Genomic DNA, 63,877 nt, shown 5'->3' on the forward strand with positions numbered 1-63,877 from the left:
GTCGTGATAACTGGCACAAATGGCGGAGCGGAGATGCCTGGGGATCACGAGCAGCCATTTGCGACCGTCGGGGAGGTAATTCCGACGGTACAGCAGCTGGTCACGCACGACAAAGTGATGAGCTTGACGACGGAGCGCTCGAGAAGGGAGGCGGGCTCATCGGTTGGCTAAGAAATCCAGGAGAGAAGTAATCCAAGGATCCTTGCGCTGCTCAGAAGCCATATCAATAGTGTCAAGAGAAGGTGTGAGGCCGGAAATAGATGGCGGGTCAAGCTCAGAGGTCACAGGGGAGCGCGAGAGAGCGTCGGCGTCGGAGTGTTTACGACCGGAACGATAAATGACCCGAATGTCGTAATCTTGTAAACGCAGAGCCCAACGAGCGAGGCGGCCAGATGGATCTTTGAATGACGACAGCCAACAAAGGGCATGGTGATCTGTAATGACATCGAACGGGCGCCCATATAAGTAAGGACGAAATTTTGCGATCGCCCAAATAATCGCCAAACATTCTTTTTCAGTGACGGAATAGTTAGTCTCCGCTTTTGTGAGCGCACGGCTGGCGTAGGCAACGACGTACTCATTGAAACCAGGTTTCCGCTGAGCTAGAACGGCACCGAGACCAATGCCGCTGGCGTCTGTGTGCAGTTCTGTAGGCGCGGAAGGGTCGAAATGGCGCAAGATCGGAGGAGAGGTGAGGAGTTGGCGCAGCGTTGCAAAAGCTTCGTCACATGCAGGGGACCAAGCCGACAGGTCGTGGCTACCAGCGAGAAGTTGCGTCAGCGGGGCGATAACGGCAGCAAAATTCTTGACGAACCGGCGAAAGTAAGAACAAAGGCCAAGAAAGCTTCCGAGTTCTTTCAGGGATGTGGGTTTCGGGAAATCAGCAACTGCACGGAGCTTGGCAGGGTCCGGGAGTACACCATCCTTGGACACGACGTGGCCTAGGATAGTCAGCTGTCGAGCGCCGAAGCGACACTTTTTCAAGTTCAGCTGCAGGCCAGCGTCACTGAGGCAGCGAAGAACACTCTCCAGGCGAAGAAGATCAGACGGAAAATTCTGGGAGAAGATGACAACATCGTCCAAGTAGCAGAGGCATGTCTGCCATTTAAGCCCACGGAGGATGTTGTCCATCATACGCTCAAAAGTGGCAGGCGCGTTGCACAGACCGAAGGGCATCACATTAAATTCATACAGCCCATCAGGCGTGATAAAAGCTGTTTTCGGGCGATCGACGTCGGCCATCGGCACCTGCCAGTACCCAGAGCGCAGATCCAACGAAGAAAAGTACTCCGCTCCCTGCAGGCAATCCAGCGCGTCATCTATACGAGGCAGGGGGTAGACGTCCTTCCGAGTAATTTTGTTTAGCCGGCGGTAGTCTACGCAGAATCGAATGGAGCCGTCCTTTTTCTTGACGAGCACGACTGGAGAAGCCCACGGGCTGTGAGAGGGCTGGATCACGCCGCGGTTCAGCATGTCGGTCACCTGTTCATCGATGATGCGGCGCTCGGCGGAGGAGACGCGATAGGGGCGTTGGCGCAAGGGTCCATGGGTGCCAGTGTCGATATGGTGGCGAACCGCGGTTGCACGACCCAACGGTGCTTGAGGAGAGTCGAAGGATGCGCGGAAGAGCTGCAGCAAAGCGATGAGCTGGGCGCGTTGGTGACGTGGTAAAGCGGCATCGACAGAATGGGAAAACATATCCGGGGAGGACGGGTCGGCGACGTCGGCGGGAGGGGTGAGGGCGTTGATGCCATGGGTGTCAGGGTCATCAAGGACAGGAGAAGCGTCGTCGAGATCGATGACATCAACCGTGCCGAGCGATTCTCCCCGATGTAAAGTGGTGGGGAAAGGCAACGGGTTCGCGACGTACAGAGCGCCACAACCACCAGAAAGGGTGAGCACGGCATGAGGGAGCAAAACAGACTTGCGGTGCGCACAAAGAGGAGAGGGTGAATAAAGAACAGTATCGTCAGAGAGGGCAGCACAAGTCAGCGGCTCAAGAACAGAAGAGAAAGCTGGCAAGTCGACGTCGTCAGCGGCGAGAATAGGCGCGGCGGTAACAGGGGAGGCGTCCACAAGAGCATCACACAGCGGCGATAAATCAATTTGAGCACGTGCACAGTCAATGATGGCGCGATGCCCGGACAGAAAGTCCCACCCGAGGATGATGTCATGAGAGCAGGGTGTCGAACCGGAACCGAACCCGAACCCGAAACCGGAACCGAACCCGAATTTTCGCCCGGAACCGGAACCGAACCGAACCCATAATTTTTTCGCCATCTTGGAACTGAACCCGAACCGGAACGATTCAAAGGAACCGCTCCGAACCGGTTCGGGACCCGGTTCAGCCCCACTTTTTTTTGCATTTCGGCATACTTCTTGTTTCCGGACAAAATGAGATGATCTAGCGCATAGATTTAGCGCAACATTTACTTTTGTAGGCGCTCATTGTCTCAGACAGCAGGTTCTAAATAAAACCCCTCATGATGTAGGGCAACAAAGAAAAAAATGGCTCAATGGCTGCGGAGCTCTGCTGCTGATTTCAAAAATACAAAAACCAGTGTGCTCTGTCGCATGCCGCAAATCCCCAGCTGGTCTCCGTTAATCTGGAGCCCTTCACTACACCGTATATCCTATAGCCTCAATGTCTACTGGACACTTTAAACCCGCGATATTACTACTAGTATTACCAAAGGAAGGGTGTATAAATTGGTGCAGGTTCTTTTTTTTTAGAAGATTCTTGTTTGCACGTGACGGAAATAAGCAACGAAACGCGGGTTCTTGGCAATGGTGGAGATGATCTAATAAGGAAAACATTAAATACCGGATAATCAGAAGGACAATGAGGAAATATATGCGCTCGCTGGGATGCGATAGTGATTACGCCCAGAAAGATGCTACTGCGATTAAATGTAACGGCGATGAAGTGATTTCATTACGCCCATTCGCTGAAATCGTTCTACTTCTGAGAAAAAATTGCTGCCAGTCGCCAGCGCGCGGCTCCATCCGCGGTTAACGCAGTGCTCGACCTTGAATTCTCTGTCTGGCGACTCATATCTACTTCTTGCTGTCATACTTCCGGTTCTTAGTGTCTGACATGACAGGCTTATGATTCTTGGCGTTTTTTTCGCGTACAACGCTTGGGCGACTCGATACTTTGAGCCTTGACAACAATCTGCCTCGAATATATCGCGTACAGGTGGGTGATGGGGGGTGGGGAGATGGGTGAAAGTTTTTTAAGGTGCATTTTTACCAGTGAATGCCCGGATGTGCGCCCACCGGAGTGTGCATCAAGGATGGAGGCTGCACGCACTCCCCCCCCCCCCCCCCCCCCCCCGCACACACACACATAGTGCGGTTATTTTTGGGAAAGCAAGCTATACTATTAACGCAGTAAAAAGAACAACTATAAGAGTACTCATACTCTATTCTCTGACTCCGAGTGCGATTTGTACCCATGGCGGCGCAACAGAAAACTCTCTTTACAGATGCCTTAGGCTACTCGGCTGTCTTCGGGGCTTCTTTTTATGGTTGTTGCATGGAATATTTGGAACCTCTCTGATCCTCCTCAAGCCTTACTTGACAGCGTCGAATACAGCGATCTCGGCATAAGGCCTCATGCCACCATAACTCCCTTTCTCCGCCCGCACATGAAAATTCCAGACGGTGCACACGTCAAGAAAAGGGAACCAGTCAGGAGGTCGAACTTGCGCAGCGTATTCCTCCTGCGCTAAAGTGCACTGTTGTCTGAACAGGAACCTCGTTGAACCCCTGCCGTGCCCAATAGCACATCAGTCTACCGGAAAATCAGCGACTACGTCACCGCACGGCCGCTATAAGAAGAGACACCCCGTCAAGCCTGGCATTATTGCACGCAGCAGCAGCGGTAGGCAGTGGCTGGCCGACGCACAGCTAACTTCTCGTCCCCTGCTTTGCAGGTTAGTATCGTAAAATTTCTTTTTGTGCGCTTGAGATATTTCATACTGCTACTCCCGCTGCTGCTGTTCGTGCTTTTGCCTTACTATTTAAATGGAGAAAGATATTTGCTTAGCATGCCAGGAAGCAATCACGGATGACTCCCTTGTCCTGACTTGTTCCGAGTGTGGATTCTCCTATCATGCTGGAAATTGCTCGGGAGTGGCAGAGGCAGCGGTAAAATCCAAACCAGAGATTGACAAAACATGGTTGTGTCCTACTTGTAAAGCCTCTAAACTCCGGGGGAGTCAGAGCTCCGGGAAAACGAAGCCTGAGCAAGGTGCTGATGTGGGAGCTAAGCTGACTATCATGAACAAACGGATTGCCTTGCTCCTGCCACTTATTGACAAAATAGAGGACCTGTTGTCTGTGAAAGAAACTGTGAAAAACATTGAAAAAACAGTAGAGTTTTTGTCTTCTAAGTATGATACCCTACTCACACTGGTGACTACCCAGGGACAGGAAATCTCCGAGTTGAAAGATAGAATGCAGAAAGTAGAAACGGAAACATCGATCGAAGAAGTTAAGAAACTGAGGAAGGAACTTAATGACCTTGACCAATACAGCCGCCGCCAAAACTTGGAGGTTCACGGTATTGAACAAAATGAGGGGGAAAACTTGCTCGTGAAACTAAATAACGTCGCACGCAAGCTCAACATCCCAGAGCTAACCGCGAAAGATGTAGAAGCAGTACATAGGCTGCCTGCAAGGGAGGAAAACACTCCTGCAATCATGGTACGCTTTTCTTCGCGTACAACCAAGGAGCAGTGGACCGAGCAAAAGTCACAACTGGTAACTAAGGTTCCCGGCGTTCGTTTCCTTGACAATCTAACTCCTCTGAACAAGAAATTGCTGTGGGTGACAAAATCGAAGGCACTCGAGCGTTCCTATAAGTTTGTCTGGCAAAAGAATGGCAGAATCCTTGTGCGCAAGAAAGAAGGCGACAGCGCTATCCAGATCAGAACTGAAGATGACCTGGCGAAAATGGTGTAGCAGAGCGCGTGCGCGCTGATTCTGTTTTTTCTTTTTCATGGCTGCTTACACCCCAAACTGCGGTTATCATAGCGCTATCACTTTCGCCAACATAGTCAAGGAAACACAAGCGCTGAAAAAAACAGCATCGTTTTTTCACCTTAACGCGAGAAGCTTGCGAGACAAGTATCCTGACGTGTGTGCGTACCTGGCAACGTTAAATCATGAATTTACGGTACTTGCATTTTCGGAAACTTGGTTCAGTGATCAACAGCATGCAGTGAAGCTTGATAACTATAATTATGAATCGCTTGGTCGATGTAACCGACGCGGTGGAGGCGTGGCGCTCTACATCAGTAAACGCCATATGTACAGTATCATCCAAGAGTACTCTGCTATTACGGACAACTATGAATCCCTTGCAGTCAAGTGTCAAGCGTTTGCTGTGACGGTTGTATACCGGCCACCTTCAGGATCCTTGTCTGCATTCTTAGATTTTTTCGAAGACCTTAGTGAGCATTTGTTATCCTTTAAGTGCCCAGTAGTCATTTTGGGAGATTTTAATATTAATTTGCTTTCCTCTGATTTGTGTTCCAGTAAGTTTCAGGATTTAATACACTCGACCGGTCTAATAAATGTTATTAGCATACCTACTCGTGTGACTGCAGATAGCCAGACATTAATTGATTTGTGTTTGACAAGTTGTCATGACAATGGTGTGCGCTCTGGAGTTCTGACAACAGGCATCAGTGACCACATGCCAATATTTTGCTTCCTGCCGGTAACATCACAACCTCAGTCACACCAGGAAGCTCCGCCCCGTAGACATGTCAGTGCAGCGGGAATAGCTCGTTTTCGTGATCTTTTAAGTAGTTCAACTTGGGAAAATGTTTTAAATTTTGCACATCCTAACGATGCATACAACTGCTTTCTAACTGCGGTAACTCAACAATATTATGATGCTTTCCCTGTAAGAATTCCGAAAAAACCTAAGCGTGCAAGAAAGCCTTGGATAACTAACGATTTATTAAATAAGATAAATGCCCGAAATGACTTGTTCAACACGTTTATTAAGACTAGAGATATAAATAAACTGTCAGAATACAAAAAACTGCGAAATAAGTTAAGTGGTGAACTAAAGAAAGCTCGCACAGCGTATTACATGAACAAGTTTACGGCAGTGTACAACTGCCCTCAAAAGGCATGGACCTTGTTCAACTCAATTCTTTCACAGAGAAGTGACACTATACCCCATGAGTTAGTCGTAGATGGCACAAGCCATGCCGGTGAGTCACTAGCAAACCTATTTAACAATCATTTTCTTACGGCTGGTGCATCTCGTAGCAGCTCGGTCAGTTCATACCTAAATCTAAGTAATACTGAAATAGATTCAATTTTTTTGACGCCAACCACACCAGATGAAATTGAAGGAGTGATAAAAAATATGAAAGATTCTTCTGCTTGTGGTTATGATGACATTGCTGCCCGACCAGTGAAAGCAGTATCTGATATTCTTTGCGTGCCCCTTTCCCATATTTGCAACAACATAATGCAGCATGGTATATTCCCAGACAGCATGAAAATTGCCCGCGTCTGTGCAATACATAAGGGTGGACCTAAGAACGTTCTCGCGAACTACAGACCTATATCTGTATTACCTTTTTTTTCAAAGATACCTGAGTATGTTATAAATAACAGACTCTACAGATTCTTATCAAAGAAAGAAATAATAACAAAACAACAGTATGGTTTTCAGAAAGGAAAAACAGTTCAATCTGCCTTGCTGAACATCAAAGAAAAAATAATAACTAATATTGAGAATAAGATGTACACCGTAGGCATATTTTTAGATTTTAGGAAAGCTTTTGACTCGATTAAACATGATATATTATATAATAAACTTTGTAACTATGGCATTCGTGGAATCGCGCTTGACTTAATTAAAAGTTACTTACATAACCGTTACCAGTTTGTAAAAATCAATAGCTTCACATCAACGTCTAAACTGATACAGTATGGTGTCCCGCAGGGATCTATCTTAGGTCCCCTTTTATTTCTTCTCTATATTAATGACATTGTATGTATTCCTCGAACTCCTGATATTATCTTATACGCTGATGACGCAAATATTTTTTTTCAAGGAACCGACTTAACCAGCATATTAACAGAAGCAAATGCATGGCTTGAACAATTGTCTGTCTGGTTATATCATAATCAGCTAGTCCTGAACACAGAAAAAACAAGCTACATGATATTTCGACCCAAAAATAAGGCAGCAGATTGCTATCTAAAGCTAGAATTTCAGAAAAAAGTGATAACGCAAGTAAGCAAGCAGAAATTTCTAGGCGTGATCTTTCACGAAAACCTTAACTGGACACCACACATCGATAGCATCTGCACCAATATATCGAAAACCTTAGGTATCCTAAACAAATTCAGGTACATATTACCCACGTGGTTCAAGCGACAGTTGTACTATGCAATGATCTACTCACGACTACACTGCTGCGTATTGGTATGGGGCACGACTTCAAAGGGCAATCTTGAACGGCTTCATATCATGCAGAAGAAAGCGATTCGATTTATTGAAAACTTATCAGCACGTGAACATACTCAAGGTTTTTTCTATGAAAACAAGATTCTTACATTTACTAACGTATTTCGCCAAGTACTAGCACTCAGAATATACAACGAAATCAAACGTGATCAACCAGGCTTTTTCGCAACATATGAACGCGCTCACTGTGGCTACGAGTTGAGAAATGTATTGTTTACCTCAAACCTGACCAGAACATCTTATGGGAAGCAGTCGGTTAACTTTCAAATCCCTGCACTTTTAAACATGTTTCAGGAAATTGTTCAAATAGTCTCTAACTCCAACTCAGTAAATAGTTTTAAGAGACAAGTTAAAACTTTTTTACTAGATAAAACATAACTACGCTGTTTTGATGTATGCTGTTTTAATTTGTTTGATTTGTTTTTTCTTGTTTTTTTTTATGTACGGTATTCTATTGTATCTTGAGTTGTGCATTTGCACAACTCAACTTTGCACAACTGCCTGCTCAGTGATTGATGTTTCTAATAATGGCGTCTTGTACAGCATCTTTCTGATTGTTTTGTAACTGCAAAGTTTTGCTGCCTCCTTATTCTTTCTTGTTCTTGGCGCGACCGGCCACTTGTATATATCCTGATGCAATATTCCGGAGACGAGGCCTCGTCAGGCGTGCATTAAACGCCTTTTGCCTCGTCTACCTTGGCAGTGCTTTATGCCAATGTGTGTTATTCGGTCTTGTATTGTAATCAGTTCTGTCAAAATAAAATGATCAAACAAACAACAACAACGCGGCGGTTCTGCGTGTTCATCCATCATGCGTGTTTTCCACACGCTAAGCGGTCCTATCAACAAGAAGAGTTCGCATGGAGTTCCGGAGTTTTTCATCGCAGATATAAATGTTTTAAAGAAATGTATGATGTCAATGGGTTTTTTAAGATACTGCTTAAGTATGTCCCAAAACAACACAGCATTACGACAAAAATATCAAATTATTTCTCAAATTATCTCTCGTTGCTCGCACAGGAAGAAATGCACTGACCACGGCACAAACTTCCCTTTGGCCCGAAGGTTCATCCTAACATGCAGGGTCCATGTCTGAAGCGTGGAAAAGGTTTTTGTGACCGATTGAAATTACAGTAGAGCCCACTTATAACGAACCTGACGGTCACGCGGCTTCCGTTCGTTATATCTGATGTTCGTAGCAAGTGGATTCTTCGTACAACAGCCAAAAATACTAAGGCCGCTAAAAGTGGCGTTTATTATAAAACTGCGTTATGCGTGCCTACTTGTGCAAAGCAGAGCCTGTCGCTGCTCTTTCCAGGCTATCTAGGGCGGTCATTTAATCGTCGTCGAGACCTTGCTGCCAACTATCAAATTTAGGGACGGGTGTAACTAATCATGGATGAAGTGTGCATAGCAACTGGTGGCAGGTCGGTCACATAAATGATTCCTGGCAGTAGGGAGAGCTCGCACTTGGTGTTCAACGTCTCCGTCAGAGCAGGTGCTTCTGCGATTTTGTGGTCCGCAGGAATGTAGTTATCCGAGGAAACATCTGGTCGGCTATGGATCAACGATGCGTTGCCAGAAATCTGCATACGTGTGTTTCGAGCTTCTTCTGTCGTTCCTGGGCTGATGCAGCGACGAAGTAGCTCAGCGCTTGTGGAGCAGAATGCATCCGTTGCACTGTCCGCTGTATGACAATGCGTGCATATGGTAGCGGCGCAAAAGATGGAGACGACTGGGCAGGCTATGCTTACCACGCGACCGGCATGGCCAGCAAGGATTTCAAAAGTATCAAATCGCTGCGGTTAGTTGATCTTCGACCATGGTCAGTAGCTTCGTTCTCGACGATGCCCCCGTCTCACGCGCACCGCGCTTCTTCCATTCGGGATGCCTTGCCGAGCCGGCGAACGCGTAGGCAATGATTGCCCTCGTAGGCCATCGGCGCGGTTTTCCTCGCGAGCATGTCCAGAAAAGACAGGCGAGCACTTAGTCGCCTATTAAGCATAGATGCCAGAAAGAGGCCGTTTGTAGTTTTGAAAATAAATGCCTGAAACAAGTTGGTGGACAAATGGCGCACGCCAGATTAACCACTTTTTATCACTCTATCAAGGGCGCAAAAAATTTTGTTAACTCAGAGGCTCCCTTTGATAGCGCCCCATGAAAAGTCGCATTTGCCAATTTGGTTTGTTTGTTTTGGTTTATTGGATTTTAACGTCCCAAAGCAACTCAGGCTATGAGAGACGCCGTAGTGAAGGGCTGCGGAATTTTCGACCACGTGGGGTCCTTTAACGAGCACTGACATCGCACAGTACACAAGCCTTTAGAATTTCGCCTTCATCGAAATTCGTTCGCCGCGGCTGGGATCGAACCCACGTCTTTCGGGTCCGAGCGCCGTAACCACTTAGCCACCGCGTCGGGGCTGTTGACAATTCGTGTCCGTGCAAAAACGAAGCGTTCTCAACCCATCCAAGCGCGCGTTTTTCATGATACTATTTTTATCAGAAGAGAGGAGGTTGACGTCATCATAATAAGACAATATCGTAATTTCTTACTGTACTGTAGTGAGAAGCCACGATTAGCTGTGTTTTTGAAGATACTGAGCTATAGGGGTTCGGGATACATAACGGGAGTCACAAAGGCGATGTCGAATAGGTGATTTAAATAAAATATGTTTCGTAAGTTCTGGATGTTCACTTGAACATCCCATCGAGGCCCTTGAAATGATTCAACGCAAAGCCGTCCGTTTTATTTTTTCAAAGTATCGTGTAACTGACTCACCAACGACCCTCATGCGAACTCACGGTATTGAAACATTACAGCTGCGGCGGAAAATTCAACGACTGAAACTACTTTTCTTACTAAAAAACCATAAACTGTCTATGAATGCAGACCCCTTCCTCAAACCTAACACTACGCGCCAAACACGAAATCATCATACACAATCATTAACCCCTTACAGTGCTAGGATTAACGCCTTTAAATACTCATTTTTTCCACGCACCATTGAGGAGTGGAACAGGTGTCCGCCAGATCTCTTAACCAGAGCTGATTCTTTTGACTCTATGTTTTCTTCACTGCATTTAATTTGAGAGCCATTTATTTCTACGTTTACTTTTTGTATTTTGCATCTGAGCCTTGTATTTATTGCTGTATTTTGTGTTACAACTTGTATTTAACATTTTTCAATTTTGCTAAACCTGTTCTTTTTTTCATATATTATGTATTCGCCCCTCCTGCTTGGGCCTACTGTAGGCCTGCAGTATGTTCTAAATAAATAAATAAATAAATAAATAGAACCTGTGCTCCCACGAGGCTCTCGTTGGGCGGCAGATGGGCGGTCGAGGGATTATCGCACATTTTCTTACCATTTAGTAAAGGAGGGGGGACTGGCAAGTCGGTTTTGAGGCTACGGAAAGGTGTCCGTCTGTAGGTAGGTACCGATACATGGCAGTTTCGTTTCTCAGTGGTGCGCGGGAACGTACAGGGCGCGTGCGGCGGCAGTCTTGGGGCCCCGTAAGTACACTGTGCACGAGAAAGTCCCAACTGACTCCAGCTTCAAGGGAGGCCTATTAATCGCGCGATGGGGTCTCCCGAACTGCTCAATCAGGAGGGTCTTGTAGATGCAAAATCCACCGGCTTTTCGCCTTACACCCCACAAGGTGGATTACAGCGTACACATAGCCGATTTTCATTAATTTCGAGTTCATTTCATTTTACGGCTCTTGCCGCAAATTCGTCTTTGCTGCGGACAATAAGTAAAATGGGTAAAGTGAGAACACCTCGCATTAAACAATTTTTTCATGCTTAAGTCACGCAGTAAACACGACAAAAGGAAGACGGGAGATGACACGAGCGCTGACTAACAGCTGGTTATTTTATTCTAGGAAAAGTATATAAAGGCGTTGGACGCAGGGAACAACCCCAAAAACAGAAGAACAAAAGTTGAAATTTAAAAACCATACTACGCATGCACCTCACAGTCGAGTCATGACGTCTTTTTCAACGAAATTCGAAGACTACCTTCCATAGTAGACGGCACTCCCCTATCTCCTGGACCTCACACAGCTGCCAAGAAAGCCTTACTCCTTGTCTGCCAAACTGATAGATGGTGAAGCAACACACTCATCTACTTCCTTCCTGATCACATAGGCCTCGACCAACTCCCTACATATGCAAAAATGGCTATTAAACACGACACTTGTCTTATCTACTGGGGGAAGCAATCGTTGCACTCGCTGCAATGCTAAGCCAAGTTGTACGACACCGCTACTTTTTTCACCCATCAGTGATGTTCGAACAAATGCTCATTGCTTCCCCACTTAGAAAGACAAGTCTCCTGTTTATTCACTCAGATAGAATTTGTAGAAAGATGGTGGAGGCCTTTATGATCAGGAAGAAAGCAGATGGGCGTGCTGCTTCACCATCCATCAATTTGGTAGAGAAGGAGTCAGGCTTTCCTGGCAACTGCGTGAGGTCCAGGAGATAGCGGAGTGCTGTCTACTATGGAATATAGTCTTCATATTTCGTTGAAAAAGATGTAATGACTCGACTATGATGTGCATGCGCAGTACGGTTTTTTAGTTTGAATCTTTGTTCTTCTGTTTTCTGGATTGTTCACTGTGTCCTGCGCCTTCATACACTTTTCCGAGAATGTAATAGCCAGTTGTTAGTCAGCGTCTGTGTCGCCTCCAGTCTTCCTTTTGTCCTGTTTACTGCGCTGCTTAAGCATGAACTCTTACCAACTATCACAGTTTTATGTTCTCGTAAACAAATCTTTGCATTTTTTATTTTGTATATCGATGTGCCAGAAAAATGAAAACGCATAGCAGGGTTGACTGCAACTCATCTGCGTTTTAATTTTTTTTTGTCCTGAACCCGTTTGAACCCGTTTGAACCGGTTCGGGACAGTCCGAACCGGTTCGAACCGGAACGGAATGGCCCTTTGGAGCCGAACCCGGAACTGAACCCGAAAGGCGTGAACCCGAACCCGAACCGAACCCGAAAAAATGCCGGTTCGACACCCTGCATGAGAGGAGCGGGCGAGAACGAAGAACTCAATGGTGTATGGGAGGCCTTGGATGACGAGGCGGGCAGTGCACGCTGCGAGAGGGCGAATGGGGTCAGCGCTGGCGGTGCGAAGCGAAAGGTCAGAAAGCGGCGTCATCACTTTTTTTAATTTGCGGCACAAGTTGCGACTAATGATGGACACGGCAGCACCAGTGTCAATAAGCGCGTCAACAGGAAGACCTTCAACGATCACTTCAATAACGTTCATAGGAGCGGCGATAGGGCTTGAGACGGTCGTTGACGGCGCAGTTCTTGCCTCCGGAACTGCGGCGCCTAGTTTTCCGCTTGAAGTGGCGGGAACCGGCGGCGCATAGGAGAGGGCGAACGGCGTCGAGGAGACGGTGACCGATGGCTTCGGTTGTAGGAGTCGGAGCGAGGCAGAGAGGGATTCGGAGGCGGCAGAGGAGAAGAGACAGGGACGGAGGGCATTGGAGCGTCGTACGTTGGCGATCGCCCGTAGTCGTAAGGACCGGAGCCGCGCGTGCGGCACCAGCGGGCCACATGACCAGCGAGACCGCAGGCGTAGCATATCGGCCGGTTATCTGGGGTGCGCCACGGATTGATAGGCGGGGACCGGTGCGAGTCAAAGGATGGTGAGTGCGTGGCAGCGCAGGGGCGAGCTGCTGCTGAGGGTACGCGTTGACAGGTGGCGCATAAGTGGGAACAACCGGCTGAGGTCGTGGCCGGATGAGTGCTTCCGCATATGTCAGCGGTGCAGTGACCAGAGGGGGTGGATTAGTGGGCGGCAGGACCTCAGCTACCTGCTCCTGGATGACACGCTGAATTGAAGGCGACAGCGATGGCGAAGGGGCGGGTTGAGAGGTAACCAGCGACAATTGACGAGCCACCTCCTCCCGCACAAACTGCTTGATGTGCTCAAGAAGTGTCGGCTGATCGTGGGCAGGACTGCCTGCTTCCAAGCTCGAAATGGTGGCGTCCGAGCAAGTGGTACGGCGGGTGACATGTCGCTGTTTGCGGACCTCGTCGTAGCTCTGGCACAAAGACACGACGTCGGAGATGGTTTGGGGGTCTTTAGACACCAACATTTGAAACGCATCGTCCTCAATCCCTTTCAGAATGTGTCGGATTTTGTCAGCCTCGCTCATAGATGGATTGAGCCGCTTACACAAATCAACGACGTCCTCGATATAACTTGTGAAGTTCTCGCCGTTCTGTTGGGCACGACTGCGCAACCGTTATTCAGCACGAAGTTTTCGGACAGCGGGGCGGCCGAAAACGTCAGTCAGGCTGCTTTTTAGAGCCGCCCAGGTAGTAAAATCCGCCTCGTGGTTGCGGAACCATAAGTTGGCGACGTCGGTCAAGTAGAAGATGACGTTCGTGAGCTTAACGACGTCATCCCATTTGTTGTATGCGCTCACGCGTTCGTAGGAGGCGAGCCAATCTTCTACGTCAGTGTCGTCAGTGCCGCTGAAGATCGCCGGGTCGCGCTGACGGACGGCACCGGAACAGATGACAGCCTGGGCAGGTTGGACCGAGGTGTCGGACGTCGTGGTAGAGCCTGGTATCCTGGGCATCGTGGCGTAGGTCCACGGGGAGAACAAGGAGCACCTCCACCAAGTGTAATGTGGAAACTCGCACAGTTAGCGTGGACGGGCACAGTCCTTGTCCCAGCGGTGCCGCTCAGCAGGCCAGCGTTCGCAAGCGCAAAACCCGAACTTCGTCGGCTTCGCCTATCTTCTTCCTCGCCTTCGTCGGCGCTAGCTGCTGGGGCATCGAACTCCAACTCTCTTTCTTACAATAATAATAATAATAATAATAATAATAATAATAATAATAATAATAATAATAATAATAATAATAATAATAATAATAATAATAATAATAATAATAATAATAATAATAATAATAATAATAATAATAATAATAATAATAATAACTTTAATCACGTCCTGAATACATGATGCCAGAGGCCTGCGGAAAAAGCTGTCACAATGGCAGCTTGACAAGGCCACAGGCCCCCGCACTGGCAACATCACACAGTGGTCAGCAAAATATATAACTGAACACAGAAATTCGCACTAGTTATTTTGAGCACGGAGAGCGGAAAAAGCATAAAACGACGGCATTCAACGTTTCAGAAAACCGCGTTACAGGTCAAGAACTACAAGTTACGTGCATTGAGATTCCACCATACATCGAAAAAAAATAAATAAAAGTTAGTACTCACAATCAAGCAAACAAAAGTTATTACATTGAAACAGATAACCTATACTAAGTATCATTAGGAAAGAGAGCATAAAATTCTGTTAAGTGCCGGAAAAGAAACTACAACCAGGAGCTAGCGATATTAAGTTATGCAACAGTTATGTTGCAATTCCCTTGCAATGTAAATGTAATGTAAAATTTCTGATCTTCCCTCACTTCACCACAATTACCTCCTACGTTCTGCACACGTTCTGTCATCGTCTAGCGAAACGCGTATGAGAAAACTGCCACGCAAACTCATTAAAACCAAAATAGCTGGCGGCGAAGGATTACACGTAGCTCTTCCACGCAGCCTCCTTCGCGGCATTGAAGTGATTATGAATTGCGCTAATATTTGGGGCCCTCGACAAAAAAACTACTCGTTTTCATTTCTATGGTCTTCGTATTTCACTTAACGATAACAGTATCTACAAACAACTGCCAGTTAAAGTTATTGGACGAGAAGTGTTGTCGTATGAGTGACATATGCGTACGGGGTCTGTTCTGAAAGTAGTAGGACTGGTTTTTTCCTGGGCGAACGGGCGGACAAGAGGCGGTCTGCGCGTGCAGGATAGTTGAAGGAGGGAAAATCGGCTGTCGGCTCTCGGCCGTTGAAGCGAGCAGGTCGCTTGTACTGTGTACCCCTGTCGAAACGTCTCGTCACGCAGAATCATAGAGCGTTAACTGGATCAGTGATACGCGATCAAATTTTGTGTAAATCTTAGTAAAACGGGCAAGCCTACACTGACGCTGCCATGGGTAGATCAGGTGTTTCTTAAGTGGCACAAGCTGTTCCGAGAAGGTCAGGAAAGAGTGGAAGACGACGACCGCTCCGGACGCCCTTCGGCCAGCAAGCCCAACGAAAATGTGTAGCGAGTGAGCCATTTACTGAACAGTGATTGTAGGATGAGTATCAGAATGATTGTTGATGACTTGAGCATTCCTCAGACCCAAGTTTTTGAGATCGTGACAGAAAACTTAACCATGAGGAAAGTGTGCGTGAAGTTGGTGCCGGGAGTGTTGTCAGAGGAGCAAAAGGCCAACCGGGAAGTGATTGGCCAGGATCTTCTTCATCATGTGAATGAGGACCCCGATTTTCGGCCGAGCGCAAGGCGGCAACGCTGCCTCAGGCCCCCTACAGCCCCGACGTGGCCCCACCAGACTTTATTTTATTCCCGAGAATAAAATCGACGCTCAAGGGGAAACATCACGGATTGGTAGAGGTGGTTCAACAGGCCGTGACGAGGGAGCTAAACAGCATTCCGGTCGAAGCGTTCCTGGAGGCGTACGAAAACTGGAAAACTCATTGTCAGCAGCGTGTAGGTGCGGAAGGGTGCTAATATGAAAAATTATAATCGTTTGTACTATTCCCTTGAAAAAGTTTTATTCAAAAAAATGAGTCCTACTACTTTCAGAACAGACCATGTATTAGAGTAATATTTGAAAGCTGAAGAGGATAATGCGCGCGGACGTACTGATGCAGATGGAATAAGCGAAAGCACATTTTGCAGCGATTTCCTCAGCTGATGATATAGCAGTGCAGTCGTTGATCTAGTGCTTTGTTTTGTCGTGAGGGTCACGTTACAGGACAGCATATTCGTAAAAGACACCGCTTAGATCAAACGCACAGGATAATGTCCGGCAAAGTTCACGCTTGTTGTTCCAGTAGCATTAACTAAAGCGCAGTGATTAAGCTTCCATAGCCGAGGAGCATGGAAAAAGGTCGCCTTTCACTGGCAGCGACTTCAGTAACTGCATATTCATATGGTTTCCTTCCTTACTGCGCTACCGTATCTGAAGGGTAATAAGGGAGCAATTACTCATTAATCAACACAGTATCACATGATCAACACAGTATCTGAAGGGATTACGGCTACCGTTGGCAAACGTTCCTAGCTCTACATTCTCCTTTGTGGTGGCCTGCATACCTGCCTTCGCACTGTCGTTTTTATATAAGGGCATAAGTTTAACAATTGCGCAATTAATCCTGCCAAATTCAGCGATATGTGCGCCCAGCACTCAGAATAAGCGGGGAACAGAAATTGTAGCAACCATTTAGGCGGCTCCCACCCCCCTCTAATGAAAATGTTCTACTACCGTTTATAGACTTCTTATGCTAGACTCTGTTGCCTTCCTATAGCATATAGACTATCCAAAGACAACCGTTTACTAAATAACGTTAAAATGCATAGGTGGTCCAAATTTTCGGAGCCCTTCACTACGGCGTCCCTCATAGCCTGAATCATTAAACCCCCATAACCATAAAAAATTTTGTGCCGCCGCGGTGGCCCAGTGGTTATGGTGCTCGGCTGCTGACCCGAAAGACGCGGGTTCGATCCCGGCCGCGGCGGTTGAATTTCTTTGGAGGAGAAATTCCAGAGGCCCGTGTACTGTGCGATGTCAGTGCACGTTAAAGAACCCCAGGTGGTCGAAACTTCCGGAGCCCTCCACTACGGCGTCTCCATAGCCTTAGTCGCTTTGGGACGTTAAACCCATCAACCAACCAACCAACCAACCATAAAAGTTTACTAATAGTGTATGACCATCAATCTATAGATTTTATTGCCTATAGACTACTCAACTTAATTGTTGTATAGAAAGTCTGTAGATTTTGTACACGAAAGTCTATGAACAGTCTATAGACTTCGCAAAGAAATTTTTGTAAGGTCCCTGCACAACCATGCACATCTTAGCGGACAGTTGCAAGGAATTGGATGGATGCCGCTGGTAAAAAGTTCCTCGCAAAAGCAGGTGCTCGCTGTATTGACAAAATCGTACTGAAGAACTTCGATGTTTAGCTTAACCGTTGAGGTTTATAGCAAGCCCGCCATTTTGTTTGGGGGCTCAATTTTGCGGCACCGTAACTTAATTCCGAAAAGCCAGATTTTCCGCTACCTCGGCCACGAGATCGTCTACTACAGCTGACAAGCAGAGGAAACTACCCTCGTGTCCGCACCTGAGGTCTACGTAGTCCGTGACGACCAAAATTGCGTCTTCCAACCGCACCCTGTAAGAACGAGCTGCCGTGGAGGCTCACTAAACCCCACTAAGCTCATACCAGATTGCAGTGCTGCCGACGCAGCCTCTGTTGTAATAAGCGCGTGCTTTGCCTTCGTCTGCGCAGAAGAGCAGGGTTTACTAGCCCTCGGCAGCGCCCTCATTGCACCCCCCGAATAATGGCGGTTTAGAGTCAGTACTACCTTGCTAGCTGTCTTGCAAATGCCGGGTGTTTTTTTTAGAAGGTCCAAAATTTTTAAAGAACGGTAGACTCCTTTAGATTTATTTTAACCCTGGGGCTATACTGAGGGCTACGGCGGGCGCCAGGTAAGAGGCAAACTATTTTAATTAGTTCGTTGATTAACTGAATACGTTAATTAACTTTGATAATTTTTATTTTAGGCGATATGTTGTATTAGCAGAATTGGAGATCTTCCAAACAGTCCAGCCAAGAAAAAATTTTCATGAAAAAAGTTTTTGCGCGCGTTACGAAGCGAGAAAAAGTCACCCTGGTAGGCAGCTTCACACTATAGGACAGCGTCTGTGAGCACCTGTGACGTAGTTCGCTCCGCCCTGCGCTTTGTGTCAATGCGTTTTTGTTCCAACGCGGCATTCTGTGAGGCCGTGGAGCGAAGCGAAACAAGCAGCGATAGCGCAGGCCGCCTGTCCGGGCTTCAGGTGATATCAGCCGTGTGACGCAAAGCGCAGGGCGGAGCGAACTACGTCAGAGGCGCTCACGCAGCTGAGTTACGGTGTGAAGATGCCTACCAGGGTGACTTTTTCGCGCCTCGTAACGTGCGTGAAAGATTTTTAATTAAAATTGTTTTTTCTCGGTTGGACTGTTTGGAGGACGATCTCCAATTGTGCGAATACAACATAACCCCTAAAATAAAAATTAGGAAAATTTATTAACGTATTTAGTTAATCAGCGAACTAATTAAAGCAGTTTTCCTCTTGCCTGGCGCCCGCCGTAGCCTCCAGTATAGCCCGAGTGCTAAAATAAATCTAAAGCAGTTTACCTTTTTTTTTTTAATTTTGGACCGTCTAAAAAAAAACACCCGGTATAGCACACGTACTTTCTTTGTTTGGTTTGGTTTATCGGGGTTTAACGTCCCAAAGCGACTCGGGCTTTCTTTGTGTAGGAAATCTTCAATAAGGAAAGATATCTGCTTAAAGATAATACCATACACATTCAAGTAAGCGCTGCGCTCGTGTAAAGCCCACTACCGCAAACTTGGCGGAAGGAAATCTGCACAAAACAGTAGCGTGGCCGATAGCTATTCGTGCCGTCTGTTCAGCGACCGGGGAGCTACTGGACTACGATCGCTGCCTGCGACAGGTGGTGCAACCATGCGGATGCCCTGTCGTTTCCGAACATAACGAGCAAAAATGGAGTAACCTGTCCTTAAGCGCATTTCCCCCTTTTTTAAGGGAGTGCGTTGTAAGGGAGTACAGCTTACTTCCCTTTCAGTGGCATACAGGCGTATTCGTGTTCAGAGTGCACGCAGGTTTCGCCACTCTGCAGGAATATTTCAGCGGTGCTGAATGCTTCTCATATGACTGGCGCTCGTGCCATAACGGGTGGAATCGTTTCCGCAACGTTCGGCTGCGACGCAGTAGCCATGATGAGGGGCCCCTACGCCCTTGGGCGCCCTTGGGCGCTCTGCTGCAGCCGTGCGCCGCCTGCCGGCCGCAAGACGAGGGCGGACTTTTATCGTGAATAATTTTAAAATTTTTCCCGCCTCAGCCGCCAGCTCGTTTGCGGTGAAACTGCTCACAGAGCTTGCGTATTATGGTAACTTTTGTATCGTTGCAAGTTTTACAACGGTACTTAACTTAGTTGAGCCGTGCATCATGCGAAAACGTAATCGTCTGCGTGGAGATCGGTGAACAAAAACCTGCAAACGCAGTTTTTTTTCTGAAGGGCGACAGTGGAACCATCTGTTTTTCGCAGTGGAAAGCGTCCTGGAGATCGGTGAACAAAAACCCGCAAACGCATTTTTTTTCTGAAGGGCGACAGTGGCATCATCTGTTTTTCGCAGTGGAAAGCGTCGTGCAGAAAACAGGTGGCGCCACAGTCGCCCTTCAGCGAAAAAACTGCGTTTGCGGGTTTTTGTTCACCGATCCCCACGCAGACGATTACGTCTTGGCATGATGCACGGCTCAACTAAGTAAGTACCGTTGTAAAACTTGCTACGGTACAAAAGTTACCATACGCAAGCTCAGCGGGAGCTTGGAATGGAGAAAGTAAAAGCGCTACCTCTTCCCCTCCTTAGCAACCGGCGCGCTAGTGGGGGGGCGCGGCTGTGCACAGCAACCGTGACGTCACATAATAGCGGTAGAACGAGCGCGTGGTAGAACGGTGGCGGTAGCGGTAGAACGAGCTGCACCGCCGCTCCTTCGCCAGACGTCTCGTTGCAGTCGAATGAGTGACACGCACGGCTCCGAAGCGGCCCAGTGATTCCGCGCCAAGCGGTTCGGGGAAGCGGCAGTGGGTGGACCACAAGGCTTTCGCCAAGCACACATTAGAATTTCCAAAGTGTCTTCGGTATTTTTTTGAGGAAAGAAAGGAAATGCGCAGTATCTCTCTCCCACATCTCGGTGGACACCTGAGCCCGAGGGAAGGCGCATAACTGCCCTCTCGGAACAGTGGACACCTCAATCGTGATTTAAGCTGTGTGGCGGTAGCGACACATGTGCGCCAGAGTCTACGAGGCAATGAGGCCGCTGATGCGGCCGCCCGAGCGCTCACACACCGGGCTCCTCATCCTACCTCTCCTGGCTCAGAAGCTCAAAAACCACTTCTGCGGTTCCGCGAAATCCTAATTCATTATTGCGACAGCCACCGCCTCTACCCGGCACCTGCCAAGGGGCTGAGTAAGGCGGAGGAGCGAACACTGCGGCGCCTGCAGACAGGAACTCTTCTCTGTCCTGCCATAGCAAAACACTTCGACCCGAACACAGATGGGCGCTGCCCGCACTGTGGAGAGATCTGCGATATCTTTCACATGGTGTGGGCATGTACTCATAATTCTCACCTTCCCCCTTCCCCCACCCCCACCCGAGAGGCATGGGAGACTGCCCTCCTTAACTGCTCCACACTGGAGTCCTAAAGGGCTCTAGTAAAGCGGGCGCGAGACGGGGCCTCGTCGTGCGGTGTCCCGGACTAAGGATACCGACCATGTAGCGGGGTCTTCTGATCCCCAAACTCTCTGAGTATTCAAAATGTTTTTCACCACCACCACCACTGTATGCTTTGACATTGACAACGTTGTGCCAGAAATGTTGCCCCCGACCAGGGTGACAGGGTGGGTGGTGACTTTAATTTAGATATAAAGACAAGTGCGAATTTCTTACCACTTATGCGGGAGAACAACCCGTTCCTTTCGCTCGTAACGGCTCCCACAGCTGTGAGAACCTCGCGTAATACTTGCGCAAACCTCGTCTTTGAGAACCAAGCATTGGTGCAGCAAGACGAGCATATATCCCTTTATTTCTCCGACCTCAAAGCTTCCTTCATGACAATTAAGAACTGTTAGTGGAGTGTTTCTTGAAGAAGGAATATGTATGAAAAATAACAAGTCGTCTGCAATCGTGCAGGCGCGGCCATAAGTAAACGGAGCACGCTATTGCGTTCGAAGTGAAATCACGCTTTCTCCATTGGTAATGAAGAAGCGTTGTTTGTCTACAAGAAAGCACACCACCTCCGCTGCTACATTGGCCAAACTCCGTAAGGTGGGGGATCAGGTGGGCCGCATGGTTCGCCGGGTTTCCAACAAACGCGGAGGGTTACGAAGTAAGGATGCCTTGCGGCTGGCAAACGCCTTCGTAACTAGTCGAATTTTCTATTCGACTCCTTATCTCCACCTACGGAAACAAGAGGAGGACGCCCTTGAGGTCATCCTTCGCAAAATTGTTAAACGTGCCCTTGACCTCCCCATCACTACTTCAAACAGCCGGCTTATGGCTCTTGGGGTGGTGAATACTTTCCGGGAACTCCGGGAGGCGCACCTTACAAACCAGTACACGCGCTTATCGCTAACGGAGTCGGATCGCCGCCTTCTTGCTCGACTCCATATCCAACACACCCCTCCAATGGAAGACAGGTTTCGCATCCCGGAACTGTGGAGACGTGCCCTCCACGTGCGGCCTCTTCCAGCAAACATGTCACATGAAGACCATAATGGTCGGCGCCTGGCACGAGCGGAAGCGCTAGCCCGATATTATGGCAACAAAACAGGTGTATACAACGTGGACGCCTCCGGCCCTCACCACGGGGGATGGTACACGGCCGCGGTAGTTCACAACAGCAACACAGTTAACGGCCTAACTTTCAGAGCCCGCAGTGTAACACAAGCAGAAGAGGTCGCGATTGCTCTCGCGGCCTCACATTCCAATTCAAAATACATAATCACCGACTCGCGAGGGGCCTGTCGGAACGTCGAACAAGGCTGCACTCCCTTCCTAGCCTATCGAATATACCAAAATTGCATACGGGATACGGACCCCGCACACCGTTACCTCATATGGGCCCCTGCTCATCAGGGGTTGGCAGGAAACGAGGCAGCAGACGCAGCCGCCCGCGCGCTCTCTCACCGGGCTGTTTTCTCCTCCCCGTCCGATCAGGAACCCGATTTTAATCCGGTCTATACATTCAAAGATATTACAACATATTATCAAAATTGTCATCGCCTTTACCCTAGCCCATGTAAAGGCCTGAAGAAGGCGGATGAGCGGCTCCTTCTCCGCCTTCTCACCAATATATTGCTGTGCCTGGCAGCGCTAAAACATTTGGACCCCTCCTTTAGCGGCAGCTGCCCACACTGTAGTGCAGTGTCTTCTGACACCTATCACATGGTGTGGGCCTGCCCCTCCAACCCCGCTATTGCCCCCATCCCCAACCCAACCCGGGAGGACTGGGAGGCGACCCTGCTCGGCTGCCACGACTTACAGACCCAACAAGCCTTAGTCGGGCGCGCCCGGGCGGCGGCAACCGCCACTGGGGTCCCATACTAGGGACCTCCACCTAGTGTTTGTAAGGATCGGTCCCTTACGGGCTGATCCAAACATACCTCCTGCTCATTCGTAATAAATGTTTGCACCACCACCACCACCCGCTGCCAGCATGCGCGCGCCACTGCTGGAAATTTCAATTAGGTGACGCGTGAAAAATATTCGAAGATAGTTCGTGCTCCGTTTACTTGTGTCCGCGCCTGTACATAAATATCTTGCTGGAATTGTTTGCCTCAATCTATCGAAAAGCTGGAACAGCTGATGAGCTGCGCTCAAATTTCGAATTACGAAGTAACGTAATTGTCGACAATTTTTTTCCTCAATCTATCGATCTATTTTTTTCCCTTTAAAGCGCGCGTCTATGCGTTGGAAATGTACCGATACTTTCGATGACGTCTTCATAGGCCCCCCCGACTTGGCGTTCTGCTCTGCGGAGAAGCTTGAAGATTGTTGCGATTTTAATCGGTGATTATGTCACCATTTCAAATGCAGCCCAAAAAGACTTCGCATCCTATAGCTGCAAGTTTCACACATTCGACACTTTTAAGCTCGTCAATTAAAAAAAAAACTATGCTTGTTTCCTTTAAAACGACGAAGCAGCGATTGTACCACTGTTTTTCAATGCCTCACGTGACCTATAATCTCTCTTTGACGTCACCGAAACTGAAACAGCATGACAGAAAAACTGGATTTTAATTTATTTAGCGCTCGCACACAAAGACCGCTTGGTGATTCATACATAGTGTCACGTAGTGGTGACTGCAGTCGGGCGAACAGGAAAACACCGAGAACGTCTTCGAAACGAAACTCTTTATTTGGGCTTACTTGCGCCCGCTAAGAACTGAATCACTCGGCATAGGCGTAGCAACAAGCGTGCTCGGCGGTCATCGAACAGAATCCCCGCCGCTGTCCGCCGTGCTCTTTTTAAAGCTGATAGCGAACATTCGAGACAAAGCTTGAAAGGTTGCTAGAACATTCTGGCGCAAAGTAGAATCGGCTCCGCCTGGACGCGAAGGAGATTTTTTATTTATTTATTTACATGATACTGCAGACCTTTTTGGTCCAAGCAGGAAGGGCAAAAGCAAATTGTACAAGAAATGGTTACAGAACATCTTACGTACATACATATGTTTAAAATTCATGCATGCAGGTATAAAAGCACTCCGATATACATCTTCGTCACATCTAAAATAGTCACAAATGCGCGTGTCAGAAGGGAATTTTCAGGGGTTAAAAGACGTTGGTAATGGCCTCTTTGAAGTTAATAAATCTAGGGGCGTCTTGCGTCACAAACGAAGCGATAAAGCGACGTGTCGGCAGCCTTGAAGCATGAAAAAACAAACACTGCAAACAAACGCTACAAGGATTCGCGGCAATAGTAGTGTCTGCCCTATCACTTTAGAGAAGAAAACATGCCACAAAAATTAGGTGTCTATTCTGCTTCAACGCTGTGGCGCAGCAACAACAACGGAGACGACAGTGAAGGCGGCCACACCGAAGCCTCACGAGCGCCCCCTTTCTTTCATCTTCTGCACCGTCGGGCTGTCGATGGAGTCGGCGCACAAAGTGACGTCCATCCCGATCTGCGACTTCATTGTGTACACGCACGTCGTCGTGTACGAGTCCAAGATAGGCGCCTACGACGACCCCGTAAGCTACGACGCCTTCCTGGATGTGAGTATTTCGCGCACGCTTCTTGTCAGCACAGAAGCCGCGAACCTTCCGTAACCTTCCGTTACACTGCAGCAGTTGCCAGAACTGCTACCCCAAGTTTCTAGCTAAGGCTCAGGACAAGACCGAAAGAGAAGTAATTGAGGCCTTTTTCATTCACCTTAGAATGAACTTACCTTTTTGGATGGGTACATCTAGACTATTAACCCGTTCGCTTCTCTATGTTTTAGTGTCTGTTTAGATCTTTTAATGTGCTTGTATTTTATTTGCCGCCCTTTACACGGTTTTTTTATCCCCATCTTTCACTTTTTGTTTTCTTTGTTGTAAATTTCGTCATGTTGTTGGGCATTTTTTATAGTGTTATCTTCTTTTTCAGCGTCATCTTTCATACATCTCTGTTTTCTCTTGTTGTTATGCATTGTTATCAGCCGATATGAATCCACCTTTTTTACCTTACCTCGGCAGGTGTTTGATATGTTCACATTCTTGGGTTTCTTATCTCACTTAGATATGTCTTTTTTTGCGCTCTCCTTTCTTTGGCTTTGGGTTCACGCTCCGTCACGCAGCTCATCTCTAGTTATCAGCGGATATAAAAGTGCGCCTGGCTTCTTTTGTCGTCATTAAAGTCGAAAGTCGCACTTCTTTCCTGTCGTCTCTATCCTTTCACCTGTGAACGTCTTTTTAGCGCACCGCCTTTCAAATATGAATATGTACCAACTAGCCCGTCAAAAAGCCTTACGGAGCAAACCAAGATGAGGAAACCTTCTCGAACGCTTTTAGCTCGCCCAGCTCGCTCCCAGTGCTGCACAGTCCTAGACATTCAATATTAGAAAGGGAATCTTAGATGTAAAGTAGAAGCCCCTGTTTTTCTATCGCTGCGGTAACGAGTCAGTGCGGGTGTAGGAATTACTTTGCACGTCACGTATCGCCGCACACAGGATCACTAAAAATGTTTTTTTTTTTGAAGCAGCGCACAACTTAAAGGGCAACTGCAGCACTTTTTTGAGAATTTCGCGATATTCAAAGATTCAAATCTATATAGGCTCTAGGTGAAGCATGCCCAGTGTTTTTCCACTAGCATTTAAAATAGTGGCGTAATCGACGATTGAATTTTGCGCTTCTCCTCAATGCACCGGAGGAGTGCAGGGAAATTCAGCGTGATGTCACTAAAGGTATTTATTTATTTATCTTATACCCACAGCGCCTTTCGGCATTACAGTGGGGGGGGGGGGGGGGTTACAAACGCGAGAGTAAATAGCACAATGCAAAATGCAAAAAACACGTCACATACAAGTGATGAGAATAACACAAAAAGTATGCAGCATAATAACAAAAAAAAGCAGACACGTGGTCACACAGACAAAAATGGGAACGTGCGCATGTGCTTACATACCAAGAGGGACAAGGCTGTTGACACATGTAATCGTGACGGATGCCAGGGAAGCCAAAGAAACTATGAAATGAGAACACACACGCATAGAAGCATAGGAAAATAGTTATCACATCCAGGTGCAACCAGCAGAACCGTATCTGCAGTAAAATGGATAAAAAAAAGCAGAAATGAGTCATTTCAGGGCCGGTAAACCATTTAGTGCAGATGAAAATGCGTCACTGGCCGTGTGCGCCACAACAGCCGACCCTTATAAAAATTTCTATAGAAAGTCCATAGACTGTCTATAGACTTTAGTCTATGATGTCTATAGACTGTCTATAGACAAATTCTTTAGACTGGTCTATAGACAGTCTATAGATTTATGGCCATACACTTTTAGTAGACTTTTGTCTATAGACAGTCTATAGACAAATGTCTACTGAAAGTCTATAGGTCTATAGGAAGTCTATAGACACATGTCTATAGACAGTCTATAGACGATCTATAGACTTATGGTCATACATTTCCTATAGAGTTGTCTATAGACCGTCTATAGACACTTGTCTATAGACGGACTATAGACGACCTATAGACTTATGGCCATGGACTTCCTGTAGATTACTGTCTATAGACAGTCTACAGACAAAAGTCTACTGGTCCAGTAGACATATGTCTATAGACTGTCTATAGACATTCCATAGGTGTGTGGCCTGGCAGTGCTGTAGACCTTTGTCTATAGACAGTCTATAGACCTCTGTCTACTAAACTATGAGTAGACCATTATCTATAAACTGCCTATAGACAGTCTACAACCACTGAAAAAAGTCACCAGAGTACACAAATGACAATCAATATACTTACAAATTTAGTTTTATTTCCAAGCTATCCAGGCCGGGAATATGCAATACATGGACCATAAGAATGCACAATAACATAAATGTTGAAAGTAACAGTCCCGCTAGTTTCCTCAGAAGCATTCTTGCGGCCTGTTGTCTGCAGTCAATCATCCGGGCATGTTCACCTGTACAGCACAAAGGAAAAAAATAACAGAGGAACTGAAAAAAAAATTCCCATACCATCTCTACACATGTGCTTTACAATGAAAGGCATATCCTGGCTATGCCATTCTAGAAAGGCAATCTTGATCTTTTGGTTTGATTTTATGGGGTTCAAAGACCCAAGGCGACACAGGCTACAAGACGCTGAAGTGAAAGGCTGCGGAATAATTTCGGCCAACTCTGCAGAGTACACAGGCCTTTAGCATTTTGCCTCTATTAAAATGCGACCGCATAGGCCGGAATCGAACCTGCATCTTTCAGGTCGCCAGACGAACATGATAGCCACTGAGCTATCACGCCGGCGCAATCATTTCAGTAAATACACGACAGATTATAAGTGTCTTCATAAAACATTGTAACAAAGACCCGTAATCCCTGGAGCACTCTACTCTGAATCCAGTACTGATACTGATTTCTGTATGGCAATCCGTTTACTTCTGAAGGAACCAGCGCACAAAACACAACGGACAAGAAAAAGGTGGTACACGACGGACAGGAGCGCTGAACTTACAACTTTATTTCGGAAGTAAAGATGCAACGTATATATACAGCCATGTCAGGGAGGCGTGTCACACAGGGAAAGCAAGAACAAGTGAAATCTACAAGGTCATGCTGAGACAAGCGGCACAAGCAAACCAAAAACCTTAACTAATATAACATGTGAAGGTGACCAGTTTCAATGGAGGCAAGAAAAACAACAGGGGAAAAAAAACAAGGGAAAAACGCCAGACCTCGTGAAGATGAAAATTTTCATCTTCACGAGGTCTGGCGTTTTTCCCTTGTTTTTTTTTTTTTTTTCCCTGTTGTTTTTCTTGCCTCCATTGAAACTGGTCACCTTCACATGTTATATTAGTTAAGGTTTTTGGTTTGCTTGTGCCGCTTGTCTCAGCATGACCTTGTAGATTTCACTTGTTCTTGCTTTCCCTGTGTGACACGCCTCCCTGACATGGCTGTATATATACGTTGCATCTTTACTTCCGAAATAAAGTTGTAAGTTCAGCGCTCCTGTCCGTCGTGTACCACCTTTTTCTTGTCCGTTGTGTTTTGTGCGCTGGTTCCTTCAGAAGTATGTATTACCAACTAGCCCAACAACAAGTGTTGCTCAAATCCTTTTACATTATTTGTAACAGAAGACATTGAACAATTGTGCCACATATCTGCATTGACTCGCAAGGAGGTGTTAAGAATGCCACCTCCATAAAATACAGATTCAGCGCACCTTACACAGGGATCCAAAAAGAAGAATATTGCAGCATTTATTCTGATAACCGCTATAGAAGAAGCGCTTCAAAATACCCTGCGTGAAGCCTGGTATACCCGGCCAAATTTTTAACTGGCTCTGGTGTTGCATCGCTAAATGCACCTTGTAAAAAAGGTGCCTTTTAGCTACACTGCTGGCATATTCATGCTGTAATTTGACGAGTGAAATGTCATTTTGTGGTTCCTTTTTGTCCATATAATGTTTGAGTGCAGCACTTGCGTGTTTAGATCAACGTTATCAGAAATATTCGTCTGCCACTACAACAGCTGAAACAAGCGGCAGACGCAGCAATGAATCTGGTCCATATGGCCTCATCCTCTGGGTAAACTACCACTCCTTTCATGGCGGACAAGTCGTTTACCTAGAGTAAGTGCAAATGCGCCACCAGAACCATTGGTGCGTATTCCGCTTGTTTCGGCTGTTCGTAGCAGCAGACGATGAATATTTCTGATAACTTTGATCGAAACACGCAAGTACTCCACTCAAACGTTATATTAACAAAAAGAAACTATGAAATGCCATCTCACGTGTCAAATTACAACATGAATATGCCAGCAGTGTAGCCAAAAGGCACCTTTTTTACAAGGTTCATTTATCGATGCAACACCAGAGCCAGTTAAAGATTTGGCCGGGTGTACGTAAGCCGATACTCAAACGGGCACGAGCTATACAAAACCAGCAGGCAGAAGCGACCAGTTCACCACAGATTTGCGCCTATAACTTGAAGCACAAAGATGGAACAGCATACTCATACATCTGCGCGTGCTCTTAGAAGCGGATTGCAGAGCTTCCATGCCGCGCTCATTATTCAGAAAACCCATACTGCACACAGAGGCTGCAGCAGCGCCGTTTCAAAAGCAGTCGCGAGTTTAAGACAACAAATTACTGTCACGATAAAATACCGTCTGAAATTCAATTAGTTTTACCTTCAAGTGCAGCCCCAACAGCGCCGTAAAGAGGTGTGTTTCTTGCATGGAGGTAGCCTAACCCAACGCTGCTAGAAAAATCAACGAAAGCATTGAACGCGCTCAAAGTAGGAAGTATTTAAATGAAACAATTAACGCTTTCAACAGGTGCAGCTATAATAACACGAGAGCTTAATTTAATTTTAGGCGCAAATAAGCGGCGAATTACATCGGCGCTTTCGTAAGTTAGCAGTCTGAAATCAGAAACACATACTTTGCCTCTCGCGCAAATGGTATTAGAGAAATCTGTGCACGCGTGAGCGGGATCATGAACGAACCACTCGGAAAGAAATGTAAGCCACCTCTTGTCGAGCCGACCTTTACCCAGCTTTCAAAATGAAGTGCCCGCAGGCGAGCAGGGGCGGCCAACGGCTCTGATGACAGACATGGAGGAATCCGTACATGTGCAACGACGGGGAGACGGGATGGAGTTCGTGGGTTCTTCGCGGTGTTTGAGCACGCCGGCCAATCGCGCGGGCAATGAATTTTATACCATCACACTAAAAGCATTCCTTCAGCGCTGCTTAACTACAACTTTGACAAACGTCTCGCGCTCCAATCTGTAGCGTTACAAGACACCTTTGCTGAAACGTCGGCGCCCACGACGCGCACCGAGCGAGCGTCCATACGTAGGAAGGAAATGCACACCTCAAAAAGAACAGCACTCCAAGGTCCAGACAGGCGATAACACAAAGATTAGAAAATAAATGTAATCCACCACAGAACGAGAGTGTATGTAAGTACGTTTTCGGAGGTTCAAAGTAAATTGAGCTCACACGGCGCTAACTACCGCACAGTTCCATTTCGGCCGTCATTCACAGGCTAAACGACATTTCTGGCCGCGCGTCTACCTTGAAACACGAAAACTCTAGTAGACAGCTCGCGAGGAGTGGCTTATCATCAAGGGCATCGCACAGACTGCCTTTCTGCGCGTTAGTAAAGACAGCGGCACAGAGATAAGCGGCATTAGTCGAGAACCCGATGGCTTCCGCCTTAGAAACGAAGATAAGACGTTTGTCACTCGCACATAATCTGTTCTGCACACACAGCTCTGCTTAGAGTGGTTTAGGAGACCAAATGAATAAAATATAAACGTATAGACTTACCGTAAGCGGACGATGCAGCTGGATTTTGAAGAAAACGTAATCCGCGAAAAAAACGCCGACACCACCATTGCAGCCACGCACAGGGTTGTTTGCAGCCCGAATGATTTTCCGCCGTCTCGTGGTAAAACGGTAAAACGTGAAACAGAAACCCATTTCACGGTCGTATCTTTATCGCTCGCACTCTTTCCGTGTGCAGCTTGACCTGATATCCAAGACCACAGAAGGTAACTGGTTTATAAGCGTGAATTCTTCGCATACCCTCTAAAAACCTTATTGTTTTCGTGAAAAGAGAACCGAAATCTAACTGCTTGACTGTATACGCGCTGCATCTCCCACCGAATAGTATGTGGTTCAATTCTCAAATAATAATTATAATGTTGCATAGCATAACGTCTTTTTTGCGTGTGTTCGTGTTTAGAAAACTGATATGCTCGACATCAGCGTGTCATCGGCTCCGAAGCAACAGGTGCAAGGGTAGGAACGAAAAAATACTGCCTTTCTGATTGTTGCGTCGGTGAACTTATTCACGTGAATACAAACTGCAAAGGTATAAATGGGAGATGTTAATCGCACAGAGGACCAGGCTCTTTGAGATTAATCTAAAGTGTTTCTAAGCGATGGGCGCTTCCTTGAATTCTCACACCCGTCCTTCCCCCCTTTATTTTCAGGACGTTTTAAAGAGAAATGTAGAAGCGTTGATGAAATGTGTCTGATTTCAGCGCGTTGGACAGTAACGATCGAAAGATGGAATGGAACTGTATCGAGCGATTCCTTTAAGGGACAGCGTATTCATTCGATGTAGTATAGTTTGCGGCGCCCTTACTTCAAGAACGGCTGCCTTTCCGCCGCTTACTTGTTAGCATTAAATATTTAATTGTATTGACAATATACGTCACGATATAACGAAAAGGAGCTTGTCAAGGCTCCTGAAAATATACAGGTGGGTGTTGTAATGTCCTCACGCAATACTTTTTTAATTTCCGTAATAGCGAAGGAGGTGGAGGACTCCCGACATAGTTGCGGTCACCAGATGCAGGTCCCCGCAGCATGCAGTGCAAAAAGAAATTGACATTGTTCTATACTTAGTCGAAAGTCAGTGTATCGAACATTGTTAGATAAAATTAGGATTGTTATAGACTGGTCTGTAGACAGCAGACTATCTATAGTGTACAGTGCATAGACGAAAGGAAATTGAGGTATTTGTAGACTGTAGTCTATAGAGAGTCTATAGACCGACTATAGACGAAAGGAAATTGAAGCAGCTATAGACCGTAGTCTATAGAGAGTTTATAGACCGTCTACAGACGAAAGCAAATTGAGGCTATAGACCTTAGTCAATAGACAGTCTATAGACCATCTATAGACGAAAGAAAATTGAGCCAGCTATAGACTTTAGTCTATAGAGCGTCTATAGACAAAAAGAAATTGAGGCAACTATAGACCTTGGTCTATAGAGAGTCTATAGACCGTCTATAGACAAAAGGGAATTGTGACAGCTATAGACCTTAGTCTATATCGAGTCTGTAGACCGTCTATAGACAAAAGGAAATTGAAGCAATTATAGACTTTAGTCTATAGAGAGTCTATAGACAAAAGGAAATTGAGGCAGCTATAGACCTTAGGCTATAGCGAGTCTATAGACTGTCTATAGACGAAAGGAAATTGAGGTAGTTATAGACCTAAGTCTATAGGGAGTCTATAGACCGTCTATAGACAAAAGGAAATTGAGACAGCTATAGACCTTAGTCTATAGGGAGTCTATAGACCGTCTATAGACGAAAGGAAATTGAGACAGCTATAGACCTTAGTCTATAGATAGTCTATAGACCGTCTATAGACAAAAGGAAATTGAGGTAGTTATAGACTTAAGTCTATAGAGAATCTATAGACCGTCTATAGACTAAAGGAAATTGAGGCTGCTATAGACTTTAGTCTATAGAGTGTCTATAGACAGTCTATGGACAAAAGGAAATTGAGACAGCTATAGACTTTATTCTATAGATTTTCTATAGACTGTCTATAGAGAAAAGTAAAAGTCTATAGGATGTCTATAGAGTCTATAAAAAGTCTATAGAAAGTCTATAGACCATTTTTATAAGGGGAGGGCAAGCGGTTCCACTGTCGAATTGTTTTGGGGAAAAAAGAAGAACTGAAAGATTCAGTTTTGCATTTGTATTCGCGCACTTTTTTGTCGTGATCCAGACGTAAGGACACATAATGAGGTGAAAAGATGTAATTTTCACGTGTGATACCTGTTCGGGAATGATAAATGTCTTGAAAGAGCTTTAAGCGAAGCATGGCTCTGCGATGTTCTAGAGATTCCCAGCCTAATGCTTGATTAGAAAGCGTCGCACTAAATAACATATCTTTGGCTGACTTACCAAGAACGTAACGGGCAGATCTGTTTTGAACTTTCTGAAGCTTATCTTTATCGAGTGCAGTGGGAAGATCCCATACCGTGCAGACATTCTAAAACGGAGCGAACATTTGACTTAAATAAAATTGTTTTGGTCACTTGGGGAAAATTGCTAGTGTTCCTGCGTAAAAAGCCAAGGGATTTAGAGGCTTTAGCAACAATGTAGTCTGCATGCCGGTGCCAACTTAAAGATGGGGTCAGATAAACTCCTAGGTGTTTATACTCGCGAACTACTTTTAAGGTTTTTCCGTTAATGGTATAGCGGAAATAATTTGTTTCCTTGCACCCGTTAAGTTGTTTCATGTTTCGCGGGAATTCTTTAAAGAGGCACAGAAACCACCTAGCCTTGCCTTGAAAGAGGCAGACGGGCCTAGAAACCATGAAAGCGAGCTCAAAACGCTAGTACCCAGAGGTATAATTAAATACAACCAGTTTCGGACGTATTATTTTGGTTGTACAACCAGTTTCGGTTTCGGTCGCCGCGCCCTCTTCACGCCGCGGTGCATCCCCCCAACCTTGTTTGTTTGTTTGGTCATTTTATTTTGACAGAACTGGGTACAATAGAAGACCGAATAACACGCATGGGTATAAAGCACTGCCAAGGTAGACGAGGCAAAAGGCGTCTAATGCACGCCTGACGGGGCCTCGTCTCCGGAATATTGCATCAGGATATAGACAAGTGGCCGGTCGCGCCAAGAACAAGAAAGAATAAGGAGGCAGCAAAACTGTGCAGTTACAAAACAATCAGAAAGATGCGGTACAAGACGCCATTATTAGAAACATCAATCACTGAGCAGGTAGAATAGAATGCAAAGGCACAAGTCAAGATACAATACCATATAAAAAAATAATAAAAACAAATAAAAAAATCAAAACGGCATACATCAAAACAGGGTAGTTATGTATTGACTACCACATTCCTAAAAACGTCATCGTTTCCGGCAAGCACTGGTTGTTCTTGTGAAAAAAAAACAACTCGGTTCAGTGATGTCACAATAATAATGGCTAGTGCGCCTTGACGTCGTGTTAATCCGGTAGTTAATCCAGGTGCCAGTTAGGTGCGCTAGTATTTCGGCTTTAATCCACCAATTGGTTGTTCTCTACTTAACGTTATAGATCGCTGGGAGTCCTCATACCACTCGTTGCGCAATGGTTTTCAGCGGTTAAGCGATGCGCCATTTCCCTGCCACGACAAGTGCTGCCGCCGCTGGTGCCTCTGTGACCCACGCTGCTTTTTCCGAGCGACCAAACATTGATTTAACTGCCACGGCGGACAGGTTGTGATGACGTCACAAGGTCACGTGACCTAGGTGGCCCGTCTGCCACCCAGCTCTTCAAGGTTACAGAGGGAGCGGAAAAACATGGGCGAAATCGGCGAATGGGGGCTCCAGCGCTAAAATCATCAGAGAAGCAATCTAGGTGGCAGGTGATCAGCTCGATCACGTGACCTCGTGACGTCATAACAACCTGCCCCCACAGAGGGACCGCACAGACAATGGCTGAACTTCAAGAAAAATTTGTTCTTGGCCGGGGTTTGAACCAGGGACCACCGCTTGCCATGAGCACCGGAAGCTACGAAGTTTATAAGAAAGCTGTATAGCTTTCCTGTGTAGCTGTATGGCTGTACTTGCGTGGATGCCAATGAGTAACTACTTTCTTATTACAAATCGACTGCACATACCTAAGAGGAGTACCCTAAGCATTTGACCAGCACTGTTCTCCATTTGAGTTTTTAATCAATTCGCTCTCGCCCTACCATAAGCTTGCCGTCCCGGTTAGCGGTGGTCCCGGCTTTCGAACCCCGGACCAGGACGACTTTCTCTCTAACTACGAAGTTTCTGGGAAAGTTTTAAAGCTTTCCTTCGTAGTTGTATGGCCGCGCTTGGGTGGATGCTAGTCAGTAATTACTCCTTTATTACTATACACCGCTGAAAATGCTGTCTAAAATAAGCGTTCTTATAACTAAAAAAGCCCATTCAAAATTGATCGAAGTCTTAAATGAAAGGCCCTGAATACAATGCGGAAGAAAAAAAATTCGTTGCAGGCACTTAGATATCTCAAGTGCGGGAAGGCAAAAGCCGTTTGCGACTCATTGCACTGATTTGTATTTGCCGCGCTTGAATTCATTGCGCGACAGAGGAGAGCACAGTGTGGCGAAAGGAAGCGGTGACGTCACGCTGCGAATGCGCAGCGCGTCGGCAGTTTTTGCTTGGCGGCGGAACACACTGCTTCGACGTCCTTTTGTCTAATGTGACGTCAGTATGCAGTTTTCCTCGCCTTTGAGAAAGTTTTAGCCATATTATAGATGGTTCGGTGATGTTAAGTACTACTTAGGCTTAATTACACATTTTTCTATCTAATTTGCACAAATACGGCGTTTTTCTACCCATTCTGTGATAATTTTCACTATGCTGTGACGACTTCCAGTGGATGTGACGTCACACCGTTCCCGTCACAATATCGACGCATTTTGTTGTTTTCTTTGTTTTTCCCCGCTATGATTGGCTTTAATTAATTAGCTATTCTCTCTAGAGTCATCAAACTTGGCGTCGGGTTTAAATTTTGTCCCCTCTGTCTGTTGCCACCATTCATTTTCTCCTATCAGCTGCGCTCGTCGATAAGTCACCTCAGGCGCTGAATGTAACGCCGGACGGACGGACGGACGGACGGCCAGGAGAATGAGCCATTAAAGGCTTTCGCTTTAATAAATAACTTAACTCTCGCAGCTGGCGAAGAAGTACCAGGAGTACCTCGCCTGGCAGGGCTACCCCTACCCAGACGACGAGGAAGAGAAGCTGCGCCAGTTCGGCATCAGCTTCTCGGCCGACGACCTGGACTACCTGGACGTGTCGCTGCGCTCGGTAAGGCCCGGCGACCTCTGGAAGACCTACGGCATCATCACGGCCGGCCTGGCGAGCTACTCCAGGGGCGCCGTCGCCTCCGACTCGGCCAACGTGAACAAGCTGAAGAGCATCATATCGGTACGAAAGATTCGACAGAGCGGGGTGCACGAATGGCCTTTTATTGCGAAAACATCAATTCGCTCTCGCCCTACCATAAGCTTGCCGTGCCGGTTAGCTCAGTTGGTAGAGCGACTGCTCCGGTGAAGCGGTGGTCCCGGGTTCGAACCCCGGACCAGAAAGAATTTTTCTTTAACTGAGAAGTTTCTAAGAAAGCTGTATATCTCTCCTTTGTAGCCGTATGGCTGCGCTTGAGTGGACGTCAATGAGTAATTACTCACTTATTTCAATTGTGATGATAGTTAGGGATAGTGATAGTCGGTGATAGCGATGATGATGATAGTTGCTGATGTTAGTGGTGATGATAGTAATGACGACAGCGGCATCAAAAAGGCCGTGGGTTCGAGTCCCGTGAAGTTGGCCGGAAATGAAAACGGGAGGGAGAAAGAGGAAAGGGAAAGGCTTTTGCATTTGCAATCCTGTAATTTGCTATCCTGTAAGCTTATTCAAGAAAGCGAGTGGTTATGCAGGTAACACAAAGGGGGCGGTGCCTGACCGGCTAGGCGCGTGTGCATGACTGTGTACGTCAAGGACTACTGTTAACTTGTCTGTCAGCCCTGCCGCGGTGGCTCAGTGGTTACGGCGCTCGATTGCTGAACCGAAAGACGCGGGTTCGATCCCGGCCGCGGCGGCCGAATTTCGATGGAGGCGAAATTCTAGAGGCCCGCGTGCTGTGCGATGTCAGTGCACGTTAAAGAACCCCGGGTGGTGGAAATTTCCGGAGCCCTTCACTACGGCGTCCCTCATAGCCTGATTCGCTTCGGGACATTAAACCCCCATGAACCTAACTTGTCTGTCAGTTGCAAAAAGCATGTCGAGAGGAGGGCAACACAAGGGCAAGAGGAAGGGTGTTCCACCTAACACTTTGGCCAATTTTAAAAATAGGCTTTTGGAGTAAGACGGCCGTTTGTCTCGGCATAGCATTGCCAGCTGTATAATGCATCAGAATACCTCTAAGACGTGGTAAGTAGCAGGATTCTCAAATATTATTGAATCGTCAACTGTTAGGCTCCCTAAATATCGCGGGGCGTGTAGCCCCTCGCAGTTTGTATCCATATGTTTTATTTTATTTATTTATTTATTCAATACTGCAGGATTTTACGGCCCAAACAGGAGGCCATACAAATTACATCAGTGTACAGAACGAAGATAGCTATAGAATAGTTAGAAATAGAAAATGCGGTTGCCCTGGGCACTGTGACCAAACAAACTTTTGCTTCTTCGACGAGTTACGGGCACTGGATAGGCTGCAATGCCGGCACGCTTCTCGAAATCGAATGTATCCATATGTTTTGGCAGCGAAAATGTCTTGGTCGACAGCGCCTAGGGTAACGTAACCGCGCTTTCGAAATTCTAAAATCTTATATGGGTATTACTTACGGTTGGCTACAGGCTCCTCATAACTAAGGATCCTAATAGCAATAGTTAAAAATTTAACTATTCAATATTAGTTAACCAACCTGCTAGGCGGCACATCTTAGCTGAATTCCGAAGTACTACGCCGCTAACAGTGCTATGACAAAAAAAAGCGTTCTTCTAAGTCAAAAAGCCTATTTTAAAAATTGCGTAAAGTCTTGGTGAAACCTAGTATATAGTAAGTGTACGCAACTCAACTGTCACGGCTACTACCATGCCGCCTAGGTGACTTGCAGTGGCAGTAATGAGCTTGATGATATATTTTGTTAAAACTGCAACTGAGAGCACTAAGACTCGCTATACTTCCGGCAGGGCTGCCGATTGCAGCGCCACTGCTAGAATAGCTGCGGCTTCACAGTTTATTTCTTGTTCGAAAACAATTTTAGAGCTTTCCAAGAAAGGTTACACAATAAAAGTAGTTGCAATTCATGAACAACTGAAACGCAGGCAGACTTAGGTTGATATGAACAAAAATAACTCTCTGCATATTGCTCGGGATACCCATTAAATGCAGTACATTCACTCCAGGCGTCTGCCAAGCTAGCCGGGACGTGCGAACAATGTGAGCGGCGCTACGATCGCTCAAACCAGACTTTCTTAGCCAATTTAAGATATAAATTCCTCCCTAAAACACGAATTCTGCCCTCGTTGTTTCCACCATGTGGTAAGGTCTACCAGAACAGGGCAATATTTTTCTACTTGTGTCCAACACTAGACTGTTCCTTTAGATGATTGCAAACCTTGCTTTTTTTCCGCGTCTGAATTCTCCATAGGAAACTCTGCTCCTTCTCCTGTTGCTCCCGATTCAGCCGGTTGCCGTAGACTATAAACCAAAGGAGGTAAAAAGGTAGTAAGCATTCTTCAAGCGCACTTCCTCTTGTAAAATAGAGTGCTCTGAGGAGAGCTTACTCCTTTATTTACTCCCATATACGTGGAGTTTAACGTCTCAAAGCTCCACATCGATTGTAAGAGGCGCCATTGTGGGCTGTTACGGATTAATTGCCACCACTTCGGTTCATTCGACGTGTGTCGACACCGCACAGCAGATGGTGTCTTTTGTATATCGTTTCAATTGAAATTTACCTGCCCCGCCGCGGTGGCTCAGTGGTTACGGCGCTCGGTTGCTGACCCGAAAGACGCGGGTTCGATCCCGGCCGCGGCGGCCGAATTTCAACGAAGGCGAAATTCTAGAGGCCCGTGCACTGTGCGATGTCAGTGCACGTTAAATAACCCCAGGTGGTCGAAATTTCCGAAGCCCCTTCACTACAGCGTCCCTCATAGCCTGAGTTGCTTCGCGACGTTAAACCCCAATAAACCAAACCATATTTACCTGCGGCGGCCGGCATTTGATTCCGCCTCCTCGAATACCCGCAACCGAACGCCATCGCCCATGCGCCACCGTGCCGTGCGATGGGCTTAAAGAAATAGCCGTAGGGAGACACATTAAACATGCAGTGGCTACATATAATAAAGACTGCACGCTGTTTTCGTCGCATCTTATATCGCGTTTCTTTTGCTATTTGCTCCTTGAGAGAAAGTTATGGTAGTAAATATAGGCTCTTGACCATATTGTGCTAAAATGCAGCAGTATTCATCCAGATGTTGAAGCAGGCGCGGTTAGTATTCCCGAGACCGCATGCTTCAGGAATAAAGAAGGCAACGCGAATGCATGCGTAGTAGGAGTCAGTAAGAAACGGTTTAAGGATTGGTGCCTTGAAAACAGAGTTGTGATCTAGAGATTAAAAGTCAGTCTGAAGAGGTAAAACTACGCAGGAGACAAGACACATAAAAGATGCAGACAGGACGATCGTAGAATAACAACTGATTTATTGAACGAAACGACCTTCCTTCAGGAGCAACGCATGCGCAACCAAACTTAACGCCAAAAGCAAAAGTACACAATCTTATCAACCCAAAAGTCAAGTCAAGTTAGCGAGGCATCAATTCACCTGTATCAGAAAGAACCTCTCATCACAGACTTCTCGAATTAAAGGTCAGGATTCTGAGCCCCCCACTATGGTGTCCCTCGTAGCCTGAGTCGCTTTGGGACGTTAAACCCTATAAGACCGAGTCATCAACGTTGGTATAGCGTACAAACTGGTGCAGTAGGTGCACAAAACGGCTAGAGTTGAAGATAGTACTGCATAATTGGGAAAACATGCAGGAAAAAAATATACCTAGCCTGGTTGCGGCCGCTACCGCATCGTTTGTAAAAGGGCCGTCCCTCTAAACCGAGTGTGATTGGGAAAAATAGGAACTCCTTTATGAAAAACTAACTGTTGACGTGTTGTTAAAGCAGGCAGGCCTCTTTGAGGCTGATGAGGACAACGTAGTACGCCCTGACGCAAAGCGTCACCAGCAGAACCGTGCGTAGACCGGGCAGTATGTTCACAAAGAACAAATAAGCCGTGTTACTCAACTCTCAGAAAGACAGCTTCTAGGAGGTTGTGTTTCTATAAGCGCCCTGCAGTGGTTTCGCAGTTTCAAAACAAAGGTTCGATGCCGCTGAGGAATCTCAGAAGTTTTTGAGCCCTTTAAGATCCATTAGAGGTTTCACAGGGGGACATACCTTTAAAAGGGCTTGTGTACGTCTCCTAAGAGAAAGGTCTTCGCTGCATGCAACGCATCCTTCAGGCTGTCTAACGGAAGTAGTCCGAGGACATGAGGCACGTTGTCGCTGGAGATCTAAAGTTGTCTCAGCTCTCTCTTCAAAGTTCTACGCTACGATACGAAGTGACTATTATGGAAAAAGTGGCAGTGGCTTAGCTCGGCTATGCCGTGATATATGTAGCGAAAGCGAGCGAAACGACGAGGCAAGCGCTGTGACGTCATACCAGAATGGCGGCGGCGGCTCCGCGGCGAGGCGCTCGGTGTGACGTCATGCCAGATAGCACGGTGAGCGCGCGACGTCAGCCAGCTGGGGCGGTTGGCAACGGCTCAAGGTCGGTCTCTGCGCCTCCTCGGAGCACCGCCACAGCGAAATCGCAAGTTTTGTGGCCTATGTAGCTTTCGCTACAAAACAAATGGTCAAGCATCATGGGAAGTAGCGGGGCCAGTTGGTTCATTTTTCAACTTAAAACAGTGCGCAGGGACAGGACACAGTCGAGAAACACACAGACACAGCACTGACTGACAACTGAGGAATTTGCTGCTTTGCATGCAATAAATACAGAAAGTATCGTCTAAAAATACAAAGAAAGCCAAGGAATCGTCATTTTGTCACTTCTGTCGTCATTGCTTGTCCAGATAACCCATTTCTTTTTTCGTCAACGTTAGTGATGGTGTGCTTACGCAGGTGGAACGATTCTTCTGAATGATGAACGCTTCGTATATCTCTCGCATGAGCTTTCGGGGGTATCTTCTCAGAATCTTGCAGCGTCGAAAGTGTGGAATGCATTCGCAGTCCGACACGTGTCCCGCTAGCTTGCTGCCATATCCTTTTTCGATGTTGCCGACGTGTTCCATGAGACGTATGTTGACGCAGCGTCCTGACTGCCCAACATATGACGCCCCACATGACAAGGGGATCTTATAAACTGCATCACTGTCGCATTCGGTGAATTTGTCTTTGTGCTTTGTTTTACAACGTGCTGTTTTTTCAGCGCCTTGGTTGACCATTTTGCACAACTTGGATAATTTGCTGGGCGCATTGAAAACTAAGTCCACTCCAGCTCGCGCCACCACTTTCTTTAGTGCGTGGCTGACACCGTGGACATATGACATGACGGCTACCTTCCGCTCTACTTTTTGAGGCTTCTTGGGGTTCGGTCGCCGGAACTCTTTCAGTAACTTGAAGCCAAGGCTACAGATGAGGTCGTCCGGGAAACCAGCTTCACGTAACCGTGTCAGCTGTGTCTGGACGCTTTGCTGCTGACGGTGAATGCAGGATCTATTCACGGCACTCCTCAATGCGCCTGTGGCCACAGCTCTTTTTACCCCAAGAAGCCTCAAAAAGTAGAGCGGAAGGTAGCCGTCATGTCATATGTCCACGGTGTCAGCCACGCACTAAAGAAAGTGGTGGCGCGAGCTGGAGTGGACTTAGTTTTCAATGCGCCCAGCAAATTATCCAAGTTGTGCAAAATGGTCAACCAAGGCGCTGAAAAAACAGCACGTTGTAAAACAAAGCACAAAGACAAATTCACCGAATGCGACAGTGATGCAGTTTATAAGATCCCCTTGTCATGCGGGGCGTCATATGTTGGGCAGTCAGGACGCTGCGTCAACATACGTCTCATGGAACACGTCGGCAACATCGAAAAAGGATATGGCAGCAAGCTAGCGGGACACGTGTCGGACTGCGAATGCATTCCACACTTTCGACGCTGCAAGATTCTGAGAAGATACCCCCGAAAGCTCATGCGAGAGATATACGAAGCGTTCATCATTCAGAAGAATCGTTCCACCTGCGTAAGCACACCATCACTAACGTTGACGAAAAAAGAAATGGGTTATCTGGACAAGCAATGACGACAGAAGTGACAAAATGACGATTTCAAGGCTTTCTTTGTATTTTAGACGATACTTTCTGTATTTATTGCAAGCAAAGCAGTAAATTCCTCAGTTGTCAGTCAGTGCTGTGTCTGTGTGTTTCTTGACTGTGTCCTGTCCCTGCGCACTGTTTTAAGTTGAAAAATGGTCAAGGTTTTCGCGGTACCACTCATGGAGACCCAGGTATACCTCCCGGTTGGCTCAGATGGTATAGCTTATGCTCTGGTGAAGCAGTGATCCCGGGTTCGAACCACGGACCAGGGCGAATTTTTCTTTAGATGAAACAAAGCGCAAAAGGGACAGAACGAACGAAAAAACAACACGGACAAGGCGCTTACTGCAACTGTAATTTTTGAATGCACGATCTTGCCTTTCATAGCATGGTGCAAGGGAAAAAACGCAACAAGCACAAAACCAAAACGCACGACAATTGTGACGATAGCTGATATCAATGCACACTCTCGCCCAAGTACACAAGTTCCTTTCTTGTCAATGCCACAGAGGGGTTGCTAACACATACTTCACAAAAGTGAAGCACACTTCACTTGCACATGCTTCACTTTTGTGAAGTGAAACATGCTTCACTTCACAAAAGTGAAGCATTTGGTAGCAACCCCTCTGTGACATTGACAAGAAAGGAACTTGTGTACTTGGGCGAGAATGTGCATTGATATGAGCTATCGTAACAATTGTCGTGTTTTGGTTTTGTGTTTGTTGCGTTTTTTCCCTTGCACCGTGCTATAAAAGGCAAGATCGTGCATTAAAAAAATTACAGTTGCAGTAAGCGCCTTGTCCGTGTTGTTTCTTCGTTCGTCCTGTCCCTCTTTCGGTTTGTTTTATCTAGTCATGTACCAACTCTCCCACCAATCGATTCTTCTGAGTTTTTCTTGAACTACGAAGTTTCTGAGAGAGCTGTATGGACTTCCTTTGTAGCTGAATGGCCGCGCTTAGGTCGATGCCAATGTGTAATTTCTCCCTTATTACAAATTTACTCCAAATTGCGGGGATTTCCGTAAACATTGGACCAGAACTGATGCTCAGTCGCTGCTTCACTTTCGGAAAATGGCGGAAAGGAACTTCATTCACCCACTGGAGCCCTATGAGCACGATGGCACAGTTCTCAGCTTGTCCATAGAAACCCTGGAGAGCGTGTTATAGATATGTATGAAGATACACTCTAGGAAACTTCTGGTTACAGTAGATAAGCAAAAAGTGTTCCCTAAAACAAGCAGTAATCGGAGATCTCATTAACCTCTATGAGTTATCAGACACGTTGCGAAAACAAAAACAAATTATGGGCTACATACATTTATAAGTGAGAAACAATGAACAAGTTTGGCGAGCTGTTGTATTTGAGTGCGTCAAAAAATTTTTTGAAAAGAAACCTCAGTGCCTTATTACTTGTCAGTAATATATTGCTTTTGCTAATAACTGTTACTTTGTTGCCGTTACATTTCTGTATGTGTATATGTGCTATCAGAGACAAAAGTGGTGTACTCCACGCGGCTGGAGCCGGAGCCACGGAAAACTGCTCTGCAACGCCATCTACAGGCGGCATCTGGAATCGAGACAGCCAATGCGTGACGTTTATTATCAGCAGGCATGTCGCTTGGCTCGTTTAAATGTTTCGGGCTTTAGCTCGCCAAAATGCCGCAGTTTTCCGTTGCTCCGGCTTCCGCCGCTTAGAGTATACCACATTTATCCACGATAGTACGTCCTCCTAAGAAGTGTATATATATTTCGTTTTTGTTATTGTGAATGTGTTTTCTGTGTTAACAAATATTCCAATCCTGTTTTTATTTTTTTGCTGTAATTGTGTTCTGCTGTTAGAGATGTGCCTTTTATGTGTATGCGCTTGAATGCACTATCACCATTACTTTAACTGTGCATAGAAGGGGACTGGGACTTTTGCCAGGCTTTCTGGGCCTTTATTCTCAGTCTCCTCTTGGGAAATCAAGCACGTTCAATCAATCTCAATATCTGGTCTCACGCAGAACATCGACAGAATGCTGCAGACGGCCCGCAGCGGGAACACAACAGTGCTCAAGACAATTTTCCTAGGAGTCAAACTGGCCGGCACGACTACGAGCAGCCAGTACGACGCTGCCGCCATGAACGAACTGAAGAGCATCCCGTAAGTCACCGTTGCCTACCACTGAATTGTTAGAGACCTGTACCATGACCTCGGCAACCCCGGAGTCACTGGAAGCTGTATGACGGCCGCGGCCCAGTGTTTCCAGAAGACGGGGCACCAAATTGAGCGGAGAAATTGGCTAAAAGCGGTGCCTATCAAATCTGCCTTCCTTTCCGCGCGGTTTGCAAATAATTTTCTATCAACTGTGAAACGGAAGAAACTGTACCGAGGTTTGTGCGATATAGTTTTCGCAGTCCCCTTGTACCGGGCCTTGTACAGTGGAGGCCCAGGCAGAGATGTGTTAAAGAGGGTTCAAAAAGTGCAGGTTCCACCAGGAACAAAAACCTTTTTTAAGCTTCACACTGGCACCTTACCGGTTAAAAACTTTTTAGGAGAGGTATTTTTTTTTCACCCTGGGGATCTGACTGTTTAATTTGCAGAAAGCCGGAAACAATAGACCACGTTTTTTTACACCGTTGGGAAGGGGTTTATTTTTGGGATGTTTTGCAGCGAACCCTAAAGAAATAATTACCACTAGACCCGTATAGCATCCGGTGCTTATGTGCAGAGAATGAGGGCGGGATACCGTTTGACTTAATAATGCTGATAGGCCTCTACTGTATATGGCGCTCCAGAATGGCAGGCTACCAATGTGACAAAGACGCAAGACCTGCCCGAACTGGAAAGTATGAACTGGTTTCTGGCCATCCAGAGAGCCGCTGCAGAGCCTCCGCAGTGGCTCTCGAGACTAGAGCCGCTGTGCAATTTGCGTGAATTTTAATCCGACGAAGCCAGATTCATGCTGGCTGACCACGACAGTACCGTGTGTATGTACTACATAGCGTTAATGTGTTTTGTTGATTGTTCGTTTCGTTGAATATTATTTGTTAAACTCCGGCAATAAAGAAAAGAAAAGCTGGCGTGGGGGAGTGGTTAGCGTGCTCGCCTCGCACTCCGGAGGCCCTGGTACGATTCCCCAACTCCACCAATTTCCTACTCGGTTTTGTTTACAAATTAATGCCTCTGGGGTTTTTCGTTCACGGCCAACGCCGCCGACGACGATACCGGCTTTTCTGCGACACGGGGCCCTTAACTATGTCGCGTTAAAACCCCTAAACACCACAAGCCACGGATGGCAGGCGGATGTTTATACAGAGGTTGACGCCTACGGCAACGCCGGGACAGTTTTCAGCCCTCATAATGCTAACGCATTGAACTTACGTTTTTGTCGCTTCTCCACCCAGGCAACTGCTACTCATCCACTGAATTAGAGGATGGATGTCCTCTCCTGCTTTCTGACTTTTGAGTAGATAGGCTACATTAAACGTGGATTTTTTTTTTCACAGTGAACCCGCATCACATTGCCTTTTGTCCATGAATATGTGATTTTTGTGAACATCGCTGAGTAGTTTCAGAATAATTTGAACCTTACGTAATGGTTTGGTTTATTGCTTTATTGGTGTTTAACGTCCCAAAGCGACTCAGGCTATGAGGGACGCCGTAGTGAAGAGCTCCGGAAATTTCCACCGCCTGGGATTCTTTAACGTGCACTGACATTGCACTGCACACGGGCCTCTAGAGTTTCGCCTCCATCGAAATTCGGCCGCCCCGGCCGGGATCGAATCCGCGTCTTTCGGGTCAGCAGCCGAGCGCCGTAACCACTGCCCGTAACCAGTGATAATGGAAATTATATAATACTCTAGCCTCAGCAGTAACAGATTACCGCTGCTGTCAAAAACATTTCTGTTTCTTGATTATGAAATGACTGATCATTTCTAAAGTAAATTTGACAGCTGCACACTATCATTTACTCGGCCAGATATCAACACTTAAGCAAGGAATTGCATAGTTTCCCCAGGTTTTTCGTAAATAGCACGGCAACTGCAGGCAAGGGAAGTAGAAATCGTTCATTCTTTAATGAGCTTTCGGACAGTAGCCCCAAAAGAAGAGACAGTTTAGCACTTTTAAGCAAATAAATATATTTATAAATGTATTAATCGGCACTTCACCTAGGCGATGGTCTTGTGGTGGAGCATCCGCCTAGCATTCGGGAGGCCATACTTCACTAAACGTCTATATAAGTCTGAATACTTATGCTTAGTTCATTTATCTCGGAGTCGTTAGGAAGTAGGTTTCAATGTTGTCCCATGGCGCTCTCTTTTACAATTTTGCTTTCGTCCCTCTGAACTCAACCCACATATTTCTTCCCATTCCACTCCTTGCAAATGCAGCAAAATAGACCTGCTCATCCTCATCACCCACTTTCTCGGTCCCGAGTCCGTTGCCAAATGCGCCATCCAGCCGTTGGTGAGGTATTCGGGCGACGTGCAGGACGTCGTGGCCCCTCCGACCATGGTGAGTGACGGCTGCGAACTGATCGCTAGAGGCACGTGACCATCTCTTCCTAAAAACCGCTCATACTGCAATAAATAGAGGTGCGGGAATGAAAGAGAGCTTATGATAACTGCCTGACATGTCCCTTACTCTGTAGCGCAAAAACATTTGAGCCATTGATCTTTAATCCGCCTTTTTCACAAGATGTGGCACTCTCTGAGGAGCGGAGAAAATTCGTCTGCTATGGGTTGAAAGCAAACGCATGGATGGATGAATGGATGGGAGCACTCCCTTTGAAACGGGCGGATGGCAATTGCCACCATGCTCAGCTTTTCTTTCTTTCTTTCTTTCTTTCTTTCTTTCTTTCTTTCTTTCTTTCTTTCTTTCTTTCTTTCTTTCTTTCTTTCTTTCTTTCTTTCTTTCTTTCTTTCCTTCTTTCTTTCTTTCTTTCCTTCTTTCCTTCTTTCTTTTTTCTTTCTCTCTCTCTTTCTTTCTTTCTTTCTCTTTCTTTCCGTTCTTTCTTTCTTTTCTCTTCCTTTTCTTCCTTCCTTTCTTTTGTTCTTACTTTAGTTCTTTCTTTCTTCCTTTCTTTCTCTGTTTCTTTTTCTTTCTTTTTCGCACGTGTGAGACGCGGGTGCCATCTGGTGCCAGGAAGAGCCAACTGCGCAGCGAAAGCGTCAGTGTGTGCTTGACAGCTGCCGCCATCTGTCGCATGCGCCTGTAACTAACATGAAATGCGCATGCGCAGTAGCAGTTGGCGGTTTCATTTTCAACCAGTGCAGCTGGAGGAGAAGAGCTGCGCATACAGCAGAACTGCCTTGTGAAAAATGCGTACTGACCCTGTTCTGCGCCAGTCGCCTTCAGCGTATCCCAGTCGCTTTCTTCCACTCTTCCCACCAGACTATCAACCGCCTGTGTGCGCGCTCACCTTCCTTGGAATCCGCTCAGTTAATTTGAGAAGCCACCGGCAACCAGTTCCTCGGATTTAAAATAGCAGCCATTAGCCTTTTCGTATTCTACTAGTGGTAATTTTGTGTACATGGAAGTAATTGGTATTAACCGCCCCGCCTCGGTGGCTCAGTGTTTACGGCGCTCGGCTGCTGACCCGAAAGACGCGAGTTGGATCTCGGCCGCGGCGGCCGAATTTTGATGAAAGCGAAATTCTAGAGGCCCTTGTGCTGTGCGATGTCAGTGCACGTTAAAGAGCCCCGGGTGGTCGAAATTTCCGGAGCCCTTCACCACGGCGTCCCTCATAGCCTGAGTTGCTTCGGGACGTTAAACCCCTATCTTCCAAACCAACCAACCAATTGGGATTAACGTTAGCTCTAATCTACGGTGAAACGACTACATTTCTACCGTCCCTGAGCTACGCTGGAAATTAAGCTGTTAGCCTCATAAACCTTTATTCAGCCTTCATTGGAATACGCACCCGTTGAGCGGGACCCGTACGCTAAGGAAACCATTAGAAAAACTATAAAATATTGTCAGTACAATTCAGTCATAATTCCTGCAGTTGGAAGACAATCTGCCACGTCACGTATCGAAGCGAATTTCATGTCTTTGCACCTCAGGGACAAAACTAGCTTGCCCCCCGTCCAAGTTACGAAACCCGCCGCACTGCGACACCTGGCGCTCCTGGTGCCCAGAGCGGCGCATTGCATCATGGTTCGGAACTTGGACGTGGGTGGACAGTTACGTTTGTTTTCGATTGTACATGTGCATGATTGTTGAGAATAGGACAGCCACTGGCACTACCAAGCACAAACAACTTGTTGGTGGTCTCCCAACACGTTCTTAAACTTGTTAAAGAACGTTTCCATGTGTCCCGCTGAAAAAAAAAAAAAAAATTTTTTTCCGCGAACTGCACGAAGAATGCTCTCAAGGCTGACTTTGTAGACCCGCCGCGGTGGCTCAGTGGTAAGGCACTCGTCTACCGAGCCGGAGTACCCGGGTTCGAACCCGACCGCGGCGGCCGCGTTTCGATGCAGGCGAAACGCAAGAGGCGCCCGTGTGCTGTGCGATGTGAGTGCACGTTAAAGATCCCCACGTGGTCGAAATTATTCCGGAGACCTTCACTACAGCACCTCCTTCTCTCTTTCTTCTTTCACTCCCACCTTCCTCCCTTCCCTTACGGCGTGGTTCAGGTGTCCGCCGATATAGGTGAGACAGATACTGCGCCATTTCCTTTCCTCGAAAACCAATTTACAAATTTACCATTGTAGAGGCCCCAAGTGTCGTGTCGTTTACGGGTTTCCTTGACACGTCTTAATAATTATGTGCTACGGGAACACTTTCTTCACTGCTAATTCTCCGAAATTCTCAAGCAAGCGGCTGTTTTCCACTGTATAACGTATTTTTTGCCATTTGTTTTCGTTTCTATGCGTGCTGTGTAACGTTTGCCACAGTAATTCTGCTTCTATTTTGACAAAGCTTGTTCACGTGAACCTTTTTCCTCGTTAAGGCTTTGGAATAAAGCTATTCACGATTGGGGAGCTTGGCGAGTCGGTACAAGGCTCCAGGCAACAGTAAAGCCAGTGGAAGGGACGGAAACACAGGGAAGGAAAGAATAAACAAATACAGGACAAATCAGTGCAGGACGGCGCTAGAAATGTCTTATCATCAGCCCAAATTCAAACACTTCAGGACGAAGGCGCCTCAAATATCTCATTAAAGTTCAGGGGGCACTTTAACTGTCTAAAGTGCGTAGAGGCGAAAGCGTTTTCCGCATCACTTTTGGCTGCTTCTGTGGCACTGGTGGCGTCACATGTAATTAAGTACTAATTACTAAGGGGTGACAAGTCATCAATTAATGGTTAATTACAGATTAATGCGTGAATACTAATTAACTGCTAATTAATGACGCTTAAGCTTCGCCTTTAGGAGTGGAACGCGACAGCGTGTTGTGGCGCTGCCAGGGAGTCCACGGAACGCTACCACCCGTTCGGCGCGATGCGTTTCCCTCTGAACGCAACGCTTTTTGAGGAAAGGAAATGGCGCAGTAATACTCTGTCATCTCGGTGGACACCTGAACCGCACCGTAGAGGAAGGGAGGAAGTGGGAGTGAAAGAAAAAAGACAAAGATGGGCCGTAATGAAGAAAATGAAAATTGTATTTGAGGAAAGCAAATTACGCAGTAACGGTCTCACATATCTCGATGGACACCCGTCAAAACTCAGGGGGGCACTTTTTTGACCTAAAGTGCTGTCACTGATGTGTGGTTAAGATGTTAAGCTTCGCCTCTAAGTTGAACGCGACAACGTCTTGCAACGCTGCAAGGGAGTCATAGAACGCCATTGCCTGTTCGGCTGTACGCCTCGCTCGTCGGTAAATTGGTTTTTGAGGAAAGGAAATTATCTGCCTCTCATATCTCGGTGACACCTAAACCTCGCCGGAAGGAAAGGGAGGAGGATGAGAGTGAGCGAAGACACCGTATTCACTAGACACGCCTTTGTTCATTCGAAACCATCGAGCTGGCATGGCGGAGTGGATAGCATGCTCATCTCGCACTCCGAAGACCGGGGTTCGATTCCCGAGCTCGACCAATTTCCTACTCGGTTTTATTTATTTATATGGCCTGACTAGAAAAGTTAATTAGGATAATTGGGTAATTAAGCAATTAACTAAGCTTAGTTCCACTTACTTGGAGCGTCACTACATGGTTGGTTGGTTTATGGGGTTTAACGTCCCAAAGCGACTAAGGCTATTAGAGACGCCGTAGTGGAGGGCTCCGGAAATTTCTACCACCTGGGGTTCTTTAACGTGCTCTGACATCGCACAGTACACGGGCCTCCAGAATTTCTCCTCCAAAGAAATTCTAGCCGCCGCGGCCGGGATCAAACCCGCGTCTTTTGGGTCAGCAGCCGAGCACCATAACCGCTGAGCCACCGCGGCGGCCTACGTCACTACATGATCCCTTCAATTGGTTGCATGGTTACTAGCCAAAGTACAATTGGTCCCGTTTGAAATTCGCGCACTGGGACGTCACGACCGTTTCGACCAATTGAAAAGCGTGACATTTGTGTCGACAACTGCTGCTTACAACGATGAGACATTAAAGGCTTTCGCCTTAATAAGCCATGTCCTGTTCCAGCTTCGGTCACTTTTCACCGCAAACTTCGTAATCTCACCCACGCATCTGACTCGGTGCCTTCACTTTACTGCGCTTTCCTCCCCTTGAATTTACTCATTTACCGGTACCGACATAGTCGATTATCTAGGGCCGTATTCCATAAGCTGTCCATTTTAAGGCGAAAGCCTTTAATTGCTCATACTGTCGTCCGTTAGCAGAGGGTGTCACACGCGTGTAGCTCCTGGTAGCAACCAATAGTTGCTTCTGGTAGAGGAGGAAAAAATGAACCTAGAAGGCAAGGTTTATGACGGTAGAATAATTAGTTAATTAATTACAGGTAAAATATCGAAATTGAGTCGAAATAGCGCGGACGTCGATATAGCCACCGGAATGGTGTGACGTCACATCTACCGGAAGTCGCCACGGCGTAGTGAAAATTGTCACAGAATGGTCGGAAAAACGTCGGATTTGTGTCAAATTATATGGAGAAATTTGTAATTAGGCGTAATTAGCACTTAATATCCCCGAAAGATGTATAATTTGGGTATCGATATAGCCACGGGAACAGTGTGACGTTACCGGAAGTCGTCACGGTATAGTGTCATCGGCTTTCGCCTCTCAACAGGTTAGTTGCCAAAGTGCCCTCACAATTTTTACGTTGTCCATTTAGCGTTCCTTCGGCACTCTGTCAGTGGTCACATAGATATACCCGCGGCTTTCAAGTGTTTGTGGCAGGCGACTCGGCCATTGGGCGATCGGCGACCGGACCCCCCCATTAGCTGCATATCGAGTGACCACTGACAGAGGAGTGAGTGCACGCGAAATGGTAACCGAAAATTAACAGCTTACGAAATACCTACGGCCCCTGCTCTCCATATTACATGCCCTGCCCATTCCCGTTTCCGTTCCTTGATATCCCTTGAACATCTATTCAGTGCCTTTGTAAGCACTCCTTGGAGAGCCAGATGTACATCCGGCCAAATCCTTAGCTGGCGTGCGTGACGGCCGCGTTTTCCGTGCTCCTGTAGCTTATGACGGAGCAAACTTGCGACAATATCAAATTTAAGCACAGGCTCACTAAGCCCGTGCTTAATATTGAGCTTTCCGCAAAGTTCCTTCATCCCAAAGCGCAGGAGCACAGAAAGAGTGGCCGTTGCGCACGCGAGCTAAAGATATGGCCAGATGTTCCAATACACCAAGTTTCCGTATTGTAACATCTACTAGGGTGTCCTGTCTTCAGGCATGCAGTGATGAAAACAAACGAAACGTGCTGCTCCACAGCGATGGCGTTCTGCTTCCTGATGCCTGTTTGCCCATGCGCGATGCAGAAGCGTGTGATCCCCCTGTTCAACAGGAGCATGCCTTTCCGTGTGGCCCTGTCTCTCACGATGAGCGTGTTTCTGTTCGAGCCCAAAGGTGGACTGAAGACCACCACCGCTTTTGGGGACAAGTGCGACCTCTACTACCAACGTATGTACACAGTCCAGTTACGGTTAAACTAGAAACGACAGAAAAAACAGCACGAATGTAGAAGAACGCCAGTGCTGAAAGCTAGACGAGCTAGTACACGTTCAAAACTGCTGTAGCAGCGCAGATCAGGCCGGTTTACTGGAAAGAAATGCACGGGACTAGCGATGACCGGCTACCGCAACATATTTTATAGTGGCACAAACGTATAATCACCTGAGAGTCAAATTTCTAGTTGTCACCGATGTTTTTCAAGCGCTTAGGGTATTGTAACATGGGTTCCAAGCGTGACTGAAATTCCCTTTTCGTTTCGAGCTCCACTATATAAAAACTGAGCAATTTACGAACCGTAGAGAAAAAAAAATCGACACAGACACTTAACACTGCTCAAGTGTGGGAGTGGCAAAGAATTATTGTACCATTACGCTAGCAGTAGACATTGATGGTTCACTGTTCATTGCAGGAGGCAGTGCGCTCCACTGTCTGCCCTGTTTCGATGGCATGATGTAGACCTCCACTACTGCCCTGTTTCGATGGCATGATGTAGACCTCCACTACGATTCCGTAGTGGAGGTCTCCGAAATAATTTAAAGATCCCCAGGTGGTCGAAATTATCTCGGAGACCTCCACTACGGCACCTCTTCCTCTCTTTCTTCTTTCACTCCCACCTTCCTCCCTTCCCTTACGGCGCGGTTCAGGTGTCCGCCGAGATATGCAATTTTTGCATTTCTGGACTTTCGGGTTAGATTCCTGCTACGGCGGCCGCGTTTCGATGGAGGCGAGACGCAAGGCGCCCGTGTGCTGAACGATTTCAGTGTACAGTCTTTGCTAAAAGTAACCCGGCAACTATGGTTTGTTTCTAAGCGTCGTAGCGAAGCACCTATGGCAGCCCTTAATCTCCTAATCTGTGCAAAGTAAGGTGAAGCCTTGTCCTCAGGTTGCGACACCTTTCTGTCTTTAGCGGTGCCGTAAAGGCTCCATTAGACGGTTGAGAAGCAAAAACCTGTTGCTCGGTTACTTTTGGCAAAAGGGGTACATCAAAAAATCCCAGGTGGTGTAAGTTAATCCGGTGCCACTATATAAAAACTGCGCAATTTACGAACCGTAGAGAAAAAAAAAATCGACACAGACGCTTAACACTGCTCAAGTGTGGGAGTGGCAAAGAATTATTGTACCTGGACGCTAGCAGTAGACCTAACCTAACCTAACCTAACCTAACCTAACCTAACCTAACCTAACCCATACGATATATACAGTGTGTGTGTCATCTAATACTGTAGAAATTTAAAAAAAATAGGCTTTTTAAGTTAGAAGAGCTCTTTTTTCGCCACTGCATTGTCAGCGGCTCAGTAGATCCGAATACAGCTAAGAAGTGCTAACTAGCAGGTTAGTTACTAATACTGAATATTTAACCTTTTAGCTACTATTGTTAGGCTCGTTAATTATTGGGGGCGTGTTGCCCACCGTAGTTAATATGTGTGTCAGTTTTTAGAACTTCTAAAACGCGGTAACCCTCGGCGCTGTGGCTCGACAAATTTTGGCTACATCACGGCAAAATACAGGGCAGTCGGTATTTATCTGTCCTGGCTGTAAAAAATTCACCCGCGCAAACTACTCGCCTGTTTGGGCTCAAGATCTGACGACAGGCCAGCTTATGACAGCATGCGCATTTCAATAAATCATTGAAAGATAGGAACTTGCCTGGTTTGTCGGAATCTGCGAAAAACTGCAGTCGTCTGCGCGTAGAATTTTTGTCTAGGCGAGCAGAGCAGCAGATTTGACAGGCTGCATTATCTCGGGCATGGCGAGACTTACCCAAGCTCCAAGCATGGATATTGGTTGCCTCGCAGTTCGCCAGATGGCGCAGTCTATCAAATCGGCTATCTCGCTCGCCTTGACGAAAATTCTGCGCGCAGACTACTGCAGTTTTTCGCAGATTCCGGACAATCCAGACAAGTTCCAATCTTAAATTGCTAATAAAAAAGCGCAGACTACCGCAAGCTACTCTGTGGTGGGTGCTTGAACCCAAATAGGCGAGAAGTTTGCACAGGACAACCCGGACAGATAAATACGGAACACCTTGTACATGCGCCCTCTCCAGTGCACGTAACTCGTCGAAATAAGCAAAATTTGTTGGGCCACAGCGTCAAGGGTATTGGCGTTTCCAAATTCTATAAACTGACATGGATATTAATTACGGTGTTCTGCACGCCTCAATAATTAAGAGCCGAAACGTAATAGCCGCTTAACTATTCAGTATTAGTTAACAAGCTTGCTAGGTACTATACGGTTTAGCTGCATTCTGATGTACTAGACTAGTGACAATGCTTTTCCAAAAAAGCGCTCTTATAACTCAAAAAGCCAATATTTAAAAATTGCCTATAATCACAGGTGAAGCACCCAGTATACTGACTGTGCGTTTTGCCTTAACTTTTTAGGCCGGTTCAACCCATAGTTCTGGAATTTTATTCTTTTTAGCTTGCTTTCGTGGTCAATGATGAACGCACTGCGCACTGTCTCTCATGTGAACGTCAGTTGTTTTCGGGAAGTACTAAGGCGAAAGCCTTTAATCCCTCATACTGTCGTGACCAAGGAATGTAGCAAATGTGTCCGCGTTTCGGCTTCACTGCTTAAAAATTCGCTGTGGCTTAGCTTGGTTAAGCCCGGTAATTGCGAAAGCAATATCCGTACCTACGCCATGGTACAGTGGTAGTGTAGCTGGTGGTGGTGCTTGTGGTTAGACTTGTGGTGATGCATCGGTTATACAATCCAATCCAATCCCATCCAATCCATTCCAGTCCAATCTAATCTAATCTAATTTAATGTAATGTAATGTAATGTAATGTAATCTAATCTAATCTAATCCAATCCAGTTCAGTCCAATCCAGTCCAATCCAATGTAATCTAATCCAATCTAATCCAATGTAATCCAATCTAATGCAATCAAGGTCAAATAAAGGTCAATGGTGGTCACCGCCGCGGCACGATGGTGGTCACCGCCCCGGCAAGGCAAAGGCGTGAAAGTGCAAGTAGTATTGCTTTCGCAACAAAAGAAACTGTGTCGAGGCTGGGAATCTTTTCTTAGCTGTCTGCCCATTTTTCCCTCACGCTTTGCACTGTTCTATGTAATATTTGGCTTGTTAATGAAATTTGTGCGGTTTCTAATTTTCGCTTTTTGATGTATTGTCTGTTGGTGTGACCTACTTTTAATGAGGCTTGTTTGTATCTATATTTGTCGCTGCTATGCTTTCTATGTTTTATGCGACTCCCCTCCGTAATGCGCATCAGTCATGCGGTAAGTGAAAGAAAGCATACAAGGAATGTGAATAACATGCCACCATGAAAGCCATGAAAGAAGGCGAGTGACTCGACATCACGACGGGCTGTCTTTGGCCACGTTATCTGTATAGGGTTTGGAAATAGGCGCTTTTGTAAGGGTGCGCAGTTACACCTCAATCCTGACTGATGGTAGAAAGTCAGGGAATCGTTTTCATCTTCTTTCTTTTTGCAGTGGACTTCTCGGAGGTGTGCCACGCTAACCAGAAGGACATAAAACTCTCGAACAAACTGGAGAGTAGTGCCACCGCGCCAAAGGACAAGGTGTTCATGGTCTTCGAAACTGAGGACTCGACCCGCTCGAAGGTAATGGATCTGAGCCCGGTAGCTCTTTTATATCACCGGGCAAATAAGTTCAGCAGTTTTGTTCCCTAGCCTAGCGCTATTTCGCACGTGACAAGGGAAATCTAGATGATTATACTGGAACATCTCATTCCGGAACCAGGAACATCTCGTTTCCTTTACTGTGGAGTTGTTCGCTTTAGAGATATTTAGTCAGTTTCTGCGTCGTGCGTTGCATCTGTTGGCAGCGTAGGGTGCATAAGGTTTTAGTTTGCAATTTCCCTCGCATCACGACGAACAAGCCATAAGTATTGCACCTTTTTTAGACTATTTTGCGATTCCGCCATTTTTAAGCCTAACGAGCCGCGTATTGGATGGTTCGCTGCTCACTCACGGCTTGTGGGCGCTAGCACAAACACGGCATGAGACATACAGGAAAGGAACAACATCACACCAACAGAGCGAATATAATTCACCACATATTACTGCGTTAGTTTTTAACTGTCATACCTTCTCATTACCCAGTTTGATGGTCGGGGTAAGCCTACAATTGCACTGTCACATGCAGGATTTCATTATGCATGAGTCATTGTGTCCTACTTCCCGACGACGTCATTAACGCGACCGATAGGCCAGATTGTTGGTAGTGTCAGCAAATGGTAATTGACCCATTTAACAGTCATTGTTAATGCTATACACACTCCCATCGGAGCCCCCGAATACATTGTTTCTTCTTCCGCCTTGCACGTGCTGCGCACATCGAAATTCGTGTCGCTAATGAACGCTAGTTAATTTTGTTTTACTTGTATCTTTAAACTCATGTCGACCGCCAAGAGCGATGCCAAATGCAACAAATGCACGTTAAAGAACCCCAGGTGGTCGAAATTTCCGGAGCCCTCCACTACGGCGTCTCTCATAGCCTTAGTCGCTTTGGGACGTTAAACCCAATAAACCAAACCAAACCAAATGCAAAAACTAACAGGACGCAATGCGGTTTACTGCCACCAGTGGTCTGAGTGAGAATAGTTCAGTAAAAGAACACACGCTTTAGACTGACCTGGTTGTCGTTAGCAGCAGCTTGTCAAGGCACTAAGGCGTTGCTCAAGAAATTACAGGTATACGTTATGCTACAGGCAACGAACAGGACACGCTCCGTTTCTGCAGAGATACTCGACTTTAGGCTTTACTCATATGTTTTCGAGAAATCTGCTGAATACGGCTGGTCCTTACACATAGGCGTCCCTGATTACATAAAAGCGTTTCATCCGTTTAGATCATTAGTAGTCATGCAGACATTGTGTAACGAGGTCAAGGTCGGAAGACTATGCGGATATGTTGATGAATAGCCGCAGAAACTGCACAGTGATTGTAGCTTTCTAGAAGCACGGGTAGTGACGGAATGCATACAGCAAAGTATGTTAGGAAGGGTGACATAATCAGTCCGTTGCTGCTCTATGCAAGTTCACCTGAGGTGCCCGGGGGGTTGAACTGGGAAGCGCTATGGACAAGGCTTAAAGGGACACTGAGGAGAGCACTATTAATATTTTTTTTTATAGTAAAATCCGATAGTTCGGCATGTCATGGCTTTGTTGCCACTTGGCCGGCAGCGAAAGATGCATTTATTTCTAAGAAATTTGGATTCGAAGTTGAAAAAGTTTTTCCCGCCGCTCTGATTCAAACTTGGGATTCGTCTATGACGACAGAGGACTAAGAGACGTGAAACATGACGTGCACATGACGTAACGCAGACTCCGTGATTTCTGGCTGCCAGCAGTGCGGCCTAGCAGCAGCCGAAAAGAAAGCTACCGCCGGCCGCACGTTGAAGGCATCTCTCGGCTATTGCGGCCGTCGCTACAGTCGCTTCGATTACGTTTAAACTGGCGTTTTGCCAGCGTTACGATGGATCTCGTTCTCGAAGTCGTCAACGAAGTTCTCGCAAATAGACACCTTTAGCAGACCGTGTACCTTGTTACCGCTAGCGGAATACCGGGAGCCCGCCTACCGCCGGAAAACAGGCGCTGATTTGTCCCGATGCTTCAGGAGCGCGCGTAGCAGCCGGGCATGTGGCGCCATCTGGCGACGTCAAGGAGATTTGCGCATGCATTGGCTGCGCCTCAGTGATGCATGGTTTCTCGGTTCCTGGTGTTGCTAGAACCATTCGTTCTCGCAACACTGTTTTGTTCTATGATCTAATCACGCTTGTACTTGCGAGTTTGGCCTGTGGCGGCGATACCTGTATTTTGGTTCTTGCTCTTTTCTACGTTACAAGAGCTTTGTTGTCAGCATGAGTGGCGTTTTTGTAATCAGGAGCTGGTATTCTGTCGATACAAGCCAACTTCAATTTCTCCTCAGTGTCGCGCATTTCAAAGGCTTCGTCTGCTAAGAACTTTGTCCTGCTACGTAGCTGCTGAAATAATTTCAGTGCGATTGAGAACTTTTTTCAGGTCACTGGGTAACGAATTAGTTTGGTTTATGGTTTATTGGGGTTTATCGTCCCGAAGCAACTCAGGCTATGAGGGACGCCGTAGTGAAGGGCTCCGGAAATACTAATTAGTGTCTGTAGCGTGTTTACTAGTATTATGGACGTGAGTACGCAATAATGGTGTGCTTAACGAAAGCGAAACACGAAACAGACTTCACGTGCGCCACCTCGAGTTTAATCGCCGGTTCAGTAAACTGAAAATACCCAACTTTTCCTGGGACAAAGAAAAGTTCTGATGCAGCATCTACCTCACCTTCAAGAGGACCGCCATTTGAATTGAGAACATTGAAAATTGGTTTTGAGGAATATAAATGACCAGTAACTGTCTCAAATATCTCGGTAGACATCAGAACCGCGCCGTAAGGGAAGGTATAACGGAAGGAGTCGAAGAAGAAAGGAAGAAAGAGGTGCCGTAGTGGAGGGCTCCGAATGATTTCAACCACCTGGGGATCTTTAACGTGCACTGACACCGCACAGCACACGGGCGCCTTCTGCGCTTCGCTTCCATCGAATTACGGCCGCCGCGGTCGGGTTCGAACCAGGGCACTCCGGCTCAGTAGGCGAGCGCCCTAACCTCTGAGCCACCGTGGCATGTCTGTTTGAATCGCGGTCGTACCGCAAATTTCCACATGATAAAAAAATTGTACGGGCCGCTTAATGCAAAGCTCCGCCTTAAGGGTATGATGCGATAGCGTATTGGGTTAATTCCCACATACGAAGAAGATCATTCTCATGATCATTGGCCGTTTGCATGCCCCTCCTGGCGCAGTGGTGCAGCGGTTAAGTGATGAACCACTGCCCTGCGGTGTCAGGTGCACCCAGCGTTGGGCTTCGTGCGGCCCAGGATGCGGCTCAGTGGTAAGGCGCTCGTCTACCGAGCCGGAGTACCCGGGTTCAAACCCAACCGCGGCGGCCGCGTTTCGATGGAGGCGAAACGCAAGAGGCGCCCGTGTGCTGTGCGATGTCAGTGCACGTTAAAGATCCCCAGGTGGTCGAAATTTCCGGAGCCCTTCACTACGGCGTCCCACACCCTTATAAAAATGGTCTATAGACAGTCTATAGACAGTCTACAGACTTCTTAGTGACTCTATTGACTTCCGATAGATATTGCTTTTTGTCTATTCATAGTCTATAGACTGTCTATGGACAAAAGTCTAGTAAAAGTGCATGGCCATAAATCTATAGATTGTCTATATCTTATTGCCTATAGACTTTTGTCTATAGACAGTCTATAGAATTTATAGACAAGTCTATAGACACTCTATAGACTGTCTAAAACTTTTGAGTCGCTTGAGTAGCTTCGGGTCGTTAAACCCCCTTCAACCAAACCAAACAAAATCTTCAAATTTTTGGCCATTAAATGTCGCCTCCGACCTTTGACGAGACTGTGCAAAAGCACTGAGTGCGTGCCATTTTGTTGTTCTCTCCTACGCAGGTGAAAGAGGCGATAAAGCAAGCCCGCAAAAGAAACGTGGCACTAGTGTGGGCCGTCTACGACGTCCAGAACGACGCGGCTTCGTGCAAAGGCAGCGCCAAACCGAATCAGCCCTCGTACGAACGCTTCGCCGTCGTGAGAGGGCTGATGGAAAGGGACTACAAAGACCACGCGCCGACGACGACGACGACGACGAAGGCGACGACGAAGGCAACGACGAAGGCAACGAATACGACCAGCAAAGCTAATAGCACGGTCTCTAAAAGCAAGGCGACGCGACGGCGGTCATTCCGTTTGGCCGGCGCTCGGAACATAACCAGGAGCTTTCCGGGCAATCAAGCTCCCCCTGGCCGGGTCGTGGCCAGAAGCCAAAATTAAAAAAAAATGGCTACCATCTTTTCTTCTGGCGTATTGCCTACAGAGTCGTGTAATACGAACAAGGATAACTAGAAATTGATTGGTTTGGTTTACGCCCGTTTAACGTGCCAGAGCCACTGAGGTCTTGCCTTCCGACACCGTCCCCTTTCGCCCCATCAAAATGATCAGGGTGCCCTCTCACACGGCCATCCTGGCAACGAGGCGGATAATTCCATCGCTGGCGATTCGACTGACCGAACAAGCCCGCCTTCGTTTTTATATCCACATTATATCACCGTAGCACATTATATCCACGAACCTAATGGCATATCTAGAATCTAACGACTTCTTTTATCCTCACCAGCATGGTTTTCGGAAACACCTTTCATGCGAAACACAGCTTGCCGAGTTCATGCATGACTCACTCGAATCCATGGACAATAACCTTCAAGTATATGCCATGCGTATTCCTCGATTACACGAAAGCATTTGATCGCGTCCCCCATAACGTCTTACTTCAAAAGCTTTAATTGCTAGGAATTGCCGAGTTCATACATGACTCACTCGAATCCATGGACAATACCTTCAAGTATATGCCGTATTCCTCGATTACACGAAAGCATTTGATCGCGTCCCCCATAACCTCTTACTTCAAAAGCTTTAATTGCTAGGAATTGCCGAGTTCATACATGACTCACTCGAATCCATGGACAATACCTTCAAGTATATGCCGTATTCCTCGATTACACAAAAGCATTTTATCGCGTCCCCCATAACCTCTTACTTCAAAAGCTTTCATTGCTAGGAATTCCCGGCAACCTACTCCGCTGGATCGAAAATTTTCTTTCAGGACGCAAGCAGTTCACTTCCGCAAACGATATATCCACTCACCCTTCACCAGCGTAACATCAGGGGTCCCTCAAGGCGCTGGACTGTCACCGCTTCTATTCCTCATTTACATTAATGATCTCCCTTGTAACATAAGCTCTAATTTACGGCTTTTTGCAGATGATTGCGTCATATACAGAGTTATTGAGGCGACCAATGATTCATCTTTACTTCAAACCGATCTTAACACACTCGCCTCATGGTGTAATAAGTCCCTCCTTAAACATTAGCAAGTGCAAATCTATGTCTCACGAGAAAACGCACTGTGAATCCGCATCAGTACCGCATTGGCTGACTTCTTGTCGACCCCACATTATCATGCAAATATCTCGGCCTCCACCTAACACCATCACTATCATGGGTAACCCACATTCAAAACATTTGCGCAGAAGCCTCACGCACGCTCGGTTACTTACGACGTAACTTGAAGGCCGCATCCCCTGAAATAAAAATCTCTGCGCCTCCCGTAACCGAGAGTAAATGTTTACGGGCCTAATGTCATCTCGGTGGACACCCGAACCGCACCGTACAGGAAGGGAGGAACGCCACCACCCGTTCAGCGCGATGCCTTGCCATTTGAACGCAAGGTTTTTTGAGGAAAGGAAATGGCGCAGTAATTCTCTGCCATCTCGGTGGACACCCGAACCGCACCGTAAAGGAAGGGAGGAACGCCACCACCCGTTCGGCGCGATGCCTTGCCCTTTGAACGCAGCGCTTCTCCCCCGGATCACGTATGACAACGAAGTGTAACGTGGCATTTATGTGCTTTTTGCACGCGTTATTAGAAATCGGAAATTATAATTCCGTGCATTATCAAACCCACAGCTCCACTGATATCTTGATAAACATTGAGAAGGCACTGGCAGCAGTTATTTTTTCTCATTTGGAGACCAACCGGCGCTTGCATGCCGGTCGCGTAGGAGGGCTTAGAGAGTCTCGTTAAATCTCGTTAAGTCTCGTACGGTGCCCGGATGTTCTCGTTTCAGAGCCCGGATCACTGGAATTCAGTGCCCGGATCACTGGAATTCAGTGCCCGGATGACTGGAATTCAGTGCCCGGATGAGTGGATTTCAGTGCCCGGATGACTGGAATTCAGTGCCCGGATGAGTGGATTTCAGTGCCCGGATGATGGCTCTCGGTCTCGGCGTGACGTCACCACACTGCCGACAACGGGAGCTAAAAGCATTTCATGCTTAAAAAAAACTAGCATACATGACATTCAATCGCCCGAAATTAGTATATGCGTCATCCATTTGGCATCCATCTCAAGCTTATCTCGTCGCCGAACACCTTTGAATATAAACATTGTGCGACGTGGCTTGAAAAATGTCTGTTTTGTTCTGTTTAGTTTACGGCCGTAGTGGTATTCTAAGTACGCTCCCGGCTAGTTGTTGCTTCAGAGAGAAATGATTGTTAGCAGCATTCCCAAAGAACTTAAGGCGTCATTCAGACAACGTCATAGCATTCATGTCACTATCCGGAGACTGTTCCAGACTTGTTTTTTCCTGCTTTAAAGGTTAAAGGGAGACAAAAGCCGCAATTTTTTCCTTGACATCTGTTTGCAACCCCTTTCTCTCTCCTCTCCCCCCTCCCCCTCCCAAAGAAAAAAAGAAATACCAGTTTGTAGTGTAGCTTTGGTCGATTCCTGAACAATTCAATAACACTTGCTTAAGGAGAAAAGTGGCAGATAAATGGCCGAGTTGGTGTAAATTTTTTATTTCTATATTCTTTTCTTACAACCTCGCAGTTTTCATTTGTCTGTGACGAAAACTTATAGCGAAATATGCTGTCAAAATTTAGAAACTGACGTCTTTTTGATGCGTGATCGTCGAAAATTGTCAGCGAATCGCGCTTCTGATGGTCCCAGTGCGTCGTTTGAGACAGAAAAGGTAATAGCGCTGCAATAAGACGTACACAAGAAAGACTGACACAGGACATGCGCTGTCCTGTGTCAGTCTTTCTTGTGTACGTCTTATTGCAGCGCTATTACCTTTTCTGTCTCAAATAATGCACATCTAGCCCAAATTGACGTTCTTCTAAACCAGTACGTCGTATTTCCGCGTGCTTACTACGACGGAGGACCCCAGCCTAATAACACCACAAAGAGGCGAAGTGGAGAACTCTGGGATAAGAGTTCGCCCTGCTTGCAATGCCACATTTCCCGCATTAAAAACGAAAATGTAAAACGGTTTAAAACGAAGCAAACGACGCAAACCTTAGGGACGATTTTCTCGCCTTTCACTTTTTCTGCAGCTGCTGTCCTTTACCCATTTCAAATTTGCGAACTAATGAACAGCAAAATGATCGTTTCTTGCGCATGAATCTGAGACATCGACGAATCGAAGACAGCGCTGATCTTTTTTGTGTCAGTAAGCCTTGCATAGCGCTTCTGGGTAAGGAGTTGTTCCATTCAGATTTTTTCCTGGTTGGATGCTGTACCGATGATCTGCAGTCTGTGCCAGTACTTCTTGTTATTGACGCTTTCTGTATATTTACCGAAATGTGACCGCCATAAATATTAGTTAAGTGTTTACTGCTAGTGTGTCATCTTGTTTCCATTGCCTTAAAAGTGTTTGCTGATCTGAGTTTTGAATGAATAAGAAACAAGCTCTAAATTTGTCCTTCTAGTGATTCCTTTCATTAAACACAAGTAATCAAAAGGTAAGTAGACTATATTCTATAGTTCATAACTAAACATCGCCAAGAAGAGGTTTCTCCTTGGCTACCAACATTATATAGATACCTCGGGTGAGATGTTCTCTTGGTTAAAAAAAGTCTCGATTGAATAAAATGCCAAACTTTGTGAAATTCAGCTTTGAAACCGCATATTTTCTCCATATAAACTTCGAAGTCATCAGGAAGTTTTAATGAGGAAATGATGACAGACGGAATATGGACGCCGCGTGAAGAATCTGTTCTCTGTATCAAAGTGCAGGCTGTTCAATTTTTGAGCGCGTCTTTCGCAGTTCACTCTTTTCTCATGGACAACTCACCGAAAGTAAACGTGCTTCTAAAAAGACACCGTCAGCCGAAACATTTTTATCTGCAATCAACCCCAGCCGGTCAAGTTAGAGTATTTGGTTCGATTCTGGAGTGTTGCCCTTGTCGCGTGTTTTGTTATTATGTCAAGTGTTTTTTACTCGTCTATGATTTGAGTTGTTCGGCAGAAATTTTGTTGCCTACCTGCGGCCTTCTTTTTTTCCTTTTTTTCGTTGTTTGCTGTTGACAAAGCACTGTGCAATTGTATCCCCACTCCTGCCTTGGCCACCAAAAGGCGGCTGGCAGTATTGAATAAATAAATAAATAAATAAATAAATAAAGTGAATATTGAGAATAAAAACTGAAATATGCGATGGTTTGTTTCTTTTGTGCAACTTTTTTTGTCCATGTTAAAATATATTTTCGACCTGTGACCGCAAGAAAAAAGCATAGTGGTTCGCGCGAGCCAACGTTTTTGTTGCGAAAGCAACGCTACTCAATTCGCCGAGCCATTTCGCGGAGCTGACGAAAGTCCATACTGCGCATGCGCGAGGA

General features: G+C 46.5%; 1 protein-coding gene and 1 long non-coding RNA gene across 2 annotated transcripts; one reads left to right on the plus strand and one right to left on the minus strand.

Annotated features, from left to right (window-relative positions):
* The first annotated feature begins 24,305 nt into the window (after positions 1-24,305).
* Positions 24,306-59,476, plus strand: LOC149367131 (uncharacterized). Its single transcript, XM_089572716.1, has 7 exons — positions 24,306-24,460; positions 35,362-35,616; positions 43,554-43,693; positions 45,925-46,048; positions 51,425-51,566; positions 55,075-55,205; positions 59,099-59,476. The coding sequence occupies exons 1-7, from the start codon at positions 24,335-24,337 to the stop codon at positions 59,474-59,476; spliced, it is 1,296 nt and encodes a 431-aa protein (XP_089428842.1). The 5' UTR covers positions 24,306-24,334.
* LOC149367132 (uncharacterized) lies at positions 26,684-30,402 on the minus strand. Its single transcript, XR_016286976.1, has 2 exons — positions 30,220-30,402; positions 26,684-26,850 (listed from the first exon to the last, which is right to left on the minus strand). It is a non-coding gene; the product is annotated as an uncharacterized LOC149367132 (long non-coding RNA).
* Positions 59,477-63,877: the final 4,401 nt, after the last annotated feature.

The sequence above is a fragment of the Amblyomma mixtum genome, chromosome 1 (genome assembly GCF_055824585.1).
Source record: "Amblyomma mixtum isolate Tamu chromosome 1, ASM5582458v1, whole genome shotgun sequence".
Classification (NCBI taxonomy): Eukaryota; Metazoa; Arthropoda; class Arachnida; order Ixodida; family Ixodidae; genus Amblyomma; species Amblyomma mixtum.

Bases quoted from the DNA above. Each gene is read 5' to 3' on its own strand.
- LOC149367131 (XM_089572716.1), top strand. From the start codon at position 24,335: ATGGAGTCGGCGCACAAAGTGACGTCCATCCCGATCTGCGACTTCATT. The intron at 24,461-35,361 runs GTGAGTATTTCG...TAACTCTCGCAG, and splicing joins GCTACGACGCCTTCCTGGAT to CTGGCGAAGAAGTACCAGGA. The intron at 35,617-43,553 runs GTACGAAAGATT...GGTCTCACGCAG, and splicing joins AGCTGAAGAGCATCATATCG to AACATCGACAGAATGCTGCA.